Below are 61144 nucleotides of genomic sequence, written 5' to 3'. Positions count from 1 at the left end.
TAACACACATACACCTTCATTACGACATTTGTGAATACTTATGTCACTGGTAGGAAGACAGATTTTTGGGATTCACAATGAATATAAAAATAATTAAAGTTAAGAATAGCTTGATAGAAAGCAAAAACTTTAGACAACAGTCCTGCAGTAGCTTTCAAAAATCATCTGAAATTCTGTCAGTTTTACGCTCCAGAATTGCATCCATTTTCTGAACATTTCTAAATACTATGTGTTACGTAATACTTAATCAGTAATATTGGCTAACCACCAGATAGTGACAGTATTTAGCTAGATTTAACTAGGTATGAAGCTATTCCATTGACGACAACTCTGGAGTCCTGGGCAATTTTCACGAATTAATGTATTAACAAGCTTTTCAAAATGTTCTAAATGAGATTACACATTATTTTATATTATATATCTCATTATATATATATATATATATATATATATATATATATATATATATATATATATATCATTATATATATATATATCTATATCATTATATATATATATATATATATATATATATATATATATATATATATATAATTATATATATATATATATATATATGATATATATATATATATATATATATATATATATATATATATATATAATTATATATATATATATATATATATATATATATATATATATATATATATATATATCACTATATATATATATAAAATTTAAATAGGCATATTTAATTTTGTTCATTACGCCATTCATAAAATGTTACTTAAAAGTTGAAATCAATACAAAGGAAAGAAACAGCGCTCTTAACTTAATAAACACCTCCTACAGCCTGCACTTCTCCCAAACTCTGCGCTTAAAAAATATATATAACTCGTGACACATACATTCACCACTCGTAGATAAACTTCATATCTTCACACCACCATGTAATGTTCTTTATATTATATGGACACATCCACAAAAAAAAAAAAGGATGCAAGTTAATCAAAAGAATTTTAATTTTGGACCAGTTTACCATATTGACAACATGCATCTAGTCAGCAAGAAAACACTGGGAGTGATGTCATCGGAGTGAAATATCGGGAATTATTATCCATACAGGACACTTTTTTGATGGAATAAAAACGTGTTCTGTTCCCTTCTAGCAGGTTTCATTCATTTGGTTTGACAGCATGCAATATTGTTAGCATATCGCTTATCCTATGTGTATTGCGTCACTCTACCCAATGGAGAATGAGCGTTGAATATAGTTTACGATATTGCATGGTTGTCAAGACATGACATCACATGTCATAGATGTGAAAATTCCATGCTAACGAGCGACTGACACAATTTGTAAACAAACATGGCCGCTAAGTTTGCTTCGTTAAATACAGAAGATTTTGAAAGACGCATTGAACACCTGAAAGGAATGTGTATGTATAATAATAATAATAATAATAATGTCTGGCTTTTTTCGTGGTCTATCAGATATATTCCATTCAGCTACTCGTCTTCGACTCGTTCAGTATCATGCTCGCTAAATGGAATATATCTGATAGACCACTCAACACCACAGTATAATATAAATGCGTCACTCTGAGCCACGATATATTTCGTATGAAAAATGCAAGTTTTCCAACACGAGATGATAAACTTCATATCTTCAAGCCAGCATGTGATTTTCTTATTATATCGACACAAACAAAAAGTCTCCAAATTTATCAAAACAATTCATTGATTTCCTCACGAGTGACAGAGATTTACATCATGGTTTTGGTTCTCCATGTCCTGGATGGAGCATGCATGAAAAATACAAGTGGTGTATTTCCCACTAAAGCACTCGTGTCCATATAATATAACATAATATATAAAAAACCTACCGTACTTGCTGCTATCAAGAACCAGGTACCTTATACTAGATGCATGACACCGTGATTATACTGACGAGAGTAAACTGATCCTCGAACAGCACAGACTGGAGATGGATGCACCATGCACACACGCTTATATCTAGAGATAATTTAGAGAGTCACCAAATGACCATCTGACATGTTTTTGGGAGATGGGAGAACCCGGAGAAGCTTAAGGAAATCCACAGGGACATGAGACCACCAGCACCACCACGCAAAACCCCATACAGACAGTAACCTGAGCACAGAGTCGAACTGGTGCTATGGCACCATGCCACGAAAGGCAATATTGCAAATTACAACTTATTTCCTAAGGCATTTTTATATGGTATTAAATACAATGATTATTACAGGTGTCCCTCAAAATGAAATGCAAGTGAATGAGATCCTAAAGTCACATGACATACAAACTCACCACAATCTTCACTAGTGTCCAGTATTATGAATTAGGGATGAAGTTTTCTTTGGCTCTGATTGGAATATCGATGAAGTACATTATAGTATGTTAGAATGGAAACACACAGAAAGCTGAACACCAGTACAGGTTAATAAAAAGAGTCACAGCAGGGTGGAATAAAGACTCATGTCTTTCTTAAGCTGCACTTTTGCTTTAGCTCATCTGTCGTAGATTTCAAAAACAGATGACAGTTTGATGCTCCAGCATTGTCTCAAATCTCTGGAACTTTCTTTAAAAGCTTGGATTTGTAGACAAGTCTTCCAGAATCATCCTGATTCTTTTATTGGATCAGCAAGTCAGTCAGTCATTCAGTAGTCTGCAGAACTAAATACTTGAAGTGAGCAATAAGGTCAGATGCAGCTTTTATTTTATCATTATTTCAGGTCTTAATCACTGTTTCTAGAGCCAGAGGTACAACTAATCTTTTTTAAGCTCGTCTTCCTGGGACGGGGGACTCGTGCTGGGAGATATACACATGTCCTGAGTTGCCACTGCTAGAGCTGTAGGTGCCACACTGTCGTTGTTCACGAGGGTGCCATAGGAGAAAGAGCCGTTATAATCTGGCTGAACAGGCCAGGCTTTGTCATGGATCGTTGGAATACCTGTGTTAAAAACAAGGAAATGTAGGCGCACACTATTAATATTTATTAACATTATTATTAATATTTCAAAATAAAGCAGAATGCTAATAATAATAATAATAATAATAATAATAATAATAGATGACCATCTTGCACTGATGAGATTCAGTATTTCAGTTATACATTTCCTAGAAATCTGTAAGGAATAAAAAGACATCAGTGTTCTCCCCAGGATTAAAATAAAGGCCCAACTTTTGGGGGTCCCTGCAGGGCTGCACACGGGGGGGGGATTTTGAACAAAGGGAGGCCATTTGATGGCATCTACTAACTTTTAGGAACATTTTATGGTGGTACTGACACTTTTTACTATTGACATGGTTGAAAAGGCTTCTACAACAAGGTGAGGTCTGTGATGCTGTACTTTGTAGCATGAGGTTCACATGAGCAATAAATAAAGTCATCATCTGACAATAATACAGTATATAATAATGCTGTTTTATTACCTGAACCACTGCCAGAACACCACTAACCAAAAGTTTAAATGAGTTCTGTTGCAGTTATATATAATAATAATAATAATAATAATAATAATAATACCACCCCCTGCAGACTGCATTTACTGCACAAATGCCACAATCCTGAGTAGCACCTTTATACTTCAAACACCTTCAAGCACCTTAACAATCTACTGTGTCAACAACATCTTCAGTTTCACTTCTTTCCTCTTCTCTTTCTGGCTCTTCTGTCCTACTCTCATTCAGCTGTCGAAAATACGAATCTATGGGGCGCTGAGCACGACTCGCACCTCTTTTCAGCATGATTGAAACGTGGAGATGTATACCCACCACACAAAAACCATAAACCATGATCTCGCCCGTACACTGAAGCATCATGGTACCAGTGCAGCAGCAAAGTGATTGGGGGTGTTTGTTGTGATTGGGGTATTTCTGGTCTGCCTGAGTGCATCATGCCAGCAAACTGGCCCAAGACACTGATTTTCCTTCAAAATATGCCCCAAACATTGCAAGGTAGAAATCTGACACAATTTTTCAGTGAGTGTCCGGGGGGCGATGACACATGGTATAAATTAGGGATCGACCGATATGTTTTTTTCAGGGCCGATACCGATTATTGTGGAATTGGGATGCCGATAACCGATATGTGCAACCGATAAATGTAAACATTATAATTCACATGAAATTAAACATAGCACACACTGACACAGACCTTCATATCCATGAAATGCATGTTTAATTGTAAAATTGAACATGAAATTTTGTGCAGGGAGATGCCAGCAGCATTTGTACAATAAAGTCAAACATTAGTTAGAATAAAATGAGAAATAAAGCACCATATCACACCTGGCTTGTTTAAATGTTCAAATAGCGCTTTATAAAGTTACCTAACATATACAAGTGCAATGCGCTTTTTGAGCACGAGTCACGTCATGAAGTTTACTCATCACCATAACAAATAGCCAGTAGGCTTGCGCTAGCCTACAGAACACAAACACTACGTTTTATTTCGTCTTCCCTTGACCTACGTTATGCTGGGGACTGCTTACTATGGACAGGGGCGCAGATACGTTTTTTGAACTGGGGGGGACAAAGCTGCCAGCAAACCAACCCCACCCCCACCATGTGTTGTGCGAGGAATATACTCTGATGCCCTCAGGGCGGCGACATTACTCAACTAAGACAAAAAAAACCATCACTCCTTCATCCCTGCAACCGTTAGCTTGGGCCTACTAATAAATAAAGAGTAGGAATAGAGCACACCTGTGATGTCTGGTGCTCTCATGTGCTATTTACCACTGACACGACAGGATGTCATGTGGGTTGAATGTGTGTGTGTGTGTGTGTGTGTGTGTGTGTGTGTGTGTGTGTGTGTGTTCTGGATGACTGCTGACTGTTTTGTCTACCCTTTGTATTTATCTATAGCATCTAGGTCTGTGTATCCTATGTATTGAGACTTGGACTGTCAAAGTTAATTACCCATCACTGAAAGAAATAAAGCTTATTGATTCTGATACTGATTCCAATCACTCCCCAAGCATGCCATATGCAAAAACTGTTTTATTTAAACATTAACTGAGTTTCAGCACACTGATTCTTTAAGAAAACAGAAAGAGCAGGGTGTAAAAAAAAAACACAAACAAAATGTAATTAAAAGTCACTTCTTACTTGATGTGCCTTACAAACACATAAGTTCCAACTGTTAACCATAGCGAGAGGCTGGGCTACGTGTGTGTGTGTAAAGCGTAAACCAGTGCATCCTGACTTTCTAACTATGCCTGTGTGTTGCGTGAGCGGCAGTCAGTCAACAACTCTTCACAAAGTTTCCTTATGAAACAATATGCTCGCTGAAATTATGGCAGGGAACGCCAGATTACACATTAAAACTGCCTTCTGAGCACTGTATCTACAGGCTACCACCGAAAGAAGGAGGCTACCAGAAAGGCATCTCTACTCCGTACGATTTTACTTTCACTACGACATTACTTTGAACAGACTATCAAAAAATTGCAAGGTGATATGATAAAGTAAGGCACAGTTTACTTACAGTCGTTTTTTGAAAAAAACGATGCAATCGTTTTCTGCCTTTTCGGTTTGGCACCCTTCATCATGCCGTGTTGGGGTCCTGAACTAGGAGGAGCTGTCCCCGATATGCCTGTCAAACTTGTTGTGGGTAACCATAGCAACCAAGCTCGAGCTCGCAACCTGTGCAGTCTGCGCAGCTCAACCAACCGAATATCAGTCTTTGTTTTGTTTTTTGTGAGTTGTTGCAACTATGTATGTACTGCTGTGCACCTCAATAAACCGAATGGTAATTAGTCTTTTGATTTTTCCGTGAGGTTTGCCTTATGCAAAGAAAGACAGCATAGACGTTTTTTCCTCCCTATAAGTGGGGGGGGACCGAACGAGATGAATTTAAATCTGGGTGGGACGAATCCCACCCGTCCCACCCTCTATCTGCGCCCGTGACTATGGACAACATTACATGTAGTTTCAGCGAGACTAGTTGGTTGTAGGCTAATTCAAGTGCTTCCTTCCGTAAGCTAAGTTTGCCTGGCTACACAGATGCAAATGGACAATTTTAACGAGCAGTAGATGAAGAATGTAAACATATAATGATGCTGTGCTTTTGCAACTTGTGTGTTTGTGACTTATTGCGGCAAAAGCAGCGTGTCCTTACCTTGAAGTGGGATCTGCTTCTGCCCGAGTGCCCATACGGCCACCTTGAAACAGTTCACAGCGTTTAGCTACGCATGTTGATTGGCTAGATCTCTTGTGCCAAACAAATCAGATGTTGTGGTGGGCGGGACCATGTTCTTGAACTCAGAGAGGCGAGTGCAGGAAAGGACATGCAGTGACAGTCGTGTTAGGAACGAAATGGCTACAAAAAGGCATGTTATAGGCATATCGGTGGAAATTATGGCCGATACCGATAACCCTAAAAATGCAGAATATCGGCCCAATATATCGGCCAGGCCGATTATCGGTCGACCCCTAGTATAAATAATCAGCGACAGCATGATGTGATGTGGCATGATGCAAAGCAGTGTCAATATTACTACTGTTAAGTTGATTATTTTCCAACAATTGCACACCAATTTGCCAAGCACCACAATTTTAATTTATTAATGAACATCAAATCAAGGTTTCTGAATGTCTGTTGTTACACTTAATGTCATGGAAGAACTGTCAAACAAGTTAGTTTCTGTTATCACTTACAGAGAAACTAGAAATAGCTGCAAACTCAGCAGCCACCGTTATCTCTCTCTTGAAGTTAAGACAAAACCACAACTTTTCATGTTCCACAAAACCACAAACAAACAACAAACTGGTCTGTCCTGAAGACTTCTCACGGTGATAAATACAGGCCGTTACAGGCCGATAAATACAGGCGCTGCCACTGGAGACACCTTCAATCTTTTATCATATCAACAGTTACACTTTTTTTGTTTTGTTAAATAACAGAATAAGCCTTAGATTTTGTGGCGCGTCCTCTGTACAAGTCCCTGTGAATTATCTGCACTCTTAGAAAGGCGGTGCTCAAACTAACACAAACCATGTTAAATTCTTACACAACGATGGGTGAGGTTTGGGACAACGCTTGTGCTAATTTTGACACTTTCATTGTGTAAATGATTTTAATACTGTGAATGTGTTAGGAAGGTGAACATGAAGATGTGTAAACGTGTGTAGGAACACACTGTTCTGTCCTTGGCGACACACACTGCGTTAAAAAACGTTCAAATCCCAACACAAAAAACGTTGTGTAATTTTTCTACACATTCCTTCTATGAATGTGCTGCTTTTAGGCATTAATGATTCACCTAATTCACGACTCGATTCATGAAGAAAATTATCACCAAAAAAAGCGCAAAATTTATTTTCTATTCATGGTAAGTTATAAATAAATAAATAAATAAATTCAATTTTCCTAATAACCAGCAATAATCATTTACCCACATTTGTAAAGAACGGATTAAAATAACAAAATTAATGAAAATATTCCTTCTATTAAAAATAGGCCTTTTCCGAGTAAATTTATAAACAAACATTTGTTCTCCCTCCATTTGCTTCTCTATCTTTCAGCACTCTGTAAAAAAGAGCTCTGATTTCTTGTTAAATCTATTTGTACACAATCACACAACAGCTCTCTCATTTTAGATCTGTTTTTTTGTATATTTTCGCAGAGCTGTGTTACTTCTACCTAGGGTGAAGTTACATGCATTCCACCTATTGTACATTATTGTGTCCTCTGCTAAACTTAGACTATGCAGCCTGATAATAATCACGATTCATATTTTATCTCATTGATTCAAATTGTCATAAATTTGTATCATCGTGACTTATCATCGTGCAATAGGTCATTATCATGACTCACGTTACTTCCTTTAACATGCAACACTGAATGCATTAAAATACATAATGCTTCAGGTTTTTTTTTTTTAATGGACATTCCTGGGTGTGTATGCGTCTTGCACTGACCTTTCATCATGTCCATGGTCACGTATGGCTCAAATGCTTTGGCTTTCTTCTTGTTTTTGGTGATGCAGAAGATGCCGAGGAAGCATGCAGCACATCTGTAGAAAGAGTCAAACATCATACACTCGGCACATCTCTATATACATGTTCTAATGTTAGCACTTAAAGCTGTACTGCCTTTCAGATTTTTCAAGTGTAGGTCATAAAAAGAATTTTCCCGAAACCCAATTATTTTTGTTTAGGTGACCGAAAGCTACTGAATTCGAATCACGGACTTCCAATTTTATTAGGGTTTTTAAACTAGAACAATTAATGAATTTATCTCCACGTGGCTCTAAATTCTCCACTATTTTTTCCTGCTTCACCATGACCCAATACAAGATCATCATCGTGTTTTCCCGCGTGGCACGTGGTCGGCCTTGGGGGGCAGCTGCTTGGCTGATGGAAAACAAGAGGCCAACAGCTGCGTGAAGTCAGTCTTGTGCATCATCATTTTCAAGATCTGTTTTTTGTCCATATTCAGGCATTCCTCCATCTTATTCCAGTTAGTTCTTCTATCGAAAAGGACTTTCTTCAGTAGGGAGTCGTTGCTCATCCGACAGACGTGTGCAAGATACTGTAGATGTTTGGTCTGGTAGTAGTGTTTTATCGGTGTAGAGCCGGTGATGCTCTGAAGCTTACCGTTTGAGATTTTATATGCCCAGTCAAGCTCTCCATCAACGAGGGAGGATGAGTCCACGCCCTTTCGTTGTTTGTTTTTCGGTGGAGCATTCTTACGGGCAAAGCCTCCCGCGATCATTTTTCTCAGGAAGCTCTTCCAGATCACCTCTAACTTTTGGGTCTCTGCTGATGTGAGATCCCACGCTTGAACACTGTAGAGCAGCCTTGAGCGGACACAGGAGGTTAAAAACTTCATTCGCGTACTTAGACAGATTTCACGATCAGTAAGGATGTGCTTCGGCTAGTTCCATTTCTCAAATGCTGAGGCAAAACATACTACGTCATGCATCATGTGGTGGGCTTTCCCCGTTCACGCAATGCAAGGCATTGTGGGATACAAATTTGAAACAGGAGAGAAAAATGGAGGGCGTGAGTGTGTGAATGAAACATGAAAGAGCGACTACAGTAACGGAAAGAAAGCAAGAAGAAAAGACATTATGTTATATACGAAGGAAAGGAAACGCAGGACCAAACTAATAAATATGGGCGCTCAGCGAGCACCTCGGTGTGATCAGCTGTTCGTTTAGCGACAGAATGATGGAACTGTCAGTGCACGCTCAAAGGGAAACCTGTAGATGGCAGTAATGCAACACTGTGGATGCCAGCTGCCGTAAAACCCAAAAGAAGAAGAAGAAGGTAAACCTGCGCATGCGCACACGGACTTCCTCTGTCTGCTTGACTGCGCCAAGCGAGCGATTTCATGCACATTATTTGCTTTAATCCCCTCAAATTAAATAACTTCCCAGCCACAGAATGGCCTGATATTTTGTGAGATATTACAGAAATAAACAGATATCACAATCACCACATTTCAGACGGAACTAAATTTCACAGAATTTATAAAATCGAAAGGCCGTCTAGCTTTAGTTGTCAGGACTTTTTCCAGACATTTAATAACTTCCTTATTGCATGCACTAAAAACATGAACTCATACAGGTCTGTGTGTAAGAATGTGTTTTGATGAATGTAAATAGAGAGAGAGACAATATTTCATACAATTTAATCCTGAGTAAGCCAGCAACAACAATGAGGGCATGAATATATGAAAGAACACCATTATATTGAAAGATAAAAAAAAAAACTTAACGGAATTTAGCAACAAGGAAGTTTAAATAATGTTTGTTTTTAAATAGTATAATAAGAAGAATCCCTTTTGGAGAGTAGGAGAGAATATAAAACGAAAATCACTCAGATATAATAAATCACACTCACCCTAATAAAAACATGCAGATGTGCAGAACATCCTCATGGTTGAATTCCAGGTAAAATATGGCTCCTGGATTAAAAAGATAAACAAGATGTGCACAACATAGCAATGAACCTCATAAATAAATGCAGAATATGTAGACAAAAACAAAAAAACAGCACTGAACATCAGGATCCTGAAATGAGTGGCGTGTTGGTTAAGTTTCATGGTGGAGAAATTGATAAGCCGTGTGTATTACCTGCAGCAACAGCAAACACGGTGGAGATGATGTAGTTAACGCAGGCGATGAGGGATGAATCGTACAAACGGGAAGCCTGAGTTAGAAATCTGTGAAAAAAAAGCACACCACTCAGTCATATTTACAGCAAGAATAAAAATGCCTCTGTTTATTTCTGCTCAGTCTCTGAAGGCCACAATGCTAGATCAAGGAATTCTTCCTCCAAAAACACTCATTAAACATAAACCATTAAACCATACCATCACATCAGAGCTTGGTACAGAATAATTATTCCAAAACCTTTACTCAGCAGAAGCAACCTCACCGATACGGATAAACCCAGGCCTGGGCTATAGGGATTGTCTCAGTCTGGTGTGAGCACCGACCACATAAACTGCAGGGGACCCATTTATTTATAGTTATCATTATAGTTATACATATTATGGGACCGGGCCTTTAAACACACCAGATCCACTACATTCGTAGGAATGCAATGGATTTGAAATCAGATTAAATAAAGGAAATTAAAAATAGCACAAATAAAGAAATAAAACCTGTACATGTACCTGCTGAAATAGTTATTGGAAAATCAACCATAGTTTTAAACAGGGCTTTGAACCGGTTCAAGGAACGAAAACGAAAACCGGGAACTTTTTCTATTTCACATGGAACAGAAACGAAACCAGAAACTTTATTATTTTTTATGTTCCGGAACAGAAACGCTTATTAAAAATAATGGTAACCGGTTAATACCGGTTTTTATTTCATTCCTCAAAGTTTCCGTAGCCTACAAATAAAAAAATAAAAAAGTCATTCTTCTCCTGCGCAAGTTTCTATGACCCGCTGGGGTTCACTTCCTGTGTGACATTCGCTGACTGAATGGAGAGAGCGGGAGGGTGGACTGCTATCACGTCTCCACATCTTAAATAAGAGGTAAATATTGCAGTCTATCGTTATTCAAAAACGTCAATTTCAAACACGATATCAATATATTTGTCCACGTTAATGAGAGGCTCGCGAACATTAAATGACGTTAACCTCTGTTAGCCTATCAATGCATAGGGCCTGACTAGCCTTTGGTAACACACTAAACGAATTATCTTTCATTTCTGGCACTTTTTCTGTTTGTGTAGATGGGAAGACATACTGAGAATCCAAATCGCCAACATTTGAAATAATAATTGTTTTGAATTATTTCTTGTCTTATTTAATGAAGGTTGTAATAGAATTAGCCTACATTTGGCTTAAGCTGGATGAGACAGAGACATAATTTTATAGCCATTTGTTAAACAGCTGACAGGGAACGTAATTAACCGTTCCAGGAGCAAAATTTTTTTGTTCTAACCGGTTCGGGAACATCTATTTAATGGTGGAACCCAAAACCGGAAACGTTAAAATTCCGTTTCTGTTCGGAACGAACCAATAGGAAAAAAATTCTGGTTCAAAGCCCTGGTTTTAAATGCATTCGCCCAACTGATCGGATTGCGTTTCCTTTTCTTTTACGTTACATTCCAGCCTTTTAATTTTGGAGCACAGCGTTTTCTTATCTGATTTCAGCAGTTATCACACTGTAAATTAGAGGAACGAGGTGGACTTGATGACAGTGATGGCGGTCTTGTCAAGTCTGGAGTGAGAGTTGCAAAAGTACTTGAATGAGAGAGTGGAGTCATAAAAATCTTTTACGCTTGCAGAGATTTGGTGATTTTAGTACAAATCAATAACAGTAATTGTGTGCTGACCCCCCAACCTCTACTCAACATTGTAGCACAAAATAGAAAGGGTCTACATGCTCATAATTGGTACAATTAGAACCAGAAAAGGTTGTAGTTTTATGAGCGACTTAGTTTTGGAGATGAACCCGAACAAATTCCTGGCTGCTGCGCGCTTGCTGCACACACTGCATACGACAACGCGTCACTCGCTCCTGCCAGCTCCAGCACTGAAAGTGAAAGTGCTTCACACAAGCTGGACACTTCCTGTGCGACGGCGTCCCTGACTTCTGTTTCCAGATCATAGGAACGGCTTCACGTACCAGACATCACTCAAATCTGTGAATCTGCCTCACAAAATTTTCTGCATGACGTCACTTCCTTTGAATTAACAATAACTCACCCGGAACGCATTTATGTAATGGCAGGCTCAAAGAGCCAAACTTTACCGGCTAAATAGAACATGTTCCCAGTCTTGTATTAAAATACAATTTAGACAGTAAACTATTTAACATGTCTAGTTTTATAAGGTATAATTGCCAGGTGTGATGTCATTTTCGTAAGACGAGCACTTTAACCAGTGGAGCTCCTGCATTCTTGAACGCACATTACACCACACCAGGACTGGAAGGAACCCTGACACCTCACATCTGCAAACACCCCCCCCCCCCCTCACTTGTGTAAATAAAGGAGCACTTGTTTTTCCACCACATTTCTGTCTCCCGAGTCTGTGTTCGAGTCTGAACGCTAGGGGGCGCCACATAACTCAATGAGGCGGGAGGTTAGAGTAGCTGCTATAAAACAGGAGCTTGTTTAGTGGATGTTTGGCAACATTAAAGGTAAATCTAAATGGATAAGTATAATGTGTTCCTTTTAACAAAGAAAAAAATGTTTAGCATTAACAAATTGCTCTGGTTAAAGAGGAAAAAAAACATTTTGGGACATTCTGTTACAGGAAAATCAATCAACTTCAGGGTAGTAGCAGTAACTCCAATTTGCATAAGGAGGCATTACAGCACCCTGTTGTTGATTATTTTCTTATAACAACACATTACCAGTGTTTTATTCCTTATTTAGTAATTCATTAACAAAGCCGAGATATGTTCTCCTTGAAGGAGAGAGAGAGAGAGAGAGAGAGAGAGAGAGAGAGAGAGAGAGAGAGAGAGACTCACGATGCCTGAAAGAAGATGGTGGCCACCATGGAGACGAACATGACGTAGAAAATGGGATAACTGAGCTGGAGGGAGCCCTGAATGCTGAGAACAATCATCCCTGCAACAGCCTTCACTGTGATGACGGTCACAGAGCCTGAAGGGCAAAGAACACAAAGAAATGAACAACGAACAATCCACATCAGGGGTTATTAATAATGCTTTAGTGGTTCACTTCCTCTCGCTGTCATGTGACTATTCATCTTCAGTAAGTATGTTATCCTGAACAGGGCTGCTGTGGATTTGGGAGCAAGATGTGAATACATCATGAATAGGACGGCAATCCATTATAGGGCACCATGCACCTGCGCACACATTCTTGTATTTTGGAGGTGGGGAAAAAAACCAGAGAACTCTGTAGAAACCACAGCCACAGTGAGAACATGCAAAACTCCGCACAGACAGTAATCAGGATCGAACTAGAAAACCCTGGAGCTGATTGCGTGATTGTGGCTGTTTTATTACTTCGCCCAGCACAGAGTCCACCAGGGGGCGAGGTATTGTTTTCGGTGGGGTTTCTTTATTAGCAATATTACGGGAAAACAGCTGGACCAATCTTCATGAAACTTTCAGGATAGATGGGTATTGGTCTCAAATAGAACCTCCAACATTTTGAGGTTCATCCGGTCAAGGTCACCAAAAAGGTCAAAATTGTTTTGTTTTTTTTGCGATATCTTCCTTCATATTCATCACCTTTACTTCAAACCAATTCCTAAATGTTCATCTTTCAATTCTGCTTCCACTGAGATGCTACATAATGGACGCGCTCTCATAGTTTTCTTTCAAACTTTCATTTGTTTGTGTGTGTGTGTGTGTGTGTGTGTGTGTTAACAATCTAGCATCTAGACAGTTGCATCAATTAACTTCAAATTTTCAGGGTAGGCAGGCAATGGTCCATAGATTACCTGATTAAATTTTGTGGGTAATCGGGTCAAGGTGAAGGTTAAGGTCACTGGAAAGGTCAACCTTTTGGTCAAAATAACATTTTCCATTATAACTCAAAAACGGTTGCCAATAGACAGATGTTTGCTATTATGAGAATATAGGAACTCCCATATGGCCTTTCATTTGGCACCATGATCTTTGACCTTGAGTGACCCTGGAAGGTCAAACTCAAGGTCACGGATTTTCAGAGGGCTGTAACTTGAAAACGGTTGATGGTAGACAGATATTTACCCTTATCAACTTATAGGAAGTGCCATATGGGCTTTCATTTAGCACCATGACCTTTGACCTTCAATGACACCGAAATGTCAAACTCAAGGTCATGGATTTTCATAGGACTATAACCTGACAGTTATCTCTTGAAGTTGACTCTTGAAGTGAGAGTCAGCACGCACGAGCCAATCCCACAGGCCCCGGGGGCCAGTCCACAGTGACTCAGCGAGCCGAGATGACTGAGGTGACCGTTCACACACATTCACTCACGTTTAGGAGTAGCCAGTTCACCTTAACCGCATGTCTTTGAACAGTGGAAGGAAACCGGAGCACCCGGAGGAAACCCACGCATACAAACTCCACACAGAAAGGCCCCCGTCGGCCACTGGGCTCGAACCCAGGACCTTCTTGCTGTGAGGTGACAGTGCTAACCACTACACCACCGTGCCGTCCCTCTTATTATGTGATTACTATATCAAAATTAACATTTGCCATGGGGCGGCACGGTGGTGTAGTGGTTAGCGCTGTCGCCTCACAGCAAGAAGGTCCGGGTTCGGGCCCCGTGGCCGGCGAGGGCCTTTCTGTGTGGAGTTTGCATGTTCTCCCCGTGTCCATGTGGGTTTCCTCCGGGTGCTCCGGTTTCCCCCACAGTCCAAAGACATGCAGGTTAGGTTAACTGGTGACTCTAAATTGAGCGTAGGTGTGAATGTGAGTGTGAATGGTTGTCTGTGTCTATGTGTCAGCCCTGTGATGACCTGGCGACTTGTCCAGGGTGAACCCCGCCTTTCGCCCGTAGTCAGCTGGGATAGGATCCAGCTTGCCTGTGACCCTGTAGAAGGATAAAGTGGCTAGAGATAATGAGAATGAGAACATTTGCCATTTTGGAATTGTTCATGTGGTTCTCTTAGCCTAATGAGGGCCTCTAGTCCTCTGGATTTTTAAGTTTATTGTTAAAAAAATTACAACAGAGCATTAGCGACGCAGTAGCTCACACAGCTGTACCATGAGAAACCAGACTCATTTATAATTAGCTCAGTTGTTCTTCATGAGAACAATTAGAACAATCTGATCTTCCAAACACCACAATCAGAATCAAAAGCCAGTAAAAACTCAGGGAGGAGGAGCGAGTTTTGCAAATTGTGGACAGACAGACGGATGGATAATGGACGCTGCGTGATGGCAAAAGCTAAATATCACCCTACGGCCGGTGAGCTAATAATAAAGCTACGTTTAACATTTATGTAATAAAAGAAGCATTTCCAAAAGTGAGGCAAATCCATGTGTGTCTGTTAAGACAAATAATCACACTCCTACACCGTAATAAACACTACCATCGCTAATGCCGCTTTTCCACTACAAACGCGGCTGAGTTGGGCTGAGCCGTGCGGTGCTGAGTTGGGCTGAGTCGAGCTGAGCGGGGCTATTGGAGTTGCATTTCGACTACAACCGCGCTGAACCGTGCTGGCTGGAAGTGGGTGAACACATTGGGTGGAGTTAGCAAAAGTGGGTGGACGTCACGTGATGTTGTTAAGCGGCGCAAACAGTGACATCAGTGACCTTTTAAGCGGTAGTCTCACAGTAAACATGGAGGACATGGAGTCATTAGTGTTGCTGGTCTTGGTGCTGTGGCTTGTTGTCACCGACAACGCCAACAGATACTGGCAAGAGCGTATAGATGAGGCGAGGCGCATAAGGCTCCAGAAATTCTCGTAATTCGTAATTCTTCTTCTTCCGGGTTTACGGTGTTGACGGATCCCAGCGTGCTCGCGGGGCGTGTGAGGACACTCCTCCTCACCAATCAGTGCACAGGGGAGTGTCTGCTCACGCCCCCAGCCTCACTCGGCTCGGTTTGGCTCGCTTCAGCCCCACTCCAAAACCGTGCGAGTTTTGGGTGCTAAGTAGGGCTGAAGCGAGCTGAGTCGTGCTGTTTTGAGATAGTCGAAACGCGAGCCGTGTCGGGCTGAAGTGAGCTGAAAAAGGGTAGTGGAAAAGGGTCATAACAGGACATGAAGGCCAGAAAGAGTTGGTCAACATCAGGTAAATGCAATGTTTATACGGTTTCCTATTCGCTTTTTCTATTAGCAAAATGTGCATTCTGACTGGTAGGTGATAGTCTCCTGTAAAAACACCACCACTCATATCAGAAAAACTGAATGTCCCTCACCCAGCAGCGCCACTAGCAGCACGATCAGCACGAGGTAGTTTGCATTGTGCTGTTTGTAAAAATACAGCACCAGACAGAACGTGATGATCTCCAGTAGCTAAGGAAGAAAAAACAATATCATTTACCAAATCAAACAAACAGATTTGAGACACAGAGCTGAATCCAAACAGCAGACTTGCTGCGAGAGGTTGAGTTTTAATCTCACCAGGTACAGGAGGACAGGCCAGCCAACCAGGTGCTTCACAATGTTTTCGGCGTTCAGTTGCTCGTGAGAGTTTGGTCCAAACGTGACAAAGAGATACGTGCCCGCTATAGTCAAGACACAGCCGAGGAACGATAATATATAGCGCTCTGAAAACAAACAGTCCTGTAGTGGGTTATGGGGAAATGACTCTTTTACAATTAAAAAAAAACAAACAAACAGCATGACAGTAGAATGAAGCTTTTCTTCATGCCTTCTTTAATAAATCAAACTTTTTAAAACCAGTCAAAAAGGATAAAGAGCAGCTATGAGCATAGTGGACCCCAGGGTTTCAGATTACAGCTCAAACTCTTTCAGTACTTTAAAAGATATTTAAAAGGTGCAATTTGCTCTGTAGAAATGTGTTAAATAAATTTTACTATAATGAACATTTAATTTCAATTCATTAAAAAATATATATATTTGCAATAACTATCACCGTGGAATGGATCTAACTAGTTTCATTGTTTCAGAGTTCTGTTTAGATTTTTCCGGCCCTGAAATGAGCTCTGTCCTGAGTTGAAGTGGAGGTGCGCAGTTCTGACCCTTTTCCTTAAGAATCACCTTACTAGGGGTGTAAAGATACACTCCACTCACGATTCGATTCACAGATTCACAATTCAACTCAATTCGATTTGTAGAATATAATTTTTAAACAAACACTTTATGAAGAAAAATGATGACTGAATCAAAAACAATGCATATTGTTTGTAAACAAAATGTACTTTAAATTCATCACATCTGAAAAATAAATTAACGAATTCTCCCAAACCTTTGACTGAATAAACAAAGTCTCTGACCTGGGGAATATGAGCGATCGAAACATTATGAGCTCTGTAGCAGCGCCTGAGGTGGTGTTCTTTTAACTGGAACTGGAGCTCTAATAGTGAAGGCCCTTGTTGTAAGCAAAGTGCACTTCTGGATAAAATTATGGCTGTCTGCACACCGTCAGTTTAGACCATAAGGTACGATAAAATTGATGGCAGCACCATGAAATACCTCTGTGGTGGCCATGTTATTGTAATCTAAGATGGCTACCATATTTCTGCACAATATAGACTTTTTTCCCCCATATTGACTGTTGTTCACAAACTAGAGTTTTTCAGGATCCAGCGTTACCTTTAAAAGGTTTGGCACATCTGTTTGATGACAAGGTCACACCATAACGGAAATATTAAGCTGATATTCAGAGAATGGTTGTCACCATTACATATGTTTCTGATGGCAGAGTTCTTAAACATCTTGTCACCGTCACCAACTGATTTGTTTCATGAAAAAATAATAAACATACTTCTGTGTGATCTTGCGTGTCACCGTACTGAGCAGTACTATTAACCACAACAATTGGGATAAACTACATGTGCTCTGACCTCACAAATTTTTCATTTACACTATTTCAGATCTTTAGTAGATATGCTCATTCATCACAGTAATCTTGGCATGGAAAGACGAGGCTTGGGTAGAATGATGGCTCGTACAATCGTCAGAGGAACAACACCCATACCTTCCAGCTGGAAACATTTCCTACAGAACTGATCACAAAATCAGTCTTTCATTTCCTGAGTGATGCAGTTGTTGAAGCATCAGCCAACATCCCCCTGGTAGTACTTTACTCTACCAAAGATGACATTGTGGTGGTAAATGCCATTCATAGAAAATGCCAAAAAGATCTGGAAAACATCTCCCCATGCAACCATGAGGAAGCTGATGGAAGAATTATCCTTCATCTGGCTGATGCTTCACAACATAGGCATCAAAAGGCCATGGTACAGATTGTTGATAGTGACATAGTCTTATAAATGCCAATGATTTGTATGACTTGAATAATAAAAAAAAAATTTAATCGCTTCAGAAAAAAATGTGTCAATCTTGTAAAATTGCTACCTGCTTGTTCTTCTCCCAAATCATGCACAGAAGATATTTTGTAATACATTTGAAAATTCCGTCTAATCAGGATCAAATATTAAATGATAACTAAAATTTTGAAACATTGGCAAAAATTTGGCTTGGGGTGTTTCATCTTGTATCTGGCAGTCACAGTTCGGTTGTTGCATGGCCATAAATTTTTGGCTCAGTATTTACAATATTACCACAAACTGTTTTAAACCCCTTGTCATCAAACTAAGTCCACTTAAAACCTACATTTATGCTTTAAACTTATTTAAATTAGATTTTTTTTTAAAAAGGCAGAATTATGCACTTTTCTCTTTGTCAAAGGTGACCCTCTGGGTTTTGTCCACAGTGGCCACCAGAATGATGGGGGAAAGTGTTTCCATCATTTTGTTCCATTCCTTACAGCCTAAGGTACGTTGGGTCAAAAAGCCAATATTTTATCCGGTAGTGCACTTTTTTGGGACCTGTGTGCACTAAGGGACCTCATTATAAAGTCGGCTAAAATGACTGTCTTCTCTGTTTAACTTCCAGTTAGCTGGTCGGTTTCGCAACTCCTCTTTTAATTCCAAGTTGTTCAAATAGTGCAACCGCATTAGATGTGCAATTAAAAGAATACTGATTTCCACAATTCAGTTATATTTTTATCATGATGCATCATTACACCCCTACACCGCACTCCTGCTGTATTCATCTACATTTCCGAACTCCAACTAGGAAAGAAAAACAAACAAAACAAACCAACAAACAAACCCCTTCAACTCAAAATTCCTCCTCAGAAACTTGTGATGGTTCAACAAATAACATCAAACCAACATGGCTGCTTACACCCTGAACAGTAAACAAAGTAACATTTCTTTACTTTTATATACACGAGTTATACTGTAAATACTCGTATTCATGTTACATTAAATCACTCATCACAGTGAGCTGGCTAGAGGCAAGTCTAAGCAGCAATAGTGTCTACACGCTCTCAGGAGGAAGAAAAGACAAACTTACACCATCGTTCTCATACCATTCAAATGACACACTGCAGTGGGAAGCAGAAGCAAAGATGAAGCACTTACTCACAAACTCCTTTGGCTTCCATTTTTCTCTCAGATACAGAAATCCTAAAATACAGCTCGCTGGGAAGGGAATATAAAACACACACTCACTGTTGTGAATATTCTGGATAGTGTTTTAAATAACTTAATTGTTCCCACATTAATTACACCATGGCTTAATGTGCAGGTCTTTGCAAATGTTTTAAGTTCATGTGAGCCAGATGTTAGAATAATACTTGCCGATGAGAGAGACAGCGCTGAGGGGGGCGATGAGAGAGAGAGGAGCGAAGGCGTAGGACGCAAACAAGGATCCTTCTCCGATCAGCAGCAGCACAAGACCACACCACCACGTCTTTGTGCAGTAGTACTGCCTCGGATCCTTAGTGACTGCTAACACTACATGGCTTTGTTTCTGCACATGTAACGTGTGTGTGTGAGAGAGAAAGACATTTCCATTAAAGAAAATAAACCAGTCATGGCGCTTGTCAAAAAATAAATTCTTTTATGTTGTGAGTATCAACTACCACAGTCACACAAACTTAAGAGCAACCAAAGGATTGTATTTTCCCTCTGGGTAGAGCAGGCTGCTGATGCTGAATACAGACAAGACACAGTTCACTCACTCGTGACATACATTCACCACTCAAAGATCTACTTCATGTCTTCATGCAACCGTGTAATGTTTTTATACTGTATGGACACATCCACAAAAACAAAAAAACAAACAAAAAAAAAGCAAGTTAATCAAAAGAATTAATTTTGAACCGGTTCACCGTTTTGACAATGCGCGTCTAATCAGCGAGAAAACACTGTGACATCATCGGAGTGAAATCTCATCTCATCTCATTATCTCTAGCCGCTTTATCCTTCTACAGGGTCGCAGGCAAGCTGGAGCCTATCCCAGCTGACTACGGGCGAAAGGCGGGGTACACCCTGGACAAGTCGCCAGGTCATCACAGGGCTGACACATAGACACAGACAACCATTCACACTCACATTCACACCTACGGTCAATTTAGAGTCACCAAATATCGGGAATTATTATCCATCCAGGACACTTTTTCAATGGAATAAAAAAAAACTGTGTTCTATTCCCTTCTAGCAGGTTTCATTCATTTGGTTTGATAGCATGCAATATCATGGTTTTCCCCAAAGCGTTTTAGCGTGTCGGGCCCGATACGCTTGCTCTGCCTGCCGATACGCTTAGTCGCTTTAGTTAAAATCCGATACGCTTAGATTTATACTGATACGTTAAATTTCCTACCCACAAGTAACGAGATACATAGGAGAGCAAATAACAGATCCATTTACATATTGACTGATATTTGTGTCAAACAAGCGGCCTTTTTTCCCCAATGCTTGTGATGATTCTGTCAAAGTAATATGTCCGCGTGTTATGATGTAAACAAACTAATCTGTCGGCTACGTCAAGATCACGTGTTCAAACCGTCCAATAAAAATATCGAAAGAAAACGTCAGACATCCCGGAAGTTTCCGATTCATTATAAGCGATCTCATTGGCTGCCGATGTCGTCCCGCACCAGACGGACAAAGCCGACTGACTTTAATCACAAAAGTTTGACCTGGTCTATTATCATTCATGAACGTGTTTAAGTACATAATCTTTCTACAAACTTAAATGTATGAATTAAGTTTTCTTTTCCTTTAAATGTTTTAATCTTAATCTAGTCCATTTAATAAAGTGCAAAAATTTAAACTTTATAATATGCAGTTGCCTTACTTTTCTTTTCAGTGTATCTTAGTTATACATATATTACGGTAACTGCATCAGAAACATTCTAAGGTGGGGTTTACATTAGACCGTATCAACGGATCATCAGATTAACGTTTTTAAAACGATTAGCATGCACACAGCAACGCCAATACACGATTCGCGTGCACACAGCAACACCAATACACGGATACGCTCGGCTCCGCAGGCATCCTGCGCTCCAAATCACTCCGCCCTGAACAGCGAGTGCCCTCTGGAGGGTGTGCACTCCGGCCCTGCGCAGCTCACACAGCGCGCGAGTGAAGTGCACGAGCCACGATTGGGGACTGAGCCGCTGTGTGTGTGATCCCAGCGCATATCACTTACCACTTGCAAGTGGAAGGATGGCAAGCCTAAAGACAATCATAACTACACAATGGGCAGTATTTGCATCAGTATTTGCAGTATTTTCATACTTTTATACTCTTTAATGAAAGGTGATACAAGGCGGAAGTCCGTGCCGTTTTTCAGCAGTCGCGTCACATGACCAACGCCAGCGAATCAGGAAGGTGGATGTCACAGTGACGTTGTCCAATGACGACGCCAGCTAGAGCTCAGCACAGCGTATCCGCGTATTCTCAATGTTTACACAGCACCGGAGCTGACACGATCTGGATTGAATACATGGACGCTGGCGGATTCCCGTTTCCCGGCGTTTTAATGTAAACGGACAGTGCATCCGCGAAGAAAACGAGACAGATACGGTCTAATGTAAACTTGGCCTCAATCATTACAGTTATAGTAATACAGCAACTTATTTTAAGGTGGCAGGTCTTAGGTTCAGATCCCTTTGTGATCAACAGGAGGTCATGATGATCGATTCTCTTCACTGGATTGCATAAGCTGGAGCAAACCACTGTTCATGCACATTTTTGTTACAACACTACTTGATCAGAGATAATTAAGGGATCCCTGTAGATTTTCAGTCGATCATAGACCTCAGTAATCGATAACAAAACAGTTTAACTTGCATGTTGAACTTTAAGGTGAAGTTTCAAATGTGTTTACATTAATACTATTTAGGCCAGAAATCATTGAAACACTGGTAAAATCTATCCTATAATCATGTATCTAAAACCTCTCAGAAACCCTGAAAATGCACCTGAGAGCATCGATTTGCAAAAAAAAAAAAATTCCGGTGGGGGCCATGCCCCCGAACCCCCCTAGTTTCATTTCGCGCCGTTGGCGCTCAACTGTCTGTGTTTAATTATGCCAGAATTTAGGGCTTTAATTTTTTTCTGGGGAAAACACTGAATATTGTTAGCATATCGCTTAGCCTACACGTATTACATCACTCTACCCAATGGAGAATGAGCATTGAATATGGTTTACGATATTGCATGGTTGTCAAGACATGACGTCACAAGTCGGAGCTGATGCGAATATCCAGTGAGAAACTTTTCTGCTGCACAGAAGCATTTCTTTGTTCACCAGGAAAGAGAAAAATGCACTGAACACCTGAAAGGCTACCAGAACTTCATGAGATATTCTTCACACATATTTACAAGAGAAAAACATACCAGCGGACAGTGAAAAACTGGAACAGAGACACGTTGGAGACACAAAACTTCCACGCTAGCGAGTGACTGTGACAGTTTGTAAACAAACATGGCCGCCAGGTTTTCTTCATTAAATACGGAAGATTTTGAGAGAATTTTGGCTGCCAGGTCGCTCCGTTGTGTGGAGCTGTCGATGTTGATTTTAAAAGCAACTCAGTAAATTCCACAGGGAAATGAATCCTCAAGTCTGAGTGAAAAATACTGTGGCGAGCGTGCAGCGTGGAAGCAGAGTCTGGAGACAGAAATCTTAGTTTCTCGGTCATTAGCCTGTGATACTTGCCCTTGATAGACAGCACTGGTTCAACCGCTTTATTAGCATTCGCTAACACTACTGATGAACACTACACCGGCTGGAAGGTGACTTCACTGCTGCGCTGATGGCGCCGACTCGCAGTTAAGCTCGCTTTGGCGTTTGAGAATGCTGATATGAAGAGCGTGTGTATGTACAGTGGTGCTTGAAAGTTTGTGAACCCTTTAGAATTTTCTATATTTCTGCATAAATATGACCTAAACCATCATCAGATTTTCACACAATAATAATAATAAAATAATAAATAATAAAAGTAGATAAAGAGAACCCAGTTAAACAAATGAGACAAAAATATTATACTTGGTCATTTATTTATTGAGGAAAATGATCCAATATTACATATCTGCGAGTGGCAAAAGTATGTGAACCTCTAGGATTAGCAGTTAATTTGAAGGTGAATTAGAGTCAGGTGTTTTCAATCAATGGGATGACAATCGGGTGTGAGTGGGCACCCTGATTTATTTAAAGAACAGGGATCTATCAAAGTCTGATTTTCACAACACATGTTTGTGGAAGTGTATCATGGCACAAACAAAGGAGATTTCTGAGGACCTCTGAAAAAGCGCTGTTGATGCTCATCAGGCTGGAAAAGGTTACAAAACCATCTCTAAAGAGTTTGGACTCCACCCATCCACAGTCAGACAGATTGTGTACAAATGGAGGAAATTCAAAACCATTGTTACCCTCCCCAGGAGTGATCGACCAACAAAGATCACTCCAAGAGCAAGGCGTGTAATAGTCGGCGAGGTCACAAAGGACCCCAGGGTAACTTCTAAGCAACTGAAGGCCTCTCTCACATTGGCTAATGTTAATGTTCATGAGTCCACCATCAGGAGAACACTGAACAACAATGGTGTGCATGGCAGGGTTGCAAGGAGAAAGCCACTGCTCTCCAAAAAGAACATTGCTGCTCATCTGCAGTTTGCTAAAGATCATGTGGACAAGCCAGAAGGCTATTGGAAAAATGTTTTGTGGACGGATGACACCAAAATAGAACTTTTTGCTTTAAATGAGAAGCGTTATGTTTGGAGAAAGGAATACACTGCATTCCAGCATAAGAACCTTATCCCAGCTGTGAAACATGGTGGTGGTAGTATCATGGTTTGGGCCTGTTTTGTTGCATCTGAGCCAGGACAGCTTGCCGTCATTGATGGAACAATTAATTCTGAATTATACCGGCGAATTCTAAAGGAAACTGTCAGGACATCTGTCCATGAACTGAATCTCAAGAGAAGGTGGGTCATGCAGCAAGACAACGACCCTAAGCACACAAGTCGTTCTACCAAAGAATGGTTAAAGAAGAATAAAGCTAATATTTTGGAATGGCCAAGTCAAAGTCCTGACCTTAATCCAATGGAAATGTTGTGGAAGGACCTGAAGCGAGCAGTTCATGTGAGGAAACCCACCAACATCCCAGAGTTGAAGCTGTTCTGTACGGAGGAACGGGCTAAAATTCCTCCAAGCCGGTGTGCAGGACTGATCAACAGTTACCGCAAACGTTTAGTTGCAGTTATTGCTGCACAAGGGGGTCACACCAGATACTGAAAGCAAAGGGTCACATACTTTTGCCACTCACAGATATGTAATATTGGATCATTTTCCTCAATAAATAAATGACCAAGTATAATATTTTTGTCTAATTTGTTTAACTGGGTTCTCTTTATCTACTTTTAGGACTTGTGTGAAAATCTGATGATGTTTTAGGTCATATTTATGCAGAAATATAGAAAATTCCAAAGGGTTCACAAACTTTCAAGCACCACTGTATAATAACTCATCTTCGACTCGTTCAGTATCATGCTAGCTGAATGGAATATATCTGATATTCCACTCAACACCAGCCAATATTATTTAAATATGTCACTCAGATCCACAATGTATTTTGTCTGAGAAATGTGAGTTTTTTTAACACGAGAAGATAAACTTCACATCTTCAAGCCAAAGTGTGATTTTTCTTCTTATTATATCAACACAAACACAAAGAAGCCAAATTTTCAAAACAACTCACTCATCGATTTCCTCACGAGGGACAGATCGAGATTTAGGTCACGGTTTTGGTTCTCCATGTCCTGGATGGAGCTCGGATGAAAAATACAAGTGGTGTGTTTCCCACTAAAACACTCGTGTCCACGCAATACAACAGTAAACTCAACTCAACAGCAACTCAAGCATGTGCAAAAGAGAACACACCTACACAGATAAATACACACCGAGATAAAGATGCGTACACACATTTGGGGAGTCTTTTAGGTAGTGAGGGGATCTGCAGAGTAAACAAGTTTGCGTCCAACAACATGGAGCCAGTGGAATGGGGATCAGTTCTGTATCGCCCATCCCAAGGCAAGACACTCCATGTGAATATGCTCTCTGTGACCCTGTGTCTCTCTATAAACTCGACTGCTGTCTTTTTATTATTAGGGCTGTCGAAGTTAATGCTATAATAACGTGTTAACGCAAAATCCTTTTAACAGCAGTAATTTTTTTGACCTGTTAACGCACGTGTGTTCTGTGCCCCTCCCCCGTAGTTTGGGAAATCAGGAAGTGACGTACAGTAGTGTGAGGAAGTGATGTAGTGAGCAGCTGGTCAGTGTAAGACATGATAAAGTGCACTTATGGACAGAATCAACTTATATTGTTGCATTCTGACTGTTTATATAAAACGTGTGTGTATTTTTATATGTTTTTGATGGTCCAGAGGGGAGAAAAGACAACGTGTTGAGGTCCAGGGGTGTGTGTGTGTATATATATATATATATATATATATATATATATATATATATATATATATATATATATGTGTGTGTGTATATATGTGTGTGTGTATATATATATATATATATATATATGTGTGTGTGTGTGTGTGTGTGTGTGTGTGTTTTAGCGTGCAGGATGTACACTGGAGTGAGAGAGCTTGTTTTATTCTGAGAAACGTGTGAGTGATGTAAGTGTTTATAAATGCAGTTTTTGCTCATGAATGTTCTGGATGTTTACCAGTGAGTTTTTGCATTTCACTGGAAAACATCTTTCTAAGTTGTGTGCCTTAACAAATTTATTTATTTGGGGTTTGTATTTTTATTTTCTTTATTTAAAGGTAGACGGCCTTTCAGATTTTTCAAGTGTAGGTCATAAAAAGAATTTTCCCCGACACCCAATTATTTTTGTTTAGTGACCGAAAGCTACTGAATTTGAATCACAGACTTCCAATTTTATTATTTTTTTCTTTTAACAAAACAATTAATGAGTTTAAAACCCCGTGGCCCTAAATTCTCCACTATTTTTTCTTGCTTCACCATGACCCAATTCAAGATACATCACGTGGTGGGCTTTCCCCGTTCACACAAGGCATTGTGGGATACAAATTTGAAACAGGAGAGAAAAATGGAGGACACGAGTGTGAGAATGAAATGTGAAAGAGCAACTACAGTAACGGAAAGAAAGCAAGAAGAAAAGACGTTATGTTATATACGAAGGAAAGGAAACGCAGGACCAAACTAATAAATATGGGCGCTCAGCGAGCACCTCGGTGTGATCAGCTGTTCATTTAGCAACAGAATGACGGAACTGTCAGTGCACGCTCAAAGGGAAACCTGTAGATGGCAGTAATGCAACACTGTGGATGCCAGCTGCCGTAAAACCCAAAAGAAGAAGAAGGTGGTAAACCTGCGCATGCGCACACAGACTTCCTCTGTCTGCTTGACTGCGCCAAGCGAGCGATTTCATGCACATTATTTGCTTTAATCTCCTCAAATTAAATAACTTCCCAGCCACAGAATGGCCTGATATTTTGTGAGATATTACAGAAATAAACAGATATCATAATCACCACATTTCAGAGGGAACTAAATTTCACCGATTTTATGAAATCGAAAGGCCGTCTAGCTTTAAAGAAAGCCACTCCTGTTGTCCAGAGTCCACATCACTGAGTGTATTTAGTTTATTTTATTGCATAGTTTGAGGCTGGAAGTTAAGGACAGAACCCGAGGAAAATACGATATTGTTTTGTTCACACTGAATTGTGTGAAACCCTCAAAATTATAAAGTTAATGCTGCTTTATTTTTTAAATGCAGTGGAGGAATAAAATACCCACTAAAATAATTTTTGCTGTCCAGACTTATCCTTCCTGACCTGGTCACATATTTACATAAAGGAAGCAGATTTGTCCACGCCCGCTCCCAAAAACATGAAAAATATCCTTTTAAGGTGAATTTAGAACAGATAAAAATGTGCAACTAGTTGCAGGTTAACTATGGACAATAATGCGATCAAACATTTCAATCAATTGACAGCCCTACTATTATTGTTATCGTTATTGACTTCTTAAAAAAATTAGAAATTAATTAAAAGCATCAGATTGGTATTCAAATTATGTCTGACTCACCAGATAGCATACAAACAACTTGTCATTTTACAAATACGTATATAATGTATTTTTAATTGGAAACCAGTTTGGACTGGAATAACTGCTCCTCCAGATCAATAGGTGTAATGAAAACAGAATGAGAATTGCGTAAGGCGTGACAAGAATTCGGGCGTCATCATATCCTCCCCATTCCTGTTAGAGAGCTGTTTGGAAACAACAAACCTCTCTGTGTCCACGGACAGAATGCTTTCCAACTTTGTGTGGTGAGAAACAAAACACATTTTATTAGAAAATCGGTTTTGATGAATTCTTACACACACGGTGGCCTAAACCTTCTTGATTTTTCTACCCTCGACGATACTGTTAAAGTAAACTGGATTCAACAATTTCTTAAACACCCGAACTCGATATAGAATTTTATTCCTTGCTATTTGTTCTCCAAACGTGGTGGCTTTAATTTTCTGCTACTTTGCAGATGCTTCTTTCCTGGTCTTTGATCTATAAACACAACTTTCTCCCCATAGATATAATATCTGGAACAACAGAGACATATTCTATAAAACACAGAACACTATTTTTGGAAAACTGGTTTGGTCACGGTTTTATTTGGTTAATCAGCTCCTTAACTCGAGCGGTGATTTAACGTCCTACTCTGAACTCTTCCACAGAGCCAAGATCCCTATTCCACCAAAGGAATACGCTATAGTCTTTGATCCTATCCCTTCTGGTGCTGTCTCACTTCTTAAGAACTCTTTACCTGAACCTTCTTTATTCCCTTTAAACCCTACTGAGATTGGCCAGATCCGTTTTTCTTCCAATAAGAAGACTAACAGCCGTGACGTGTTTGCGCTTTGTTTCAAAGAGTCTCTATTCCGAGTGCTGTTCCTTATTGGAATAACCTTATCTTAGACCCGGATGTGGTGTTTACCCTCTAAATATTTGATTACTAACAAAGTTAAAGTATCTTTTAAAACAATTCATCGCTTTCACTCTACCAAGACTTTTCTGCAAAGATACAAAAAGGACGTTGCTGTGGACGGCTCTTTTCGCCAACTGGCTCCAGAGGACCTTAATCACTTCTTTTGGTCATGTCCTCACTCTTGTATTTTTTGGCAAGACTTTTGTGCATTCATTTCCTAACATATTCTCACAGAATTCTCTCTTATCTCTTTCTTTTAATGATGTATTGTTGGGCTTTCTCTTGTACTCACAGTCCAAATCCACATCTCATCTCATTATCTCTAGCCGCTTTATCCTGTTCTACAGGGTCGCAGGCGGGCTGGAGCCTATCCCAGCTGACTACGGGCGAAAGGCGGGGTTCACCCTGGACAAGTCGCCAGGTCATCACAGGGCTGACACATAGACACAGACAACCATTCACACTCACATTCACACCTACGGTCAATTTAGAGTCACCAGTTAACCTAACCTGCATGTCTTTGGACTGTGGGGGAAACCGGAGCACCCGGAGGAAACCCACACGGACACGGGGAGAACATGCAAACTCCACACAGAAAGGCCCTCGCCGGCCACGGGGCTCGAACCCGGACCTTCTTGCTGTGAGAATCCACATTATCAACTTAATCATTATACTCACTAAAACACACATTCACAAGTCAGAATTTTCTAAAGTGAAAGCCTCTTTTATTATGTTTGAAAGAGAAACCAAGTAATGCATTAAAAACATTTTCTCTAAAAACCCCAAAGCTCTCAAACCTTTGATTTACATGGACTCTAACATATTTATTTCCTAACAGTACTCATATCAGACGATCACTGGCCGTGCTGTGAAAATTGTCCATGCTGACACTCATCTAAGTTTCCAAACCTGTCATTGCTTAACTCTTGAATATTTTCTATCATTAAAAAGCTAAATCTCTGCTTTCCAAAGAAATGTATCTGGTTAAGATCTGTTCAGTACTTTGGGAGTAACGGCAGGTTGAAGTCGGTACAACAGAGTAAAAACTCTGCTCCCGGGACGTCGGGAAACTGCCGCTGCTTTTCTTTTTGAGTCACGGGAAAGCGGTCAGGCTCTCTCTCGCTCCTGATCGGTTTCCCACTGGATTACTCGTCAATATCACTCAGATCACTTTTATAGGGATGTTCTCTCGCTCTCACTGTTTCTGATGAAGCATTCAGCAAAATTTTCCCTCTGCTAGTTTTGATGTTCTGATTCACGGGAGACTCTGAAGTGAGTTTTCAGAGCTTTACCTACTTATTTTTTCAAATCAAACTTGTTCCTGTAAATAAATAACTGTTTTAGAATATAACGAGTTGTTTTGATGAAAAATATTGAGATCTTAGTGGTCAGAATGAGATTTTAAAAAAACCTGAAGTCAGAAACGCGAGTGTCGATTTAAGTTGAGTTAATGTGAATTGTTTATTGGATGTGGATCAGACAGTTTTTTCGAGGTTCACCTTGAAAGCTGTGAATATTAATCAAAATAATCATTTATATTCTTTCATATAAACACTAGTCGGCCCTACTGAGAAATACAAAGACCTACAGAGCACAAAGAGGCGATTAGAAATAATCTTTTATTACTTTTTTATTGAGTGCACAGATTTAACTTTTTTTAAAAACCTAATTAGCATAATTAGTGCAAATTAAATACTAATTTGCATTACTGGTTTTGACTAATTTTTCAAACTTTGTATTTAGTATACAGCCATCTATGTTCCTACCAATTTCCATGTAAACATCTTGAAAAATAGAAAAATTATAAAGAAAAAACATTTGATCTCGTTGGTTAATGAGGCCCATTCTGGACCATGTGATCCTCATACAGAATATTATGGCAGTTTTCTAAAAATTAAGCTGTTTTTTCCAATCTTTCATCTGTAACATCTCAAGAACAGATAAACATATTTTAATTCTATAAAAAGTCTGTTGTTCTGCCTTAAGTTCTGAATTCAGTGAGAACAGTTTCAAGCAATTTGGATTGAATTTAAAAGTTTCACCTAATATGCCTATTAACCCCCGGCATTGTATTTTGCGTTTTCTCGTTGTATTACTTTGCTGTTTATTAATTAAAAAAAAAGAGCTGGCTGAAAATTCCGGCTATGTTTGACAGCTCACGTCAGTCTGTTCACATCCACTCACCTGTATGTTCACGGAGATGCTGATGAGCAAATTCCCAATGATCGCCAGTAATGTACCGATGAGGTTGTCCTGTGCGCAAAATAAAAACAAAAACTGTTGAAATATGAACACAACAGTCAGGGATATTACACAGCATGTAATGACGACACTAAAGTTGTACCCCGACGTATTTGATTTGATTTATTCATTATTAAAATGACATTGTATAAAAATGATGCAATAATATAATAATAAATGGATAACACAATGAAGGGCAAGCACCTATTTCCACTGTGTTCCAAGAGGATTTAAATGATCAACATGGGAATAAAAGCATCTACATTTATCGATAGTCCATAATTATCGACACCTTTTCAGATTTACCAATAAAAAACTATTTTACAAAAGGTGAGTTTCAGTTCCAACAGTTATTATTGGTTAATTAATCAACCAGAAGACCCCCCTCCCCCCTCAATATTCTTGTCTGATGACACAGCTCGTTACCTGAGATGGAATTTTTTTTAAGCACAATCAGGAATTTTTCGGAAAACCCGTACGTTATCAGCGCAGGTGAGCATGGTGGGAAGATCATGGACATGTTTTTACTGATCAAATTCACCGATATTTCGTGATCTCCTCATCGAAACCTACTTTGTTTCTGACTCTTTCATTTGACAGTCGCCATTTTGTATCTAAACGTGCGTTTGAGAATCATGTGAGGTGTCGATAATAGTGATCACTTTCACCGGTGTCCACCATTATCGACACCCTGTGGAATTAAGCGACATTTACAACTGTTATGGATCGATCTTTGTGTAACATTGTTGAAGTAGATGAAGTACTTAAAAAAATAAAAGTGCTGTGATTTATAATAATTTTTTTCTGATTTATAACAGAATGGAATGTTTATAGAGTATTTGGAATCCGATTGCAGTAAATAGAATTAGACCAGAATTAAATTCAGAGCATATAAAACATTACATGCTTGAAATATTCAGATTTTTCTATTCCACGCAGAAAATATATATATTTTTCAGTTTGTTGTAAATGTCTATCACATATTACAATATCAGGAGACATTTTATATTTTGGTTCGAGGAATGAGATGCGACCTTTGACCTGGATTTCCATGTGGTTACAAGGTTGAGTCCCTGTTGACATTTATTGGAAAACTACAGAACTAGAAATTAATACAAACAACAACGAATGATTAACAAAATAATGTGATCTATGAAAATACTTAGAAAGCGGGTAGAAAGTGGAACGGAAAGATTTTCTGATGCAGGTTAAACATTATCAGTTCAATTCTTTACAAACATTAGAATTACTTCCTCATTTCCATAAAACACCTAGTCACCTTCAGTCTATCGAGTCTAATCGTGCTTTCAAAAATAGGGTTAGAAGTTTTTTTTATTTGATCAACTTTATCAACAGTCACAAAATCCTTTTATTATGTCTTAGTCTTATTTGTTTTTTACTTACTGTATTAATTTGTTAGTCTATTTTGTGCTTATTTATTGTGCAACTCTGTTTCAAATGTATCATCATTTTTATTATTTTTTCATAATTATTATTACTACTACTATTAATATTACAGTACATTGTTTACATATCATCATTATTTACTATTTACCCCTATTTTTGTCATTTGATTCTTGCTGGACCACAATGGAAATAAGTGTTATACACTGTGTTATCCATGTATTTTAATGTACACTATATTTATGTATTTTGTGCATTATTTTACTAAATAAAATCAATCAACCGACATCCATATATTTATATAAAATATATTTTTGTACTAAATATAAGTCTATGGAAAACAAATTTTAAATAAAAACTATGTTTTGTGAACTTAATACCGCATACTGATTATTTTTTAAAATCTGGATATCGATAACTGTGGACAAAGGTGTCGATTATTGTGGAACGGTATCACGTGATCTGATACGCTCGGTAATCAACTCTTTTTTTTCCCTCCAGTGGAAGTTTGAGTAATTATTCAGGCACAATTTAAGTATTGAAAGTCTTTTCTACTTTTGCAACGACCAAAAGATCGTTAAGGTGTCGATAATTGTAGCTGCCGCTCCAGTCAACAAAATAAAAATACCAGAAGTGTTTAATAGCGGCTGAAGGCTAAAGACTCTAGAACAATAATTATTGAATAAAAATTATTTAACGTAAACAGTTCCAAGTAATTTGACAAATCTGTTACAAGAGCATGTGTGAACTAAAGCCGGTCTCCAGCAGCTAGAAACCACTGTGAACTCATCTGTATGAGAATAATAAACAAAACATCAACAATACTCACAGTGTAGGAGAATAATAAACAAAAACATCAACAATACTCACAGTGTAGGAGAGCGGCCCCTGCGCCGCGGACACACTTCCGGTCTGAACCGGACTCGCAAGCGCCATTATTATTATTATTATTATTATTCCTCCCGGTGGCACATTCACTCTGTCATCCCCTTTCCTGTTGTTGTTTTTATTTCAGATCATTCAAAAGTTAAATTTTCAACTCATTATTTCAGACAGGGATAATCCCGTTCACCACTATCACTACCACAGCGCCATCTTGCATAAATATTTCCGCTTCCGGTTGCACCTGAAGCCAGATTCTTCTTCTTCTTCTTTCAGGTTTAATGGCGGTTGGCATCCACTATGGTGCATTACCGCCACCAACTGTATTTTTGCGGAACTGCGACACTATCTAGTTGGAGTTTCAATGGAGGAGTGACCAAAAAAAAAACCCCAATAAATACACTAAATCCTACCTAAAATGCCTGTATTTTTAAGGAACTCAAAAACATGCTTCCAAGCAGATGGTACTGAGAAGGCAAGTAACCTATCAAGAGTGAGCCTAGTCTCCCCTAGCTCTCTAACTCGTTCTAACAGAATTGCTCTCTGGACACTATAAGCTTGGCATTCTAATAACACGTGATTTACAGTCTCTCTTTCCTGACAGTAGATGCAGTGACCAGTGGCATGTTTGCCAATTGTGTGGAGGTTCCTGGAGCCAGATCGGGCGGGTTTCCGGTTTTGCTGACGCTCTCTTTCATGTTTTTAAAATGGACTTCGTTTTGTTTTTGTTATTTTAATGAAGCTCAGTCGCTGATACTGAAGCTACCTACAAAGATATGTTTCTAAATATTATTCTGAATGTTGTTTTCCTTCTGTTTCACAATCACAAGGTGGCTATCACCTCAAAATGGTGGCACGATGATGTAGAACATTACAGGTAGCTTTCTGACAGTAAATATCACAGTGCAGTAAGGATTGGACTAATACTGGGCAATAATGAATTTGTAACACTAACTAATAAATAATGTTGATTTTCCAACACATACAGCAGGTGGCAGCAAAAGACCTCATTAAGATCCATTTGTCGCACCTCGTGCTACTGTTTACTGTATCACTTCACCGACTCGGTTCATTTGAACAAATAGTTGTGATTCGTTTGATTCACCATCACTCAGAATCCTGAAATGTGATACAGACCTGTGGTGTATTGATATGTTCCTGGAGATCTAGCTCCCTGAAGACCATAATCATGCCCACTTGACCATCCATCCATCCATTATCTGTAGCCGCTTTACCCTGCTCTACAGGGTCACGGGCGGACTGGAGTCTATCCCAGCTGACTCTGGGTGAGAGGCGGGGTTCACCCTGGACAAGTCACCAGGTCATCACAGGGCAACACACAGAGACACACAACCATTCACACTCACATTCACACCTATGGTCAATTTAGAGCCACCAATTATCCTAACCTGCATGTCTTTGGACTGTGGGGGAAACCGGAGGGCACTGTCATGACATTTGGACCTCTTAGTTCCATTGAAGGGAAACTGTAATGTTACAGCAGATAAAGACAGTTGTGCGTGTCCATCTTTGTGCCAACAGTTTGGTATAAGGCTCACATATACATAGGTGTGATGTACATGTAAAAATTCCTCATACGTGTAAATGTATATAGTAAATAAAATGGTTCTGATTCTGATGGTCAGGTGTCTACAAATGTTTGGCTCTGTAGTGTAGGTCTAGCTGGTCTCTTTTTGTATTGCATGATATTGAGGCAATTATGGCATAGCGTGAGGATATCTATATTATAGTAGATGATACAAGGGAGTAGCTACAACTACAAAAAAAAAAAACAAGACATGGTCATCGCTATCCCCCACCATGAGCATTTTATGAAGACCTCTTAACACTTACGCCCTTATAAACCCATTGCTTTAATATTGACTTATGATGTCATAAGTGCTACAACACCTTCATAAAACACTACCCAACTTTTTTCAGTAGTATGAGCATGCATTAATGTAGCTTATGGAGTTTCTGAGAAAACTTGTCCAGATTGAGTCCACTTGTACAAAGTTCAATAACAGAAATCAAGGGCCATAACTCTGAAAATAATAATTTCTTGTAACTGATTTTCGAACTCAACTTAGATCATGAATAGTAATATGAGCAAGCAAACTTTCATTGATATAGCTTATGTAGTTTCTGAGAAAACTTCTCCAGATTGAAACAGATGGACGGACTACATTCCTATATCCCCTTGTGCACTTTGTGGCAGGGGATAATAAAATAAAATAAAATCCTACAGACTGTGAGATTTAGGATGGTAGTGAAAGCCAGATGTCCCAACTGAACATAACCCCAGATGAAATGACTGTACACATAAGTGAGCAAACAAACCACAACTTCAGCTTATGTATGACCAAATAATGGCTAATATATTCAGTAATCTCTAGCCATATTTCTTACCTCTGGTCGTTTTTAGCTTATCCGGCTATAGGCTAGGCCAGATGAGTTTATGTGATCACATGTCATCCGTCGTTGTCTGTCCATTGTCCGTACACAATTTACAAAAATCGCTATTCTTCCAACAGGATTGATCGGATTTCGATCAAACTCACAATGTTCCCCAGGTGGCTGTGCATAAAAGTTGTCAAGATGGTGGCGCCACCTGTCATATTTATGGGCTGTATTGAAATTTTATTTTATGGGCATCTGAAATTTTTGGGTGACTCATCACACCAAACACTACTGTTTGTAAACTGCTAAGAAGTTTTCACTGAAATTCACCCAGAAGACTCTAAAGACATATATTCCAACAGGAATTGTTCACCAGGTGGCACAACCTACCATGTATGTGGCTACACAAGGGTCATATGCAATTTCATAAAAATTGTTATTCCTCCTACAGGATTGATCGGATTTCAAACTCACACACAACAACCAGTGGCCGGTATGAGCTCCAGCCTTACTGAAGCTATTTTTATGTCATTGTCATTTTTTAATTAATTTATTATTAGACTTAAATGTAGATCATCTGCTGTGAATGAACTGTTACTAGGTACAGTAATACTGTATTCCAACAAGCACATAACCGTAAACTTCTCATATGAATTACAGTAGCTGGAACTACTGTCAGAACTGCTGGTATAGGAAATTAATCAACACCTCTATTCTGACCAGTCAGAACAGAGGATTCAGTAATGCTGTGGCATAAAACCAGCTACATCTATGCACACTATCAATGCACAGGTTGTAAATAACCATTAAGGCATCTCATCTCATTATCTCTAGCCGCTTTATCCTGTTCTACAGGGTCGCAGGCAAGCTGGAGCCTATCCCAGCTGACTACGGGCGAAAGGCGGGGTTCACCCTGGACAAGTCACCAGGTCATCACAGGGCTGACACATAGACACAGACAACCATTCACACTCACATTCACATCTACGGTCAATTTAGAGTCACCAGTTAACCTAACCTGCATGTCTTTGGACTGTGGGGGAAACCGGAGCACCCGGAGGAAACCCACGCGGACACGGGGAGAACATGCAAACTCCGCACAGAAAGGCCCTCGCCGGCCACGGGGCTCGAACCCAGGACCTTCTTGCTGTGAGGCGACAGCGCTAACCACTACACCACCGTGCCGCCCCCCATTAAGGTATGTTTCCTAATATTATAGATGTACTTGCTCAAAAATGATAACTAATGCAGGTAATTATTTTCTGTCTCAACCCAATAAAACACCCACAGCTGGTGTGGTTTACATAATCAAACCTGACACACCTTTTTTACTGAGTGACATCCATTCCATTGTGTTTTCATGACTTGAACTCTCCATACGTCACAACTACGCAAGCTCACACGCAGGCCAAAGGCAGAGGTGTGTGTGTGTGTACGCCTGTACTACTTAAATAGATACTAAAATAACTACAGTATGTTTCCACTCATGGATGATACAACACTCGCAAAAATTACACAAACAGGTGACTCACAATTATATCACAGCTATGTATTGAAGGCGTTATTAAATCATTCACATAATCACGCATTCATTTCGTTGATCAATCTTTTTTCACACTAAGAGCCCAACACTGGGCCAATCTCACGGAATGACACAGAATGAAGTGAATGTTGTATCCATGATGCCTACCTGTTATGCAAAATCTTAGGCTGAAGAGGAAGTAGTTCATGAAAAATATGAGGATGTGGAGATTTGTGAGTATATAATCAAATGAGATTATATATAATTACCCACAACAGCATCTGTTATTATCGGAATTTTAGTCAACAATGTGGTGGTGTGATGCAGCCTGATGTAAAGCCCAAAGTCAAGTCAAGTGGTTTTATTGTCATTTCAAGCATATACAGCTGGTAGAGTACACAGTGAAATTAAATAACATTCCTCAAGTACCATGGTGCTACAGAAAACAACACAACTAAATAAGACTACATATACCTACATATGTGCATGTACAAACAGCACAAGATGACAATAAATACTAAAACAGGACAATAGGAACAGTAAAAGACAACGCAGCATCAACTAGTACACAGTTCAGGAGTAAATAAAGTGTCAGATGTAACAGTTTGTGTGAAAAGATATTACAATACAACAAGACCGTCAATGATGGCGTAGCTCACTCCGGCCCCGTCTAGTCCAGAAGGAGCGATCTAAGTGGGCCATCTTGCGCAATAAATGTTGCAAGCTATATGGCATAAACTCATCACCTGTTGGCCAGATGAGCGAATAATAAAATGCTGTGAATGCAGATATAACAGCAGATGAGCTTATAACATTTATGGACATCGCAGTTATTGGGGTAGCAGCCAGGACAAAAGTAGCAGCAATTTAAGAACAAAAAGGTGCAAAAATTACAAAGGGAATGGAATTGGTGTTCGACTGAGTGTGTGTGTGTGTGTGTGTGTGTGTGTGTGTGTGTGTGTGAGTGAAACTGGTACGCTATCTGGCCGTGAGGGCCCAAGTGCTTTGGTACCTTTTAAACAGACGGCAGGAGGGTAAAGAGTTTGTGGAAGAGGTGCATGGAGTCATCCATGTGTCCTCAGCTGTCCTCATGCTGCAGGGTGTTCGCTCTGAAATGGTGCGATTTCTAAACCAGGCAGTGATGCAGCTGCTCAGGATGCTCTCGATGGCCCCTCTGTAGAATCTGGTGACGATGGAGGATGGGAAATGGGAGATGGCCTTTGCAGTTCCTGTTATCACTACAAAGTTGATTATTTTCCAATAGCAGCATGTCCCAAATTTATTTTTCCCTCATACCCCACTGCAACTTGGCACTGATAATTATTTTTTGTAAAATAAAACACAAGCATGTTGCAGTTTTATCCATTTATAGTAACATGTCAGTCTGTGGAACATCCATGGAATAAGTTAATTCTTATCACTATATGTGTTAGAGCTATAAACAGTCATCCTTTCACTTTCTCTTAGAGTTAATCTCATCTCATTATCTGTAGCCGCTTTATCCTGTTCTACAGGGTCACAGGCAAGCTGGAGCCTATCCCAGCTGACTACGGGTGAAAGGCGGGGTTCACCCTGGACAAGTCGCCAGGTCATCACAGGGCTGACACATAGACACAGACAACCATTCACACTCACATTCACACCTACGCTCAATTTAGAGTCACCAGTTAACCTAACCTGCATGTCTTTGGACTGTGGGGGAAACCGGAGCACCCGGAGGAAACCCACGCGGACACGGGGAGAACATGCAAACTCCACACAGAAAGGCCCTCGCCGGCCACGGGGCTCGAACCCGGACCTTCTTGCTGTGAGGCGACAGTGCTAACCACTACACCACCGTGCCGCCCTCTTAGAGTTAATAAAACAGAAAAATGCAGATTGTCATGTTACCAATAAAAAAAGAAACTTCTCCCGAAGACTTTCCTGTGGTGGAAAAGTTAGTTTCAAATTGCTGAAACTGCAGACTCCTTCCATAAATGTTAACTATATCTCCTTATTAAAACTTTGCCTTATGAACAATTGTACGTTTTGCTTGCTAAATAACAACATGCTTAAAAATCTTTTTATTATTAATCTCTGGATCCTTTAGACAGGTCCCTGTGCATTGTTTGCCGTTACTTAAAATGAGTGCACTAATATAAACCTGCAATTTGCAGCTGCAGTACTGTCAGAGTAAATTACAGTACTCAACACCTTCTGACTAATCATAATAGAATTTGACAGCACTAATAATAATAATAATAATAATAATAATAATGAAAGTTAGCAGTGGTCCTCAAACGCAGCCCTGAGGAACACCTGTTTATTATCAGTGTTTGAAAAATGAACAGTGTAAAGCAGGCATGAGCCTGTTCAAGTATTCAGGTCAGGCATTGTTTATTTTCTATAGACTATATTGTGTTTACTTCATCACCCATTCAACAAGACATCATGCAAACCTAATCTTAAAGGTTCTGACTGCAAAGTTGAATTCTGGGCAAAATGTTTATTGCTGTTGGAGTTTTGGGATGTTTTGCTGCTGCACACACACCATGTATCCTGTGTGTAAATGTTTTGACAAGATAAAAAGCATCCCACATTTTACGATTACGGAGATCACTGAAGCAAGTGGGCAACAATATCATGTGACCACCGTGGGGTGTGTTTGAGCTACTTTTAACCAAAACAAGTCAGCATGGGCAAACATGGCGGAGGGAGGAAACCAGTCTCAAAACAGAGAAAAGCAACCCTGAGGACATCAAAATGATCACATCTCACCTGCATGATATTGTTCTTGCAAGACAGAAGCAAATGTCATGCACAATAAAAAAAATTTGAAAATTTCATGAATTTGCAGTCAGTAACTTTAAGTTACGCTTATTTTAAGTTTGTGTCACAAACTGTTTGTTGTGCACCATCATGCTGCTTCCTGTTCTTTAAATAAAGATGTTTGGTAAAAGCATATACAGGCTGAACAGTGGTGAATCATTTCATTGGATTTATAATTTATTTGCTCATCCGGCCGACAGGTGATGAGTTTATGCCATCATGTTTTGTCTGTCGTCCATCCGGCGTCATCCACATTTCACTTCTTCTCTCTCAATTCTTCACCAATTTTGATTCTTTTTGGCAGGAAGGTAGGTCTGCCTGGGGTGCATATAGCTTCTATCCAAATTTGCATAATTGCAATTAATAATGAAGATATGGAGTAATTAAGCCCTAACGAGCAGTTTCCATACAAATCGCTTCTTCTCCCTCAATTCTTCACCGATTTTGATTCTTTCTGCCATGAAGGTAGGGGTACCTAGGGTGCATATAACTTTTACCCAGATTTGCTTCATTACAATTATTAATGAAGTTATGGACTAATTAAGCCTTAATGAGCAGTTCAACAAAAATTGCTTCTTCTTGGTCAATTCTTTGCCATTTTGGATTCTTTCTGGTAAATAGGTCGGTATTCCTAGGGTGGATATCGCTTCCATATATAGCTTGTATATAGTGTATATAGCTCGCAACATTTATTACGCAAGGTGGCCCACTGTAGATCGTTCCTTCTGGACTAGATGGGGCCGGAGCGAGCTACACCATCACTGAAGAGCTTGTTTTGTTTACTTGTTATGCCATTGGTAGTATTTGCTGCTATTTCCATCATTTAATTTCCTCAAACTAACTGTACATAAAGCACACTCAGTTATACTTTTTGTTACAACTGTTAAATGTTTCTGTTTCATTCCTTCCTGCTCATGCCATGTACAATGTGATAACTGTGAAATGTTAAAAAATGAACAAACAAACAAACAAAACCTATCAAATTGTATTCATGTGCTTTGATGAGGTCACATGATGTGGTATTTCTAAATGTAACTTTAAAGGTGTAAGTATGTATCCTGTAATTTCTAATCATGACACGAACAAGGTAAAAAAATAAAACCTGATCAGGATTCACTAAACTTCACTTCAAATGCTCTTGCAGATTTATGAATCTGATTATCGATACATACTATATTACTGTAAACAAATGATATGATGTTGTGCAAGTTTGACTTTTGTGGTTTTGCACATTCAGTAGCCGGGATTTCATTACAGTTTCCATTATGAACAGAAATTAAATTTTAAAAATTTCAACAAAACAAAACTGTGAATGGTCTGAGTTTCCACTGAGTGATGTTATGCATTTAAAGCTGAGTTTTCTCCTTTTGCAATAGTTTCTCCTCTTTTGATCGCTCTATAGCACTCTTTTTTCAGAAAGGTAGCGTTCCATTTGCTCATGTCATGTCATGTGACTTAAATAGGAAAACTGTGCTTCTATTCCAGTTTTGCAAATTATTGCTTTATTGTATCGTCTGAAAAACTACCTCATGCGAGCATAAAAATATTTTGTGATATTTGAGTTTTTTCAAAATTCATGTATTGTGTTTCCATTATTCGTTTTTTTAGTTTGCAATTTCAAATTGCACATTGAACAGATTAATGGAAAGAGTGATCTGAATAATTTACATACCTTTTAAAATATTTAACATAATACTGAATCATCAAGTACAAACAAACATCACATTCTGACACGTTTAGAAAAGTTACTTTTCACATGAAAACTTGAGATTAGCTTGATTTCATTGTTAATACTTGAGTTCATTTAAAAATTGCAACATTTAGACTTTGAGTTTTTTCTTTCTCCGATATTTTTGGCTGGATGTGTCCACTTTTAAGTTAGATGTTTACAAATCATCTCTACTTTCAGTTTAGTAGAATTTCTCTGTAATTTCACCTGTACAAACTGTAAAAGTCACCACTCTACATTACAATGCATTCAAAAAAATGTTGTCAAGTAGATGGCAATAAATTGCAGGAAACATTGGTGAAAATTAACATTAGGAAAAGGAAGAGCCTTTGTTTATTGTCATAAAGATCCTTGTTCCTCTCTAACGTGCAGCTACCGTAGGTCAAGTGTCACCTTATTCTTTACTGTTTGTACATAAACACTTGATTAAGTGTCAAATAACAAAGCAGTGACTCACTGACAGCTACAGTTGAACAAAATTGCATTCCTCAAAATATTTTCGTAATGATCGTAGATAATCATAGATAATAAGATCTCTCTCTCTCTCTCTCTCTCTCTCTCTCTCTCTCTGTCTTTAAGGAAGAACACTTCTTGCCCCAGGACATTATTGGGAGGAGTACAAAGTCATGAAACACCGTCTTCCACATACAATACAGTCAGAAAATTTTAATTAGTAATTTTCCCCACAAATAATGATGAACAGGTAAGGTTCTGGTGAAGGAAGTCATTTTGGTTGTAGCTTATGAAATCCAAGAAAATTGCTTTTGCTTGTTAGAATGCCAATAAATCAGGTCACTGGGTTTTGTTTTTGACTTGAGTCTTTTCTGGAACAACTTAGAAATCACTTTATATACATTTTTTTAAAGTTGGCAAGATATGGGACTTAGTAGGACATCACCCAAAAGTGTTTGGAAGATCATTTAAATATTGAACAATTATTCACAGAAGGAGTCAAGGTTATTATTCACCAATATTCACTGAGCCTGAGGTGGATAATTGTTTTAATATAAATACACAGGTGATTATTTTAAAAAAATCATATTAAAAAATAATTTATTTCAATGTTCAAAAGTGGCATGTAAATGTAATAACTTTGTGGTGCAGACTTGTTTTACTTATCTACGCCGAGTCACATAAAATGCTTTGTTTTAAAATTGATAAAATAAATCACAATCCCACCTTCCCTTTGAATAGTTTTAGACCAAACTTCAAAGCATCTTTAGGGTGTTTAGGAACAGCATTTTCTTTCATCTGTAATTCTTCCTCACTTACAGTGACAAAGCAATTGGACGCCATTTTGCCAAGTTGCTCGAGGTGATTATCAAGAAATAGTCTGAATCTCTCAACAAATCAGCACACTCTATTTCCTGTAATCACCTGTGTATTTAGCCCTGTGATGACCTGGCGACTTGTCCAGGGTGTACCCCGCCTTTCGCCCGTGGTCAGCTGGGATAGGCTCCAGCTTGCCTGCGACCCTGTAGAACAGGATAAAGCGGCTACAGATAATGAGATGAGACCTGTGTATTTATACTAAAACAAATTAATGGCATTTAATCTGAGTTTATAGAGTGTTCCAATACAAATTTTTTCATTTATTCATTCATTTTCTATGCCACTTATCCATTGAAGGTTGCAGGTGAGCTGGAGCCAATCCCATTGGATAAGAGGTGGGGTTCACCCTGGACAGGTCTCCAATCTAACACAGAGACAGACAGCCATTCACACTCATATTGCTGGGTTTCAGTCATGTGACTTTTCTTCACAGTTTTATTGGAAGTGAAATAGCTGGTGGTCTAAACGGCTGCTGTAGTGCAAACAACTAGCAATAACTTATCAGAGTACGCTCGTAATCTAGAAGCCGCTGCTGGCTTTAGATCTATTCAGAAGATCGCTATGTGCAATGGAATCGACCCCTACAGTCTGGGAAAGAAGGATTTGTCATACGATCTCGAAAACTACCCTTCAGTCGAGTTCCCTGACATCACGTCCTTCTACACCGCAAAACAGGTGAAAGCATGGAAGAGTATGGAGGCTTACAACTTTTTTGTATGTGGCTGAGTAAAGGACCTCGCTATCAAGTCGCTGCCCAATGAATCCTGGATTGTTTTTGCCCGTGTGTGTGTTTTTTAAGCTTTTTGTTCACGTCTTTACAAAGAAGTGCTGCAAGTTGAAATGTAAACAAACAGCAGTTGGCTTGATTCTCACTGGTGTTGGCTCTTATCTCTCAGGTAACTCATTCACAAAGATCATCAGAAACCCCTTTAAATCCTGGATCTTAGTTAAATGAGACAGAGAAGTGATCACAGCGCATTGTAACTGTACGGCTGGGTAAGAATTTTGTTGCGACCTTCATGCATATGGACTTTGTGAAGAGTAAACAAAGAAACAGCTGGGGACTTTAGTGCTTCGCAAATAAAAAAGTACCGTAAAATAATGACACACAGCAAGAAAAGTACTTGGAAAACACTTAGGACAGAGCTGAGAGGGAAATACAAACCTTTCACCAAGTGATCACTGCAAACTCAAGCATGCTTTGACTCGGCTCCCTTTGATTTCAGTGAAAGGTTCAAATCCACCTTTCTTGGTGTCTTTTTGTGAAATCCTGTGTTCATTCACTCTTTTTTATTAGTTCATGGGGAACTCTGAAGAAACTTTTGTCAGTTTCACGGTTTGATTGATTCAAACAACCTAAAACAATGTAAGCATAAGGTATTTTTCATGCGAGCAATGCACCTTCTCCGTACAAACGCTTTGTCAACTGAGTTTTGGCAGACCACCAGCTAAAGTTTTGAATAACTAATGAGGCAGATGTGACATCACGTGAAACCCAGCAATAGGCAGTTTAGAGTAGCCATTCGACCTAATTTGCATGTCTTTGGACTGTAGGAGGAAACTGGAGCACCTGGAGGAAACCCCCACAGGCATGGGGAGAACATGCAAACTCCACAGAGAAAAGCCCCAGTCAACTATGAGATTCGAACCCAGAACCTTCTTGTGGTGTGGTGAGGTGAGGCGAGGTGATAGTGCTAACTCAACCTGTACACTTGAGAGTTTTTTTGCAGCCTGTGTCAGGATAAAAATGAATCTGCTCCTCATTTGTTTTGGAATTGCAAAAGTTTGGGGTGGATTATGAAAGGTTTTACAGTCAGATTCTTTAAATGTTGGATTGGGTGATTTGGTTGTTTGGATCGTTGTCCAGTTTGTGTTGTCTAACCCAACGATTCTTCTTAGGAAATATTTATTTTTAACAATAAACTTTTGAGTAGATTACTTTTTTTAAGTTTGTTGAATTTACATGACACAAATGTGCGCTTTGGTGCACGAGAAATGAAATGTATTTCTTCAGCATGAATTCTTCTCTTACACTTTATTTAATGTTAACTTGTTGATTCCATCTGAGTGAACTAATTTACTTTAAGACAGATTTACATGCAGTTTGCTTCATTTGTATTTGTATAGCCAACACAATTTAGGGGAAGCCATAGCCTAATGGTTGGAGAAGCAGCTTTGGGACCAAAAGGTTGCTAGTTTGATTCCCTGGACCAGCAAGAATGGCTGAAGTGCCCTTGACCAAGGCACCGAACCTCCACCTGCTCCCCAGGCTACTCTGGGTGTGTTGTAGGTTTCTCTGGATAAGAGCATCTGCTAAATGCCTGTAATGTTTGCCATTGATCATATCTTTTGTTTTACATTTTTGTAAATTGGAAGTAATAATTGATAAAAGATGAGACAATTATTATGATGATAAGCATTTTGGGGACAACGGGGTGTTAATTGCATGTTTTATTCCAAAATCCGCCTTGTTCGTAGTTTCAGTGCTGGAGTCTTTCATAATGTGAGTTGCTGGAGTTTTTTATGTTTCTTTACAGGTTATGTTTAGTTTAGAAGAAGTCATGTCCAATTTGTTATTTATGTAAAAAAAAAAACCTCCCAACATCTGTCCAACTGGGTAAAGCAATAACTTGCCAGTAAATTTCTCTTGTGTTTAATTAGTGTTCCATGTTTTCAGTAACACACCTGTTCTGACTCATTTCAGGAAGAGTTTGATAATTGCTGGTGTCCTAACGAGGCTTGAATATGAAACACATCAAACTGAAAGTGCTGAAGGAAGTGTTCGATTTGGAATACTGTAAAAAGAAATGTATGAAAGCAAGTAAGTGTGTGTGTGTGTGTGTGTGTTTGGGTGTTTCTCTGAAATGTCAGACTTTATTTCAAACTCAGCTAACAGGCCGAGATCACCTGTGTAATAAAACACTAAGCACCCAAACCTGGATAAACAATTCATGAAACCATGTAATTAAATTCATTATCACTTAATAAGGCTGTGATTCAATTATTATAATTAGCTAATAATTGAATTGGATGTCTCACCCAGGGGCTGTCTACCAGGATCATAAGTCCCCATCATTCGGTTCTCAACAGATATAATAATAATATTAAAAATAAATATTACAACAGACAGGGATGTCTCATCTATGACCGCTTTTTTTTTTTTTAAAGATATAATAAAATAAAGTCAACCCTCTATTAAGTAACAGGAGAAATTTAGTTTCTATCTTGAGCACTAGGTGTCACTCTCATGTACAACCAAATCTTCAAATCGTCTTCAAAATTTACTTGTAATTCACCAACAGTGACCCTTGGGGATTTTTTGCCTCTCTTACCCTCCTCACTGTACGTGGGGATAAAATAAACTCGGCTCCTCTTCCAGGTGAGTGTGGAACAGTTCCAGTTGGTGTCCTTTTTTTTTTTTTTGCCCTAACAGTAGAAATGGACATTTTCAGGTGAGGAGCTGTTTTTTTTAATCCCCATTCCCTGATTTATGAAGGTCAACACACTTCTCCGTCATTGAGTTTGTGTGTCTCTTATCTTTCCCATGGTGATGTTGAGGGAATTTGGCCTCTATGTCGCCTCATATTTGTTCCCCAGTTAATCAGGAAGTCATGGATTACAGCTTGAAAGTTCCTACACACTTCAATCAACTCAAACACATCCAATTTAAATGGAAACACTTCAGTTACTGTACATTGTGTTCACGATCATTTCCAGGGGTGCCAGTAATAGTGGCACGTGTTTTTGTTGAAAATAATTATTTCTTGATGAGGGATTTGTTTTTCTCCAAATAAATGCATTTCAATTAAAGGTTGGTTTTTTCTCATTTTTTTCAGTGTGAGATGAAGCAATTTCACCAAAAAGTGGATTTTTTCCCTAACCCTTTTCACTAATATTTACAAGGGGTGCCAATAATTTTGGAGGACACTGTAAGTAACCTGAATTCAGTTGTTTCTCAGTAGCCATGGCAACAACAAACAAACAAACAAACAATCAGTGTAAAGCAAATGGAAACTAATATACATTATAATACAGTAATACAATTTATAACCTGGCGGCACAGTGGTGTACACAGCAAAATCAGTAGTGTTAATTTGAGTTAAAAATTTCCGGTGTTAACTATTCAGGGTTAACAAGTGTTGATTTGAGAGTTATTGACACTTACAGTGCTGAAAAAGCTCTGTAGCTGGGGTTATTTCAAGGAGTCAGTACCTAACACTCATTTGGAGCTGATTTATACATCTAGTTTTTACGCGCTCTTGGGTATGAAGAGGCCACCAGAAGGTTGGTATCAAGATCGATGAGATTGTTAAGGTAAGAACCATACACAACAATTTAAGGCTGTTATTATTTTAATCATTATTAAATATTTTAAATCATTTTTAATAACGTTATTTATCTAAAGCATGCAACATTTTGCCAATGTGGAATGCATACAAAACTGTGTGGTAAAGGCTGGGATTGCCTAAGTAAAGCTGACCATCTTCCACAAGTTAATATTGTACAGTGAAAATAAATGTGTACATATAATATATAAGTGCTTAACAGTGCTAATGTTATAAAATAAATGCTAGCCAGTGTTTTATGCCTATTAAATGAAAAGAGGGGGGTGTCCTCTTTGAAAAATGCAGACGTTAGAATTTGAATTTGTGGTAGTAGCTGGCAGCTAGTGGTAAGGTGAGCTCCTGAGAAAAACACATCTAGCCCATTTACATAGCTGTTAAGGGGGAGAGAACACTCTTGTCAGGAATATTCTGTTAAAAAGGTAAGAATCGCATATGAAGACTGTTGTTCAAGCCAGGTTTTGGTAAGCAGGGCCAGGTGCACTGCAAAGCATGCTGAACTTCTAGCAATAATCGTCGGAAGTAGCTAGGGTTAGGGGGGCTATGGAATTCTGTAGCTTGACCAAGCAATGCGTGTAACATTAAAGTGCATATCCTGGACCAATTTCGTGTTTTTTTTTTTTATATGAAAGTATGTCCCTTTACACACTCATCCAGAAGGGTAATTTTGCACAAGGCCATCTGTCTACAGCAGAAAAAAAAAAAAAAACATGTCTGGAAAAATCCCAAGGGAGTCTGGAGCCAGATTCATGATGTCACCTGTGGAACCACCAGCAGGCTGAGAGAGCTTGCACGGTTTCAGTCCACAGCCTGTGTAGACCAAGTTTAGCAGCTAGCGATTTTGCATTGAAATATGGAATTGTCACCTGAGCACAATGTTACTTCACCTTTGGATGAAGAATATAATGAGATGTCAGAATTGGGGCTTCATCTGTTTGGATTTGATGATGATTCAAGTAATGAAGACGACAGAGACAACACCGGGGATGTAAATAATACGGCGGTGGAAGGCCTTCTGTCAGGGGAGACGAACACGGCTGGCTCCTTTGGTGACGCTGACACAGATGGAGACGATGTTGCTTTGGGCATTCTGACAGATGGAACTGCGTCTTTTTTCAGATCAAGTTGCCTCACAAAGCCCGTTTCCCACTGCAAATAGTTCTCAAAGTCGTCGGGCCTTGTGAAGTGAGCACCGCAAATAATGCTGTAGTCTGTAGCATGTAGCCAATTTTTCCAGGTGCCTCGCACGAAGAACTCCCATTTCTCTCTCATTGTCCGGTCTTTTGGAAAATGATGAGTACTAATCCCATTAAGATTGGTGTTGCTACACCCTCCTACGATACATCTGTTAACCATTTTAATAATTACGTGATAACGTTGAAGAAATTTGCAGAAAACTACCAGGTCGTTTTCTCATAAATAAACCAGTGCTGACATAGGATTCAGAGGGAGGCGTCCCACACATAACATCATGAAAATCAATGCTTGCCAGGAAATCCAAATGGCAAGTTTTTCAAAGGCGGACCAATTCGCCTCAAATGGCTTGATTTCAACTGAATTTTTCTGGTATTGCGCAAGGTAAAAAAATTGCACAGAATGCAAAATGTGACAGATATTTGTCCAAAGTTTAATATAAAATAGGAGAATTACATTGATCTTGCGCTTGAATTTACCCGTGATATGCACTTTAATGCAGGGATTGCTTGCTTGCTAATGGTAAGGGTAGTAAGCTTAGCCTGAACAAAGGGAACACTTTTCCCTTCGCTTTGGTTTTAGTGAAATAGGCTACTATTCAGTGTTTTACACTAAACGAAATATATGAGTGGAGGGAGGGTCGCCGCCGCTACCGATATTTGATATTATGCAGCATTTAGCCTAGCATGTCATATGAAAAAACGACTACCACCAAGTAAGCTAGCAATACATAGACAGACCTGTGCATGTGTCAGAAACTCCCGGTTTCAAATGTAAGAAATGCAATTATTTATTTACAAAGGGTGTCTTGTTATCTAAACTAAGAAGCGTGATAAAGGTGCATTGTTGGATGGTGGATTATCATGCTGACATGATAGCCGGCTATAGCTTAAGCATAGACCCTTTTCCACGAAGTACAGCGAAAATGTTTAGCATATTTTAGCACAACATACTGTACATGGTAACAGTACACCATTATTTTAGACACATTGTATTATATACTAAGTAAATGTATGTGATGAGGAGATTGCCATTGTCGTCTTTTAAACATGTGGATGGATGGATAGTTCAGAGGATTAGCTATGTGATTGAGAGAGGGAGAGAAAAAGATAATTTCTGTGTCGGTAACCAAGTTCAGCTATTTTATTGTCCACACCTGCATGCATGGGCGCCGCCAGGGGGGGAAAGGTTAGAACAATTCTAGGGGCCCAGCACTGCCATGGGGCCCTTTAAGGGGCTGATAATATGCTTTTAATGATTTTAATAAGACTTTTGAAATAACAACAATGCAATATTCCATCTGGTAAAATGAGCTAATTGAACAAGGTTGTCTATTTCTTGAGTTCTTCAACATATCGTCATTTAACCCTCCCCTTTTTGCGAAATGGTACAGTCCAGTTCTGGTAGAAGTGCGATGCGTTAAATCTGTGTGCTGATCAGTGCAACGCTACTTGCTGCTGTGTCGCGGTGCAGCAGCCAGCCAGCCAGCAGTGGAGTGCGTACAGCCTATGATCGCTAAATATGAAGAGTGGCTGTCAAAAACGTAAAGAAAGGCAGCTGAAAGCTGAGAGGGACCGGAGAGGCAGGCAACTGGTCACTCAGTTTTTCCCAAAGAAAGGTAGCTATCGCTCACATGTGTGTTCAAAATATTAGCGAATGGTAAATGAACAGTATGAACGTGGTTGGATTAGCCTATCAAGAGAACACTTTTACAGTTTGTACAGTGACATTTTTTCCATTTTAATAACTGAACTGACTTGTGTGATAAACAAGATGAAATATTACGTTATGCTGGTGCTAATAACTAGTGCTAATAACCAGTTTCATAACTAATGGGGTGCCCTAAATATGCACAGATTCAGCCTCAGGGGGACCTCCGCCCTACCAAACCACTGAACCCCCCTTTGGAGAAGGAGGTAAGCAGCAATACAACCCATAAATGCTTTAGGATTGAAGTTTTTAATGAGCGAGCGCCATATACAGTTTGCTAGATTAAAGTGTTGCTAATAACGGACACCAGTCAAGTGTTTGACATGGTTACGTGTGTGGAATGTTCACACGTTCTAAACCATTGGTTTCAAATTGAGGAGCTGGAGAAAGCGCAGCACACATAAAAGAGGGATAGAGGTTACAACATATGAAGAAATATGTACGTATGTTTGCTTTGAACATATTCCCTTTTTGCAGAACAGTACACACAGCTTTCTACCTAACACATAACAATCCATGGGATTTCCATAGGTATTTTGATGCTGGGTAGAAAACTTTTTCTATGATTTATTAGCAGTCACATCACACATTTCACTACCAATTGTATTGCCACAAAAAGGCATGTGGCAAAATCTTGAATTTTCATTTGTGATTGTAAATGCACCAGAATTAGTCACTGACCAGTTTTCATCGAGTCCCTGGTAGGTTAATACATAAAATGTAATAAAGTCACAAACTCAAGGTCCATGGGCTATCAAAAGTCAAATAATGACAATAGTGCAATTGTGACGAGGGTGGGCAAAGTTGGGAGGCCCAAAATTCTAATCTTTCATGGGGCCCAAAATTTCTGGCGGCTTCCCTGCCTGCATGCACAGAGGGGCAGGTCAAATTGAAATGTTCTTGAACAGGGTTGAAAATGGTCAGAGAGTGAAAATGGTCTAAAATTGTCACCGCTCAACAGGGCATCACACCATACAGAATCTTTTGTGAAAGTTGTCTGGGTTTGTTATTTAGCAAACCTCATTGCCACTTAAACCATGGGTTAAATATATGGTAATATAGTTCCATTCCACCCCTCCCTCTCCCCCTACTTTCTCCACCAGGTGCAGTTTTAGGACATGTTGCTGAAAGTGAAATACCTCAGTGTAAAGAAGTACATCAAATTGCACACAGGCTTCACTTATTTAGAATTAATCAGTGAAGGTAAGATATCCTTAGAGGCTGAATAAAACATGTTGTCCATGTATCAGCTCATCAAATCACAAGACTCTATGTAGCTCATCTATAGAGTTGGCAAGCCATCACCGTCATTTTTTATGCAGCGAATTAGCATTTTGAACGTTCCGGCTCCCAATGAAAAATTCCTATGAGAAAATAAATGATGTTACGGGAGATCAACAAAATAGTGCAGCGGATGGTTAATTAACAGGCTGAGTGCCTCCAGATTTGTTGCACGTCAATAAAAGCTACGTTTCGCATGTGTGTGGTCTTCAGACCTGTTATATCTCAGATATTTGACTGTTGCTACGCCTTTGCTATCAGGAAGCCAGACTGGACTACAGGAATCCCTCGTCCAGGTCGCTTTGCTAGTGCGTCACCAAAGCAGCAGAAGCTAACTGTAGTTACAGTGGTGCTTGTTTGTGAACCCTTTAGAATTTTCTATATTTCTGCATATGACCTAAAACATCATCAGATTTTCACACAAGTCCTAAAAGTAGATAAAGAGAACCCAGTTAAACAAATGAGACAAAAATATTATACTTGGTCATTTATTTATTGAGGAAAATGATCCAATATTACTTATCTGTGAGTGGCAAAAGTATGTGAACCTCTAGGATTAGCAGTTAATTTGAAGGTGAAATTAAAGTCAGGTGTTTTCAATCAATGGGATGACCATGAGGAGTGAGTGGGCCTCCTGTTTTATTTAAAGAACAGGGATCTATCAAAGTCTGATCTTCACAACACATGTTTGTGGAAGTGTATTATGGCACGAACAAAGGAAATTTCTGAGGACCTCAGAAAAAGCGTTGTTGATGCTCATCAGGCTGGAAAAGGTTACAAAACCATCTCTAAAGAGTTTGGACTCCACCAATCCACAGTCAGACAGATTGTGTACAAATGGAGGAAATTCAAGACCATTGTTACCCTCCCCAGGAGTGGTTGACCAACAAAGATCACTCCAAGAGCAAGGCGTGTAATAGTCGGTGAGGTCACAAAGGATCCCAGGGTAACTTCTAAGCAACTGAAGGCCTCTCTCACATTGGCTAATGTTAATGTTCATGAGTCCACCATCAGGAGGACACTGAACAACAATGGTGTACATGGCGGCACGGTTGCAAGGAGAAAGCCACTGCTCTCCAAAAAGAACATTAGCATTATGTGTCTTTGTATCACTTTCAAACATCCGAAGAAGAATCGGAGCCGCAGGCGCACTATTGATATTTATCTCATGCTTTTATACGAGATAATAATCTTCTATATTGTAAGAGCAAGGCACCAGATTAAAGGAATTAAATATGCGCATGCTAATATAAACAATGGACAGAACCTTTATCCACTCTAAGCTTGCTTTCATATGCGTCGTTAGATTTTCAGGCGAGTGTTATTGTGATGATAAGGTTGAAAAAATACCAGAGGACCGGATTTGTGTTGATTTTTCCACCATACATGTGACATCCTGGCCAGAGAGAATTACGTCTTTATTATTAGCTCATCCGGTTGATGGGTGATGAGTTTACGCCATCATGTGTTGTCCGTCGTCCATCGTCCATCTGGTGTCGTCTGCATTTCATGAAAATCCCTTCTTCTGTTTCAATTCTTCACAAAATGTTCTTCTTTTTGTCAGAAAGGTAGGTCTCCCCTGGGGTGCATATAGCTTCTACCCAAATTTGAATAATTGCAATTAATAATGAAGATATGGAGTAATTAATCAATCCCTAATGAGCAGTTTCCACACAAATCACTTCTTCTCCCTCAATTCTTCACTGATTTTGATTCTTTCTGGCATGAAGGTAGGGATACCTAGGGTGCATATAACTTCTACCCAGGTTTGCTTCATTGCAATTATTAACAAGTGTTGCCAGGCAAAACAAACCTCGCCTGGTAGCACTTATGATGAATATGAAGGAAGATATCGCAAAAATTTTTTTTGACCTTTTTGGTGACCTTGACCTTGATTTTGACCTTGTGTGTGAACATACTTGGCCAGTAAACATGGTTCTGATTCTGATTCTCATTCGCACACAGTACTGCTCTCAGCCAATCTGAACACACCGTACTGCTTTCAGCCAATCAGAACACACCTGAATGAATATGAAGGAAGATATTGCAAAAAAACCCGATTTTGACCTTTTTGGTGACCTTGACCAGATGACACTCAAAATGTTGGAGGTTTGATTTGAGACCAATGCCCATCTATCCTGAAAGTTTCATGAAGATTGGTCCAACCGTTTTCCCGTAATATTGTTCACCAACAAACAAACAATACCTCGCCCCCTGGTGGACTCTGTCCAAGGTGAGGTGATGAATCTCATCTCATCTCATCTCATCTCATCTCATCTCATCTCATTATCTGTAGCCGCTTTATCCTGTTCTACAGGGTCGCAGGCAAGCTGGAGCCTATCCCAGCTGACTACGGGCGAAAGGTGGGGTACACCCTGGACAAGTCGCCAGGTCATCACAGGGCTGACACATAGACACAGACAACCATTCACACTCACATTCACACCTACGCTCAATTTAGAGTCACCAGTTAACCTAACCTGCATGTCTTTGGACTGTGGGGGAAATCGGAGCGGACACGGGGAGAACATGCAAACTCCGCACAGAAAGGCCCTCGCTGGCCACGGGGCTCAAACCCGGACCTTCTTGCTGTGAGGCGACAGCGCTAACCACTACACCACCGTGCCGCGCGAGGTGATGAATTTATGGACTAATTAAGCCTTAATGTTTGCTAAAGATCACATGGACAAGCCAGAAGGCTATTGGAAAAATGTTTTGTGGACGGATGAGACCAAAACAGAACTTTTTGGTTTAAATGAGAAGTGTTATGTTTGGAGAAAGGAAAACACTGCATTCCAGCATAAGAACCTTATCCCGTCTGTGAAACATGGTGGTGGTAGTATCATGGTTTGGGCCTGTTTTGCTGCAGCTGAGGCAGGACGGCTTGCCATCATTGATGGAACAATGAATTCTGAATTATACCAGCGAATTCTAAAGGAAAATGTCAGGACATCTGTCCATGAACTGAATCTCAAGAGAAGGTGGGTCATGCAGCAAGACAACGACCCTAAGCACACAAGTCGTTCAACCAAAGAATGGTTAAAGAAGAATAAAGTGAATGTTTTGGAATGGCCAAGTCAAAGTCCTGACCTTAATCCAATCGAAATGTTGTGGAAGGACCTGAAGCGAGCAGTTCATGTGAGGAAACCCACCAACATCCCCGAGTTGAAGCTGTTCTGTATGGAGGAACGGGCTAAAATTCCTCCAAGCCGGTGTGCAGGACTGATCAACAGTTACCGCAAATGTTTAGTTGCAGTTATTGCTGCACAAGGGGGTCACACCAGATATTGAAAGCAAAGGTTCACATACTTTTGCCACTCACAGATATGTAATATTGGATCATTTTCCTCAATAAATAAATGACCAAGTATAATATTTTTGTCTCATTTATTTAACTGGGTTCTCTTTATCTACTTTTAGGACTTGTGTGAAAATCTGATGATGTTTTAGGTCAGGGGTCACCAAACTTTTTTCTCTGGGGGCCACATTGTCGTTCCTGACTGTGATGGGGGGCCGGGGTCGGGTCAGCTATATCACATAGAATTGTATGACCCAGACAAATATGACCACCAGCAGGCCTCATTGTGTAGTAGAGATTACTAGCCTGGCACGGCCATCCCCACTACTATATCCATACTACTATATCAACACTTGATTCCTGGCACACATTTGTTTATCTTTACTAGTGGTTTGCAAAAGTAGTAATCAAGTCTTCACACTTTGTTTTAATTTGAAATACCACTGATATTCCATTTATTTATTTTCTAATAAAAATAATATCAAAGCTGTCAAGGTAAGAAACATCTGCCTAGTTGAGGTGATTGACACTGGCAAAGGTGAGTGGAAAATTATAAATTGTAGGTAGGCCTGTTGATATTATTAATAATATAAATAATAATTGTATGCAGCACTTAATAAAAGGTCAAATAAATAGGCCTATAAAATAAATACATTTAAAAAAACAGTGAAATTATAATAATATGAGCAATAGATCAATAGATCACAGCAGTTGTGCTGTGTCCTGCACGTCATTGCTCTCATCCATGGCCAAAGCAAAAAACTCGAATTCTGACGCTTTCTCATTCAGCTGGTCATACACGTTGTCCCCCAAATCTTCGGTTCGCCTGGTCATAGTAGGTGCGGAGAGACTCACCGCGTTGAGCGCATCCTTCTTGTCGGGACACACCTCCTTGGCCACAGCAAGCATGCATACTTTAACAAAGTCCCCATCAGTAAACGGCTTTCCATGGGTAGCTAGTAGGTGAGCTACCTTATAGCTAGCTCGGACAGTAGCCTGGTTGATCTGGGTTTGGCGAAGGAATACATTCTGTTGTGCAGCCAGTCCGCATTTCATCCTCCGAATCCTGTCTTCTCTTGTTTGCCCTCGCAAACTAGCATACTCTTTGTGGCGGGTTTCATAGTGACGACGCAGATTATATTCTTTGAAAACCGGCACACTTTCTTTACATACAAGATAAACTGCACGGTCCTTACACTGAACGAAAAAATAATCGGTGGTCCACTGTTCTTTAAAAACTCTGCACTCTTTGTCAGCTTTTCGCTGACCGCTAGCCATTTTGCTGTCCTGAACACTGACAGTTCTCTGCGCATGCGCTGCCTGTCACTGCTTGATCGCGAGCATATGACGAAAATTCGGAAAATATGAATAGTTCATTTTATAACTAAATATCAATTTTAATTGATAAAATCAACAAAATACAAGATGCAGACATGTTATTATTTGCCAAAAAGCAATTTAAAAAAATAGGCCATGACCACTTTTGGGGATTGCCTCATAGGGCCGGTTCAAGTGATGGGGGGCAGAGGGGCTGGGGGGCCGGTCAAAGGGGGGTGGCGGGCCGGATCTGGCCCGCGGGCCGTAGTTTGGTGACCCCTGTTTTAGGTCATATTTATACAGAAATATAGAAAATTCTAAAGGGTTCACAAACTTTCAAGCACCACTGTAGCTTTACGATTGATAATCGTACGTTTTCTCACAACAATCACGGAGTTAACTTAGGTTAACCTACTGATTATAGAAGAGTTTGATCACTATAGTCTGTAGATTAGTGTGAACAGGCTGTTTAAGGAACTACGGATGTAACGATAAGATACCGGTACATGAAAACGAGGTAAGTAAGTAAAGAGTTATTCAGTAACCACGGATACCAATCTCGAGTCCGAAGCTTGCCACTCGCGCCAACCGACACTCTCTAGTTCACTAGATTTCCTGCTTTAGCTTTTTGGTAGCAACATTGTGATTCTGATGAAACAAACTTAACATTTTGTTCAAAAATCAAACGAGAGATGTATTTTAACTCGGCAGACCGAATGCGGAGGTCGTCTACTCAGATACTTTCGCTCACACCTTATTTGCGCCGGGTATGCAAAAGGACTGTTCATTTTCCCAAAGGGATTTTCACCTTGGGAACCTGGGGGCATTAAATGCTAACACGAAAAACTACAAGCTTCCGGGTTTCTTGCCAGCTCTATTTAAAAACTATCTAACTGTGAACACAGTTTATTGTAATGTGTCACGTATCAAAAAAAACCTTTTATTAATGACAGCTCATATAGAGATCTTGCAGTCACGTGACCGGAAAGTACACAACCGCCATCTTGTCGGTCAAAAACACCGCTGAATACTGCTGCACTCGTGTACAGAATGGGTCAATTTCAACCGACGGACTACACAGCTCATTTTTCTAATGAACAGATAACTAGATATATGTCTAAAATAAATGATCTACAGATTTGTGACCCTTATGGCTTACCGGACGGAGTTTTCATGACCGGATTTTGAACTGCCAGCGGAATACCTGGACGTGTATAATTACCTCATTAACTTTCCCTCGCTGTTCAGTGGTGAAGCACTGCGTGCTTATAAATCTCTGGACAGTTATCTTTACAGAAATTCAGGATTTGTCAGCGACTCAGATGTGGCATCTTGTAAACAAGAATCCTCATTGGATGGGTAAGTCACTTAAGTATTGAGTATAGCACTGACCAGCCGATTATAGAATAGAATAAGGTAATTCCAGCTGTAATTCCAAATCGTCCGTCTGGCGTTGGAGAGGTAGAGGCTTGGCAGTGGAGATTTGAGTGGCTGTTTTCTGAGCTTAGTCAACAGGCCGGCTCTGCAGCCTCGCTTTTGCTTCCGTTCCCGGCGCCACCTCCTTCGCTTTGCTTCCGATAACAATCCACGGAGACCCCGCTGGTCTCGCTATCTCGTCCGGAATGTTTTTTTTTTTTTCATCCGGAATGTTGTGCATGCGATGGAAATCGCTACAAACCGTCATTTTCTGCTGGAAACCAATGTCCAGTAAGTCCATATGGTTATAGTGGATATTGAAGTCCGGTACAGACGAACAACACGCAAAAATGCACACAAAAAACATAAAAAACGTGCACAGGTAGGGAGAGCTTGTAGCCGCAGCCGTTGTAGTAGAATTGTATATAGTAGGGTTTTCCAGAAGAAAAGGTAGAAGTAAAAGCAGAAGTAGAACCAGAAGTAGAAGTAGAAGGCGGAATATGGCGTTTGACCGACAAGATGGCGTCTGTCACAATCTGGATCGGCTGTGACGTCACATGCAAGTGCTCCATTGGAAACGTCAACCTTGGTTAGTACAGGGCAGTATAATTGTTGCTGCAGACTTGTTTAATTTAGTCTACCATTTTAAAGACAGGGAAGTGCAGAATTACTGACCCAAGATGCAGTACCAAAATACTGCTCTTAATAAATACTAGCCTAAAATAAAAAAAAAAAAGATAAAAGCATGTTGATCAGTTATTCAGTCTGTTTCGGGTGACTTTATGGTTACATTCTCTCTTTCTACAGCCAAAACCAAGTTTGGACTTCTGGATGCTGCTCATCTTGACATTTTTGATGAAACTGACACAGCAGTTGACGAAGACATTTTTCTTGAGTTATTGGAGGCCCATCCAGACCTATGCCTGACAGTACGTCAAAGGATTTCAGATGAAGGTAGATGTTATCATAAAAAACGTACGTTGTCAGTGTATAGCCCAGTCAATGTAGAGCCAAGTTTTTGCTCCTTGATGCAGATGATATTGACCTTTCTTTATGCAATGTACATGGCGATGGACAGGGTTGGGTCATATTTGTGTAGAATGTTGTCTGAACATGAACATGGCAATTGTTGTGTAATTATTAATGGAATTGTGAAAGAGTAATGAAAGTTAACCAAATGATCTCTTGTAAAGATTTTTCTCCTTTAGCTCATTCTACACCATCTTCCTCGGATACCATATCACTTTCATCAAGTGACAGTGACCTAAGGGAACAGGGTATTCCCGCAGGCCGCAGTAGATCCAGCAAAGAAGACGTGGGCAGTTCTGCAGTAAAGGTTTGTGTCAGAGGCTGCAAAAGAGATAATTGAGAGTAGAAAATGTCTTATGTATTTTTGAGTTGACACCATTTATAAATTGTCATACTGAATTGAAATTCAAAACGTGGTTCCCAACTTGCCCGTTATGAAAGTAAATGTTATTGATTTGCTTCTTGCCAGATATTTGTCTTTGACTTGTTTTTTGACATTCCTCTAACTTTTACCTACAAACATGTAGTATCTGTTTTCTCTCTGATTTTACATAATAGAGAGAATTGAACACCAATTTTTTTCTCCTTTTATATGAGCAGATGGTTGAAAACGCCTTGAATAGGAAGCCTGGCGGAGAGGATATTCTGGAAGAATACAGGGAAGAAAATTCACTGAGCCACCGCACCCGGAGACAGCTTGTTAACATATTGGCAAGTGATATGACCGAGAGACAGTAATAGTAATAGAAATGTAATGAAGGGCCATATACTGTATTCTTGTAATGTATACTGTAACTTCAAAAAGTAAAACTGACTCAACATTGTCGTTTGTCTTTTCTCTATAGCAGGATTCCAGCCACAGCCTGAGGTACTTGTAAGAATCCACAGCCTCCACCTCAACTCCCTCGATCAGAACTGGTCGTGACCTTGGTCTGGACCTCCCAAAGTCAATGACCAGCTCCTTGATCTTCGAGGTGTTGAGCTGCAGATGGTTCCTGTTGCACCACACAGCAAAGTCCCTCACCAGGCTCCTATACTCCTCCTCTCTGTCGTCACTGATACACCCAACGATGGCTGTGTCATCGGCGAACTTCTGAATGTGACACAGCTCTGAGTTGTAGCAGAAGTCCCCGGTGTACAGGGTGAAGAGAAGAGGGGCCAGCACCGTGCCCTGGGGTGCTCCGGTGCTGCTAATCAGTGTCAGACGTGATGTCCTTCAGCCTGACGTACTGCGGCCTGTCCATGAGGTAGCTGGAGATCCAGGCGACCAGGCAGAGGTCCAGGCAGGGGTCCACTCGCATCCTGTTCAGTTTGTCCTGAAGCAAAAGGGGCTGGATGGTGTTGAAGGCACTCAAGAAGTCCAAGAGGAGGATCCTCACTGTGCCATTTCCCTTATCCAGATGTGAGTGGGCTCGGTTTAGCACAGGGGTAGGCAATTATTTTTTCCATGGGGCCACATGAGAAACAAAAAATTTTGTGGAGGGCCGGACCAAAAGGCTGAACTAAATTCTGCATAATATTAATTGTATTTCTTTATATAAAAGCAGTAAATAACATTGTTTTTACAAGCTGCTAAGACTGGTAAGAGTATGGAAAAAACGAGGTTGCCTTTTTTTTTTTGAAAGTCATTTATTCAGTAAAATTTCCCAAAACAATGGTTAACAAAATGTGAACGTTTGTACCATTTTTTTTCAGTCACATTCACCCCAAAACACAATAAAGACATCACAATATTGTCTTTCTACTCCAAATATCAAGCACCAAGTCCACCAAGCACTCTTTCACAAATTCCCCCTCCGAGAATGGCTTACTGTTTTTAGCGATTTTGTGGGAACGCACAAAGCTGGTCTTGGTTGCTGCATCCCTGGATGTGTGACGCTTGGTAAAAAAGCCTTGCTGCTTTTCTAGCTTAGCCAGCAAAGCTTCCGATGTCCGCGCTATTTCAGCATCAGTCAAGTTTCGGTATTTCTCAGCGTGCTTCGTCTGGTAATGCCGACTCAAATTGTAGTCTTTGAACACGGCGATCTGCTCTCCACAAACTAAACACACGGCTTTATCTTTGACTTCAGTAAATAAATACTTAGCAGTCCATGTTTTGTTGAAAGCCCTGCATTCGGCATCTACCTTTCTTCTTTTTGCAGACATTTTGGGGGCTAAAGTCTTCTTGTGATCTGCTCCCAACAATGTCAAGTCGGTGTAGGTATCAGATCTACAGATTGGCTTGGGCTCCGGCGCCTGCTGGTGATGTCACACTGTGCGATTGGCTGGACCGTTTGAAGGATGACGTACAAGTTTGTGGTTGGTCTGGACAAATTACGGAAGTAGTTATCACGGGATTAGGTTTCATGGGATTTCATGTCATGTTCATGTCATGCGCATTGCGTTTTTCTTGAACACAACTTCAAAATAAAAGCAATGCACATTCAGTCCATGCAAGGGGTAAAATTAGAAAATAGGTTTATTTTGTAATTTCTAATTAACCTTATGCGGGCCGGTCAGAATGAACCAAAGGGCCGGATGCGGCCCGCAAAATGCCCGGGTCTGGTTTAGCAGGTAGAGGATGGCGTCTTCCACACAACACCTGGCCGGTACGCAAACTGCAGACAGTCCTGGGCATGTTGTACCTGGGGTCTGCGGAAGAGCTGCTCCAACGTCTTCATCAGATGTGAAGTGAGTGCCACCGGTCGGAAGTCGTTCAGCTCTCTGGGCCAATTCTTTTTGGGAACTAGAACGATGCATGATGTCTTCCAGAGGGTGGGCACTCTCCCCAGCTGCAGACTGAGGTTGAAGATGGATTGGAGTGGTTCACCCAGTTCAGCAGCGCAGGTTTTCAGTGATCGGGG

General features: G+C 39.8%; 1 protein-coding gene across 1 annotated transcript; it reads right to left on the bottom strand.

Moving 5' to 3' along the window:
- Window positions 1-968: 968 nt before the first annotated feature.
- Window positions 969-33154, bottom strand: nipal3 (NIPA like domain containing 3). Its single transcript, XM_060934776.1, has 11 exons — window positions 32911-33154; window positions 30580-30648; window positions 19712-19887; window positions 19497-19552; window positions 16504-16649; window positions 16299-16395; window positions 12938-13073; window positions 10078-10166; window positions 9845-9908; window positions 7916-8010; window positions 969-2939 (listed from the first exon to the last, which is right to left on the bottom strand). The coding sequence occupies exons 1-11, from the start codon at window positions 32974-32976 to the stop codon at window positions 2755-2757; spliced, it is 1179 nt and encodes a 392-aa protein (XP_060790759.1). The 5' UTR covers window positions 32977-33154; the 3' UTR covers window positions 969-2754.
- Between the last annotated feature and the right edge of the window lie 27990 nt (window positions 33155-61144).

Source organism: Neoarius graeffei, chromosome 11, assembly GCF_027579695.1.
Source record: "Neoarius graeffei isolate fNeoGra1 chromosome 11, fNeoGra1.pri, whole genome shotgun sequence".
Lineage (NCBI taxonomy): Eukaryota > Metazoa > Chordata > Actinopteri > Siluriformes > Ariidae > Neoarius > Neoarius graeffei.
The sequence above is the reverse complement of the archived record's forward strand: the minus strand, read 5'-3'. Positions and strand labels throughout refer to the sequence as shown.

What these genes read in the sequence shown, in the direction of transcription:
- nipal3 (XM_060934776.1), bottom strand. Translation starts at nt 32,976, where the DNA reads ATGGCGCTTGCGAGTCCGGTTCAGACCGGAAGTGTGTCCGCGGCGCAG. An exon ending in CGTGTTTGCTGTTGCTGCAG is followed by an intron (nt 9,909 to 10,077) that starts GTAATACACACG and finishes TTTTTAATCCAG; the next exon opens with GAGCCATATTTTACCTGGAA. An exon ending in ATCTGCATGTTTTTATTAGG is followed by an intron (nt 8,011 to 9,844) that starts GTGAGTGTGATT and finishes CTCTTTCTACAG; the next exon opens with ATGTGCTGCATGCTTCCTCG.